General features: G+C 37.3%; 6 protein-coding genes across 6 annotated transcripts; 1 reads left to right on the top strand and 5 right to left on the bottom strand.

The window, feature by feature from the left end:
- On the bottom strand, positions 8628-10583 carry LOC18793741 (UPF0481 protein At3g47200). The gene is made up of 2 exons (XM_007226436.2): positions 10377-10583; positions 8628-10217 (listed from the first exon to the last, which is right to left on the bottom strand). Exon 2 carries the CDS (start codon positions 10184-10186, stop codon positions 8735-8737), a length of 1452 nt encoding a protein of 483 aa, XP_007226498.2. The 5' UTR covers positions 10187-10217; positions 10377-10583; the 3' UTR covers positions 8628-8734.
- On the bottom strand, positions 14513-16136 carry LOC109946657. The gene is made up of 3 exons (XM_020555129.1): positions 15961-16136; positions 15287-15432; positions 14513-15189 (listed from the first exon to the last, which is right to left on the bottom strand). The coding sequence occupies exons 1-3, from the start codon at positions 16049-16051 to the stop codon at positions 14782-14784; spliced, it is 645 nt and encodes a 214-aa protein (XP_020410718.1). The 5' UTR covers positions 16052-16136; the 3' UTR covers positions 14513-14781.
- Positions 27791-29154, top strand: LOC18793541. The gene is made up of 2 exons (XM_020555181.1): positions 27791-28894; positions 29049-29154. The coding sequence occupies exons 1-2, from the start codon at positions 27803-27805 to the stop codon at positions 29064-29066; spliced, it is 1110 nt and encodes a 369-aa protein (XP_020410770.1). The 5' UTR covers positions 27791-27802; the 3' UTR covers positions 29067-29154.
- LOC18788163 (protein SIEVE ELEMENT OCCLUSION B) lies at positions 39374-42302 on the bottom strand. The gene is made up of 7 exons (XM_007221841.2): positions 42067-42302; positions 41897-41989; positions 41313-41758; positions 41118-41212; positions 40900-41030; positions 40352-40810; positions 39374-40215 (listed from the first exon to the last, which is right to left on the bottom strand). Exons 1-7 carry the CDS (start codon positions 42262-42264, stop codon positions 39637-39639), a joined length of 2001 nt encoding a protein of 666 aa, XP_007221903.2. The 5' UTR covers positions 42265-42302; the 3' UTR covers positions 39374-39636.
- LOC18793321 (protein SIEVE ELEMENT OCCLUSION B) lies at positions 46648-49792 on the bottom strand. The gene is made up of 6 exons (XM_020554695.1): positions 49472-49792; positions 48898-49349; positions 48702-48808; positions 48438-48583; positions 47876-48322; positions 46648-47611 (listed from the first exon to the last, which is right to left on the bottom strand). The coding sequence occupies exons 1-6, from the start codon at positions 49730-49732 to the stop codon at positions 47003-47005; spliced, it is 2022 nt and encodes a 673-aa protein (XP_020410284.1). The 5' UTR covers positions 49733-49792; the 3' UTR covers positions 46648-47002.
- Positions 58075-62694, bottom strand: LOC18788268 (protein SIEVE ELEMENT OCCLUSION B). The gene is made up of 7 exons (XM_007226915.2): positions 62349-62694; positions 60670-60762; positions 60123-60568; positions 59826-59920; positions 59591-59721; positions 59036-59494; positions 58075-58921 (listed from the first exon to the last, which is right to left on the bottom strand). Exons 1-7 carry the CDS (start codon positions 62577-62579, stop codon positions 58331-58333), a joined length of 2046 nt encoding a protein of 681 aa, XP_007226977.1. The 5' UTR covers positions 62580-62694; the 3' UTR covers positions 58075-58330.

Raw genomic sequence — 69353 nt, 5'->3', positions numbered from 1 at the left:
GCTCCAAACTCCTACCCTAGGTAGAACACCCTATTTGGAGCCACTTTTGTTCTTGAACCTACCCCAAAAAGTGGCCGGAAATGGCCGATCACGGCGGCCAAAGTTCGGCCGATTTTCAATTCGAAAATCGAGTGATCTAGAGGTAAAATCGATCAAAACCCAGCCAACCATCAGTTAGAGCATGAAAAATAGCTGAGAAACCATACCTTACTCGAACGATTTGGTTGAGAAACGAAGGAGATCGAGGAGCTTGAAGTTTCGACTGAAAACCGACGATTTTCTGCATTTTCCGGCCAGCACAGGCCGCGTCGCCGGCGAGAAACGGTCGGGGAAGGAAGAGGACGTCGTCCCGGTCGTTTTGGTACCGGCCCCGTCCACAGCCGTGGTCGGTGGCCGGAGATACGAGGAGAGAGAGAGAGAGCCGACGGGAGAGGGAGAGAGAGAGAGAGAGAGAGAGAGAGAGAGAGAGAGAGAGAGAGAGAGAGAAGTCTTAGTTTTTATATAAAAAATCTCATTTCGAAATATTTACGATTGTGCCACTGGGCTTCTTTTGACCATATCTCTCTCGTTACAACTCCGATTCGAGCCCACTACGTGTCTATGAACTCGTCTCAGTACGACCTATCTAAAAATACTAATCACTGCCCCAAACTCTCTCCGGTTAAAAATATGACCAAAATGCCCTTAAATAATTAAATAATTAAATAAGGGTTAAATTTGGAGTCGGGGTGTTACATTCTCCATCAATTTTGCTGCCCTTACACACCAGAGCAGAATGGTGTGGCAGAACGAAAACATCGGTCTCTTGTTGAACTTAGCAGAACTTTAATTACTCATTCTGACATTCCATTGGTTTATTGGTTTGATGTCTTTCTTACATCTGTTTATCTTTTGAATAGATTACCTTCTGTTCATCTTGGTCACATGTCTTCTTTTTAAAAGTTGTTTCATCATTCCCCTGATTTTTCATTTCTTAAGGTTTTTGTTGTCTTTTTTATCCTTGGTTACAACCGTATTCTGCTCATAAACTGGACTTCAAAAGTATACCCTGTGTTTTTCTTGGGTATAGCTTAAATCATAAGGGCTATCGTTGTCTCGATCCTATCACTCATAAGATTTATATCTCTAGGCATGTTCGTTTTTATGAAACTATTTTTCCTTTCAAAACAACTTCTTCCTCTTCCACCATCCCATTTCCTTCCTCCTCTTTTGCTAGTTCACCTTCAATTCCAGCTTGTGTTAATATTGCCGATCCTCCTCCTCATCCTCCTACTTCTCATCCTCATCCTCTTCCTCCTCTTCCTCCTAATCCTCCTAATCCTCCTCCTTCTTCTTCTTATTCTTCTCCTTCCCCTTCACCTCAACAGCCCCCTATTAATACTCATCCAATGCAAACCCAGGCTAAATGTGGTATATTCAAACCCTTCACATCCTCTTCCCTCCACTATTACCACTTATATTTCTTCCATCCCAGCTACACCCAATACCTATAAACAGGCTGCAAAGGATCCAAGGTGGATTGAGGCTATGAATCTTGAATTTTCTGCTCTTAAACATACTGGTACTTGGAGGTTGGTTCCTTATTGTCCTACTATGAATTTGGTGGGGTGCAAGTGGGTGTTCCGAGTTAAACACAAGTCTGATGGTACAGTGGATAGGTTTAAAGCTCGGCTTGTTGCTAAGGGTTTTCATCAACAGAGTGGTTTGGACTATAATGAAACTTTTAGTCCGGTTGCTAAGCCTACCACTATTCGGCTTATTTTGTCTCTTGCTGTTCAGTTTGACTGGAGTATTTCTCAATTGGATGTTACTAATGCATTTTTACATGGTCACTTGTTTGAGGCTGTTTACATGGTCCAGCCCCCATGTTGATTATTGCCTCAAACCAATAGTCAACAATATCGGCAAATTGACAAGTTGCAATGTGAATGCATTAATTGGCTTTTACAATAGTCAAAAGTGATGGCTATTGACAAGTTGCAATGGGAATGCATTAATTGGCTTTCACAAATGGTGGTAGGCTATTGTTGACTTGCCTAACCTTTGGCTTCTTTGAGAAGCCACTTCCTTTGGCTATAAATTGGAAGCAAATGGTTTCATTTGAAGAATCCAACCAAGTGTTGAGTAGAAGAGAAAAATAGCAAGAAAGGCATTTTGCCAAAGAGAGAAACAAATTCTCTCTAGTTGTTCTTTGCTTTGTATCATTGTTTTCTCTTCCTTTGTGAGTGAAGGAGGTTGGGTGTATTTGGGTCTTTGGGAAATTGAGTGGTAAACACTATTGTATATCCCCATTGATTATAGTGGAATACTCCGTCGTCTCCAAACTGGATGTAGGCAATTGCCGAACCAGTATAAATCTTGGTGTTCTTCTTGTTGTAATTTTCTGTTCAATTTTTTTCCTGCCAGTAGTTGTTTATTTTTCACTCACAGTTGGTTGACGCTTCCGCACAACAAGTGGTATCAGAGCTCCAGTTTTTGACTGGGGTCTCGTAGGAGTGAAAAATTTGCTGGTGCTACAGTACTGTGAACAGTACTCGTGAATAGTGCTCTGCTACAGTCCCGTGAATAGTACCAGGCAGATTTGATGGCTGAAGAAAAAGAAGAAGTTTTGAAGGAGAAGGAGTCGGCATCGTCGTCGTCGGCACCTACATCCAATAGACATCCAATTGCCACTACAAGGTTAGAGGTTGATAAATTCAATGGCTCTAATAATTTTGGTATGTGGCAATGTGAAGTTATGGATGTGTTGTATCAACAAGAGCTGGATATGGTTCTGGAGGATAAACCCGAAGATATTGATGACAAGCAGTGGACGCGAATTAATCTCCATGCTTGTGCCACTATTCGATCATTCCTTGATAAAGAGTTGAAATACCCGTATATGAAGGAAACTTCTGCTAAGAAGTTATGGATGAAATTGGAGGAGAAGTATATGACCAAGAGCGCAGAAAATCGGCTCTTCTTGAAGAAACGACTCTTCCGATTTCAATATCGTTTAGGTATTTATATGCATGAACACCTCAAAACGATAATAAAATACTGGCTGATTGATTACAAGTATTACTCATATTTGGTTGTCCTGCTTACTATCATGTCAGGGAAAGCAAGTTAGATCCAAGAGCAAAGAAAGCTCTACTATTTATGGGATTAGCACTGGCGTGAAGGGATACCGACTTTGGTGTCCAGATGAGAAGAAATTTGTTGTAAGCAGAGATGTGACTTTTGATGAGGCTGCTATGGTAAATCAGAACAAGCATAAAGGTGAAATTGAAGCAACTAAGACCATGAGTAGTTCAAAGCAGGTGGAGTTACTGAAAACTCCAGTTGTTCCAGTAAGGTCTGATACTACAGACACTAGTCCTACAGTTGATTATGATGATGAGGACAACGATGATGAAGAGGAGGCACCTACCCAAGAGCCTCCACAGCAACAAGATTCTATTGCAACCAGAAGATCGAGAAGGGAAATTCGAAAGCCTGCTCGGTTTACTGATATTGTGGCATATGCACTTCCCGTTATTGAAGATGATATTCCATCCGCCTACAAAGAAGCTGTCAGAAGTTCAGAGAGCTTGGAGTGGAAGAAATCTATGGATGAGGAGATGAAGTCTCTTCATAAAAATGAGACTTGGAAGCTGGTTCAGTTACCAAAAGGGAAGAAAGCAATTGGTTGCAAATGGGTTTATGCCAAAAAGATGGAATCTTTGGGAAAAGACAATGTAAGATTCAAAGCCAGATTGGTAGCTAAAGGCTATGCTCAGAAGGAAGGCATTGACTACAATGAGGTATTTTCTTCTGTAGTAAAACATTCCTCTATTCGTATTCTGTTGGCTTTGGTTGCACAGTTTGACCTTGAGTTGGCTCAACTTGATGTCAAGACTGCATTCTTACATGGTGATTTGGAGGAAGAAATTTATATGTCTCAGCCAGAAGGTTTTAAAGTTGCTGGAAAAGAAAATTGGGTTTGCAAATTGCAAAAATCATTGTACGGCTTGAAGCAGTCTCCAAGACAATGGTACAAGCGATTTGATAGGTTTATGATCGGGTATAAATACACAAGGAGTCATTATGACCATTGTGTATACTTTCGCAAACTACAAGATGGAACCTTCATCTATCTGCTTTTATATGTTGATGATATGCTTATAGCATGTAAAAGCAAAGTGGAGATTGAAAGGTTGAAGACTCAACTAAGTAATGAATTTGAGATGAAGGACCTGGGAGAAGCTCGGAAGATACTGGGTATGGAAATTGAAAGAGACAGAGCGAAGGGCAAGATTAGTCTGTGTCAAAAGCAGTATTTGAAGAAGGTACTACAACGTTTTGGGATGAATGAAAATTCAAAGCCGGTTAGTACACCTCTTGCCCCTCATTTCAAACTTAGTGCTTCTATGTCTCCTAAAACTGGTGAAGAGAGTCATTACATGGCTCAAATTCTATATGCAAGTGCTGTTGGTAGTTTGATGTATGCTATGGTGTGTACAAGGCCTGATATTTCACAAGCTGTTAGTATTGTCAGTAGATATATGCATAATCCAGGAAAAGGGCATTGGCAAGCTGTGAAATGGATTCTGCGGTATATTCTGGGTACTGTAGGTGTTGGTTTATTGTTTCAGCAAGATAAAGTTACTGGTCAATGTGTTGTTGGATATGTGGATTCTGATTACGCAGGAGATTTGGACAAGCGTAGGTCCACTACAGGTTTTGTATTCACTATTGCTGGAGGTCCAGTGAGTTGGAGGTCGATTCTGCAATCTACAGTTGCTTTGTCGACTACTGAGGCAGAATACATAGCGGTAACAGAAGCTATAAAGGAAGCTATCTGGCTTCAAGGGTTGCTTGATGACTTGGGGGTCCAACAAGACCATGTGGATGTTCATTGTGACAGTCAGAGTGCTATTTATTTAGCAAAGAATCAAGTTCATCATGCACGTACAAAACACATTGACGTAAGGTTCCATTTTGTTCGTGAGATTATTGAAGAGGGAGATATTCTTCTTCAGAAGATTGGGACTGCTGACAATCCTGCGGATATGTTGACAAAGCCAGTTTCGTTGCTCAAGTTTAAGCACTGCTTAGACTTAATTGGCATTTGTAAAATTTGTTGATTGCCCCATAGGGGATTGGGAGACGACTATTGGGAGTTCTACTTCGAGGGTTTGAGCCAAGGTGGAGATTGTTGATTATTGCCTCAAACCAATAGTCAACAATATCGGCAAATTGACAAGTTGCAATGTGAATGCATTAATTGGCTTTTACAATAGTCAAAAGTGATGGCTATTGACAAGTTGCAATGGGAATGCATTAATTAGCTTTCACAAATGGTGGTAGGCTATTGTTGACTTGCCTAACCTTTGGCTTCTTTGAGAAGCCACTTCCTTTGGCTATAAATTGGAAGCAAATGGTTTCATTTGAAGAATCCAACCAAGTGTTGAGTAGAAGAGAAAAATAGCAAGAAAGGCATTTTGCCAAAGAGAGAAACAAATTCTCTCTAGTTGTTCTTTGCTTTGTATCATTGTTTTCTCTTCCTTTGTGAGTGAAGGAGGTTGGGTGTATTTGGGTCTTTGGGAAATTGAGTGGTAAACACTATTGTATATCCCCATTGATTATAGTGGAATACTCCGTCGTCTCCAAACTGGATGTAGGCAATTGCCGAACCAGTATAAATCTTGGTGTTCTTCTTGTTGTAATTTTCTGTTCAATTTTTTTCCTGCCAGTAGTTGCTTATTTTTCACTCACAGTTGGTTGACGCTTCCGCACAACACCCCAGGCTTTATTGATTCTTCTTTCCCTTCCCATGTTTGCAAGTTGGAAAAGAGCTTATATGGTTTGAAGCAGGCTCCCCGCGCTTGGTATGAAGAATTACTGCAAGCTTTGCTATCTCTTGGTTTTGCTACGTGCAAATCTGATACTTCTTTGTTTGTTCGAGTTGCCGATACTGTGACCTTTATTCTTGTGTATGTGGATGATATTTTGATAACTAATAGTTCTTCTGCCATTTGCAAGCAACTGATTGGTGAACTTAGTGCTTTATCTCCAGTCAAGGATCTTGGTGCTCTTCATTATTTTCTTGGCTTGGAAGCTCATAGAGATGCCTCAGGTCTTTTCTTCTCACATACCAAATACATATTTGATTTACTATAGAAAACTGCTATGGTTGGTGCTAAACCATATTCCTCTCCTACTTCTGCTGTTCGGTTGAATGCTACTTTTGGTGAACCTTTGTCTAATCCCACTGAATTTCGGGCTCTTGTGGGTGCTTTGCAATATCTTACTTGGACGAGGCCCAACATCTCTTTTTTTGTTTGTCAGTTATGTCAGTTTATGCAATCTCCAAGGACTCCACATTTAGTTGCTGCTAAGCGGATTCTTCGCTACCTTAAAGGCACCATGACTGAAGGTTTGTCTTTCACTAAGGGTTCTCTTGTTCTTCACTGTTATACAAATTCTGATTGGGTAGGGTGCCCTATGGATCGACGCTCTGTTAGTGGTTTCTGTGTTTATTTTGGCCCTAATTTGGTGTCTTGGAGTGCCAAGAAACAAGCCACTGTGGCTCAATCTAGCACAGAATCGGAATACAGGGCTCTTGTTATTGCTTCTGCTAAGCTTATTTGGATATGTTCTGTTTTGCGTGATCTCTAATTTTTTCTCTCTGCTCCTCCTTCTATTCACTATGATAATCTTGGTCGGAATACAGGGCTCTTGTTATTGCTTCTGCTAAGCGAACTAGCATGTGGAAGTGGATTTTTATTTTATTCGTGAACCAGTTTCTGCTCGCGCTATCACTTGCATCATATTACTACTGTTGCTCAAGTTGATGATCTGTTTACCAAGCCTCTCTTTGTTGATCGGTTTGTCTCTTAAATCCAATCTGAAGTTGTGTGTTGCACCCTTCAGCTTGCGGGGGGTGTTACAAGTATATCTCAGCCATCAATACAAGTTCATACTAACAACTCTGAACTTGCACACAGAAAATCACATGTAGATTAAGAAGGCTCAGATGATGACACATGTCATGTTTAGCTTAACTCTGTTGTTAGATGTTAGTTACAGGTTATTATTCATAGCTGAGTTTCTATCTTGTATAAAAAGAAAACTACTGTAATTATTATTATTCAAGTGAATGAAATCAACGGAAAATTCCATATTTACTTTTCTTTCTAATTTTCTGAGCTAACTTTCTCAGCATCCAAACACACAGTTTCAGATTTCTCATAAAAAAGGCGTAGACAGGTAACATAACCTGAAAATCGGAATCCCACAGGACAATGTTGCACTTGCCAAAGATCTATCATATTTATTATTTTGAATTGTTTTTCTTTCGACAGCTAAAGCTATAAAAAAGTCAGGCACTGTGACGATATCTGAATCTTCGGTGAAGTTGGAACACTTCATTTTCGAAAGTTTTGATGTGCCGGTTGGATGGATCATTGACGCCTACACTCCCAATCCGGTTAGTATGTTACTAAAGTTTTGCATTGCTATTCTTATATTACTGATACAGACTGGTTCCATTACCGTGCTTTTTTGTTTTGTTTTGTCCAAATAGAAATATCCCACGAATTTCGATACACTGAGAGGCAGTAAACTATTCTTGTTCATTTCGAGATTGGATATTTCTGAAGCTCATATTAAACTTATCAAGCACGTTAATGAGCGGATAGAAGAGGAGAAGGTGGATGTTTATAAGACTCTGTGGATCCCCATTGCTGGGGAAAAGAAGTGGAAGGCACACGAGGAGGAAGACAAGTACTTATTGCACATTGCGGAAAGACTGTCATGCTACACAGCTAGACCCTACCCAGAATGCATCAGAAACATCAAGGACATGCTCGAATTACACAGGAAGAAGAATTATTTGGCGCTGCTGGAGATGGACCAAAGGGGCCATGTGGAAGAATACAATCCTGCCAAGACAATTGTGAAGGAAAGAATGGCGCGGTTTGGTTTCAAACACTGAGGGGAGTAATCATAAAAATAAAAAATAAAAATGTTAAGGGGAGTAATAAAACGGTCTTTTGCTACAGTTCACAATCACCGCTGGAAACATTTCTAGATAAATTTGTGACAGCACATGAACCTTTGCAAGAATTACTGTCCAGAATAATGAAGATGAAAAGTTACTGTGCCTTTAATTGAGTTAGTAATGCGTGTTTCTAGTGCTACAACGTGATTTCATTTATTTATAAGTAAATTTCATTTCCCTTCCAATTAATCAATTTTTTTCCGGCACAGTAACAAAAAAGTATTTTGCTACAGTTTGATAACAATGATAAATTATGGCGTTTACTGTCTCTTGATGTTTCCGTGAAGATTTGGCAATACTGGGACATTCCGCACAACATTATTCTTCTATGTAGTTTCTTTAATTTTCCATGTCCATGTCTGTTGATTGTGTCTAACGCATGTTCGAGCCGTGTCTGAGTGTCCGACACTCAGACATTTCAGCTAATTAAAGTGTTTGTGCAACATAGACGTGCATGTCCACACAAAATCAAGAATTCAATTCTTGATTTTGGAGGAATTTGATCCCATAGGTAGAGCTGATATTCTAGTTCCTAGAGAAACAAAGTAACAAACCCATTAGGAGTGCACTTTGAACCCATTATACCTCACACTATTTTTGAAATTCCGAAATTTCAAATTTGACCATTCACTTCACTATTAAAATACAATCAGTGCATGAAAATGCATAGTTTAGATAAAACGAACCATAAACAATTATCCCGCTAAGCTACTTACTGCGAATGGCGTACACGGTCTGCACCACAGTGAGAGCCAGAAGTATAGCAGCCGCAATGAGAGAAATCGCACTCCAAGGGTTTGCAAAATAGTCGCGGTTAAACTTTTCAAGCCACCTGTACCATTTAATCTGGTAATGCATATTCACTTCAACGCAGAGTTCCTCATAGTAGAACCTTTTCAGAACGGTGTCATTGCAAAGCCTGCTAAAGTAGTTGGCGCCATCTTCAGCGTTCAACCAGTTATCTATGATCCGTTTCTCGCAAAGAAACTCCATGTCCTTGCTCGAAGCGACGAGTTTATTCATCAAGAATGCATAAGACGTTATTTCATGCGAATGGTGATAGTAGCATTGCTCAAAGGCAATGAGGTTCCTCAACAGTGGATCTGTCAACTCCCCAATTGATAGAAGTGGAATTTTAAAAGTACCCCTTTTGTATCCAATATAACGCAAGACCCCCTTTTCAAAGTCAATATTCATTATGCTGCCAGCAGAAACGCTACGAAATTTAACGCCTGCCTGCGCTAGAGCAGTTGCAGGAGGAAACTCCGAGTCCATATCTGTCCCTAATTTATTATTATTGCTATTTCTTCTTCTTTTCGGTCTGCAGAAAGTTTTCTTTTTTCGCTCCTTTTCTCTTCTCTCCTTTTCTTTTATGTGATCTTGGAACGGAAAAACTATCGAAGTTCTTATCAGATCGAGTATGTGCAAAGTTTCGTAATTTTTGTCATGCTTGTCCTCATAAACATACCCTAGATAGGAGTCGCAGCTATGGTACAGTGGTTTTTGTGAGGTGAAGACTGTGAGCATGACTATAGTGAGGGAGCGTTCAGGTTCATTGGGGTCGAGGGTAAGGTCATATAAATGCTGGAGAACAAACCAAGGTAGCTGATTTTCTAGCAGCAACAGGTCGTGGCAGAGATATTGGAACATGCAATCCATGTTGAAGATGGGGTCATTTGCGTCAATATGTTCCTCATCAGAAGGGTACTTCCGGAACAGTTCAATTACAAAGCAGCCATCAAGTATCATCATTTCTACCAGGTCATTTTGGCTTAGATGATCAAGTGGTTCAGCATAAAATTCGCGGGCCGATTTCTCCAGCGGAACGACGCAATCGATTAAGTTTTTCAAGCTCACATTATTCCTGCGTGACAAAAGATTATTCAAATACCATTGTTTCACATTTTCCATGTGCTGAAATTGTTTACCAGCTCCGTGGTGAAATGGACCGATTGAGACAAAATCAGGTTCGTATGCCTCTGGTTTATGTCTCTTGAGCACCTTTGGAACTCTGAAGATGCAGCTTTTGGCCTCCCAAGAGGATGAGTCAGGGCAAAGCTTTGCTCTCATGGTGTTTTCCAATGCCTGGAGCCCAATATATCCGTCTACTATAACAACTGAAATATGGTCCCTGGTACTATTCTGTATACCATTCTCCATGATAAGTATTGTCTCGAAAGGCTGAAACAAGCTGCAGTGGCAAGGAAATCAAATCAACTTACAAAATAAAAAATTATGCACTATGTACGATTGTGAGATAGGTAGAATTGAATTCAAATTCTTGTATATATATATATTTTGTCTGGAAAATCAATACAAGTATTTCATAACCAATTTTACTGCAACTAACCGCTTTTGAAGATTATGTAGACAGAGAGAGTATTGAATTCAGCAAAGCTCGAAGTGGGATGCAAGGAGGATTTGTAGAAGCTACAAATTGATTTTTGGGTAGGATTGAGATTTGGGATAAACAGATTGTTCCACCAAAACTCACCTACAACTAGCTAAACTCTGAGAAAGATGTAGGAAATTGTTCACGTACTTCATCTTTTATAAACTCAAAATTAATCAACGTGCTATTTCTTTCTTTCTTTCTATTTTATGTTTCCGCGACTATCTGGTTGATGTTTTCTTTTTTCTTGCTGGCTGCTGGCATTATAGATTGGATCATATTCAAACGAATTAGAGAAAGAAAATGTGCAAGGCCAACAAATAATCCAACTAATCTACATTGATAATCTTATCTTTTTGTTTTGTTGCGTAATTAGTCTTATTTATTTTTTGTCAATGGGTAATTAATCTTAGCTTTAACAAATGCCAATGTGCATTATTATATTCACATGTTACAATCAAATATTGCCACCGGCCCGTCTGCCCCTGCAGGTCTTTAATTAATCAAAACTCGTCCTTCAAGTCTTTAATTAACAAGTCTCTAGTTTTTTTTTTTTTTTTTTTTTGTGTGCTGCTATTTTCACTCACATGTCCTATTTTTCCACCTATTTTAGTTTTAAAATTTTTAAGATGAATTTACCCCTTTATAAAATAACTTCTCTATTTCTCTCTCACATGCACTGACACCCTTTCTTTTTTCTTTTTTTTTTTGATATCCACAACCATCTTTATACCCAACCCACCAAACAAACTCGAGTTAGCATCTTTCTCTCACTGTATTCTTCAAAAATTAGGACCTAGAAACCTAAACTTAAAAACTTATAACCCCAATTTTATTTTCAATCACACATACAAAAGCTTCTTCAATCACACATAATCCAATCGTTTTTCTTTCTTCTCTAACTCTAAAAGCTCAAGTTGTCCCATAATTACATCGACTTCGAGTTGGGCAACTTTAAAACTAACAGAAACCCATGTCCATTTCATTTTCTTCCTTTGTTTCTTTCTTTCCTTTTAATTTCAAACTCAAATAACACATCTCTTGCAGTCTCTGAAATTAAAAATAAAATAAAACAAATGTGTTTGCATTTTCTGGAATAGATAGAGCAATCAATGTGAGATTAATCTTGGTTGCAGTTCACTATTGTTTTTCTTTTTTTCTCCGTATCTTGAATAGTTTTTGTCCTTTGATTCCATTCTTTGGTTGAAGATTTTCTTGTTCTTAGAAGCAGGAAGTATTAGATCTTAATTTTTAGCTTAGAAGAACAAAGGAAAAGAAATTTGATCCTCTCAGGCTAGGAGGTCTATTCAGTTTTTCTGTTTGGAAGGGGAATGTTTTTTCCGTTGGCAGTAGAAAGAGAGGTTTTCTTTGATTGAAGAAGAAGCAGAGTTAAATGTTTCTAGGGTCATGGTATTCAAACTGTGGATTCCCCATCTTAGCATCTTGGTTGGGAAATGGATTCCCCCCACCAGCTCCATTACAAAAATACCAATAAAAATAAATTTTGAATTAAAAAAAGAAAAAATAAATTAGAAACTATATTATACTAGAGCTACATACAATACCCAAGTTTTGTTTTAGACTTCTATTTTTTTATGTATTATTTAATTCATTATATTATATAATATGTGGAATATAAAATTTCGTGGGAGTCGTAAGACACAACTAGAAAGCACTTAACAATACTTTTATAGAGATTTTTATAGTAATGTCACATGAACTTATACCTCAGTTTCAATTTGTCACCTTAAAGAAAAAATTAATAGAAATATCACCTTAATTTTTCAAAATCCATTATTTGTCATTTGACTTTAACACTATCTAATTTTCCATCCATTTTCAAGGGTATTTTAAAAATGAAAAAATCATTATATAAAAAATTGTATATCCTTTAAACAATTAAAATTGAAAAAAAAAAAATTTCTCACCTTCCCTCATCCCATGTGCGCCACCACCGGCTCCAACCAACCATGCCCACCTTGAAATCCATTCCCCCTTCCCTCTTCATAGTCCTTTCCTGCGCATTTCCCCCTTCTCTCTTCCCCTTCCTCCTTCTCTCTCGACCATGGAACACCTACCCTCCACACACAAATTCCCTCACTCCACCCAAACAGAGTCCACCTTCTTCTTCTTCTTTTTTCTTTTTGAAAATTTTAGACATGCTTAATGAATACTATAAAAAAATTTATACATGCTCAGAGACAAAGACAGAGAGAGAAGAAGGGGAGGAGGAGGGGGGTCATGTGGGATGTGTTTTTGGGGCAGGTGGGGTTGGGGTGGTGGAGAAAAGGAGAGAAGTATCTTCTTCTCTAAAATACTCTAAAAATGTATGGAAAGTTGGATAGTGTTAAAGTCAAATGAAAAATCATGGATTTTGAAAAGTTAAGACATTTCTTTTAAATTTTTCTTTAAGGTAACAAATTGAAACTGAGATATAAATTTAGGTAATATTTCCACAAAAATCCCTATATTTATATGAAAAAAATGCAACCCATCTCGCCTGTTCATGAAAATTTCCCAAACTCGTCCTCATATAAGAATTCTCTTCTTCATACCCAACCCTTTAGGGTCGAAGTGAGACCCAAACTCGTTGAGAAAATTGCCACCGATAAGTTCAATAGTTATTCATCACATACTTTGGAGATTGAACTTAAAATCGTATGAACATGTACAGAATATGATACTATAAAGGAAGTTGAGGTTCCACCTCAAAACTAATTGGCAATAAGAGAAATAACTAAACTCTTTATAAACCTTTTCAAGATTTATTAATTTTCATATGTAGGATGTTTCTTCGCATTCTCACATCAAAAGCCTTTAAATTTTTAGAAAATTAGGGAGGATCAGCAGGTGAAAACTGATTATTAAACTAGAGAGGCCTTGTTAGTTAAAGACTTTTTGTTTTGTCTTTATTTCCCAGTTTTTGAAAGGCGACTTTTGATTAATTATATATAAGCCTAGTGGTTAAGACTGCCCAGTGGCAATATTTTAATGTAAAATGTAAATATCATGCACATGTCACTTTTAAGGATTAATTCATGTTAGTTGGTTACACTATTTGTTGGACTTTCCAAATATTTATCCGTTTTATCATTTTTGAGCATTACTTTGAGGCATTGTTTGGCTTAGGAGGAGCTTTTTCTTAATAGGCTTATTTACAGCAGTATCCTCGAACCTACAAGCAAATCTCACATAGATAAGAAACACAATTAATTTTAATAATTTAAAGTAATTTAAAGATTAAAATAAAACATAAAAATAAAAGAAATTAGAACTGAAAATACAATCCTTCACAACCAACCCACTCTCCCATCCCACATCTCACCATAGATACAATCCGCAAAATAATAGAAGAAAAAAAAACCATAAAAATACAGAATTTGAAAAAAAGAAGAAAAACACATCATTCACCATCATCCCCATAGCACCACCACCACCACCATTCCTCCAGCCCAGCTCGCGGCTCCCCTCTCTCCTCCCCAAATTATTTTTTCTCCTCTCATTCCTTCCTTCCTCCTGTAAATTTTTTTACTTGGTTTTCCTTTTCTCACCCGAATGAGGCATTCAGACGTAAAAAAGAGAGCTACTTCACCATGAATGGTCACATATGATTCACTCATAGCACTTGTCAAATTCCAGGAAAATTAACAAAATCAAAACAAAAAAGAATAGGGTCAACTACATAAAACCCCTCAAATGATTAGGTTTTCAAATTCATACACAATTTGTTGGACATTTATTGTTTTGTATGGAAACTCCTGAAAATCCTTCAAATTGACCTCACATTGGTTTGGGGGTTGTTATGTAGTGTTATGTAGTTAACCCCGAAAATTTTCAAAAGTGTCAAAACTACATTGGTTTGAAGGAGTTTTTAAAAAAGAAAAAATTTATATGAAGATAATGGTTACAGCACGAAGCTACGAGTGCACCGCGCCAACAACGAGTCGCACAAACATGCCCTGGCAGTCCCAGGAGGAAGAGAACCAAACCAAAAGTGACGAGTGGGAACTATATGTCCAAGGTTTTTCCTATCATTTTTTGTAATTTTTGTATGATATTATACCTTAACATGCAACTAACAAAGAAAAAGAATATGGACATTCTAAATGGATAAATATTTCTTGATTTAGGTTCTGAAACAAACATTGTAGTACTAGAAAGAAAGAAACACGCAGTACCAACTTAACTAAAGGGACGGCATAACTTTCCGTCTATAATTATTCCGAATAGTAATTCTTTTGAAGGTCTATGTGCTGTCACAAATCTCTCCCGAAATGCTTCCAGTGATGATTGTGAACTGCAGCAAAAGAGCTTCTGTTTATTAGTTACCTTAAGTTTTGAAATAAAATTGCTACTTTTTCCGTCAGTTTCTGAAGCCAAACCGAGCCATTCTTTCCCTTACAATTGTGGTGTCAGGATCGTATTCGTTCGCATGCCCCCTTTGGTCCATCTCCACCAGCACTAAATAATTATTCCTGTTATGCAATCGGTACGTGTCCTTGATGTTTCTGATGCATGCTGGGTGGGGTCTAGCTGTGTAGCATGACAGTCTTCTCGCAATGCCCAACAAGTAATTGTCTACCCTGTGTGCCTCCCAATTCAGGTTCTCCGCAATGGGGATCCACACAGTCTTATACAGATCCCTTCTCTCCCTTTGTATCCGCTCGTTAACGTACTTGATAAGTAAAATATGATCTTCAGAAATATCCAAACTTGAAAAGAACAAGAATAGTTTACTACCCCTCAGTTCATCGAAATTCCTAGGATATGTCTTCGGGCAAAACAAAAAAGCACAATAATGGATCAAGTCTTTATCAGTAATAATATAAGAATAGCAATGCAAACTCAAACTAAGGTAACATGCTAACCGGAGTGCGAGTGTAAGTGTTAATGATCCAGTTCAACGGCACATCAAAATTATCGAAAATGAATTGTCTCAAGATAGCCGAAGATTCAGATATTGTTAGTCGGATTGGGTACATATAGGCTTGAGCATTGTTGCGATCAGTCTCACCTGTCAAAAGAGCAACACTAAAAAGAATAAATATGAAAGATCTTCAGCATTTAAGTAAAACGTATATTCTTGTGCTCAGTTGTGTCCATTAAGACATTCTAGCGTGTATGTTTTTTCTTGGAAAAACATTCTAGTGTGTTTGTTGAGAGCTTTTTGGCTCAATTTGTATCCATCTGCATGTGTGGTGTTTTAAGTGGCCGCGTGAATTGTGTTTAGTGGGCTGCCTACTTTGAATGAATTGTGTGTGGAGCACTTGGTGGATTGATCCGGCCGAGAAAGCAGAGGAGGTTGTCCACTAGGGCAACAGAGAGAGCATCAATGTGTGGGCTTTAAGTTAGTCACGTGGGTCCTGGGTGTTGGCTAGGTTTTCAGCCACAATTGTGGTGGAACGAACAGATCAAGAATTTTTGCTTCTACTCCTAGTGTGGTGGTGCGCCGAAATTGTGTAAAACCATGATTGACTGAAAAATCAACTAAATCACACACACAAAAAAAAAAAAAAAAAACCCAGCAATTAAGAGGTCAAACCTGTGGGCTTCTTGTAGGTCAAGAGATAAACAATTAAAACAAAAGCTATTGCCCACAAAAGGATCTGGTCCAGTGACTCATTGGAACCCATGGGATTATTATCTTGTTCTTGGTTTGATCAAAAGCTATTTAACTGAAAAATCAAGAAATGGGAAAGTTGGAAAGGGGAGAGCAAAACTAGGAGTGTGCTTGCTTATCTTGTTTATATAATAAGATTTGGGAAATGGGTCTGGTTGGTCTGGTCTGTCCTAATTGTGTTGCTGGTGGTCTACATTCAACTCAACGGTAAAGATCTCGGAGAGGTTGTAGGTGAAATCGATGGGCTACCAACCAATGCTGACTGACGCCAGACGCTCATAGAAATAAAACATCCTCCAATAAAAGAAATAAAACCCCCACGTCACGTAGGACCTATAGTTGAGCTGGCTCGGCTTGTAAAGTTCTATGTTCCTCAAATCTGAGCATCTCATTGCTTCAGAGAAAAAAGGGAGTTTTGGGAAGAAAAGAACGAGAAGAAAATGGTAGATAGAAACAAGGTAGAAGGGAGAGAACGTGGTGAAGGGACTGATGTGAGTTTTGGGTCGATGAGTCAGCTAACATTTACTACTTTGATTAGTCAATTTTTGTGTGTGCTTATTCTACCCTCCAGTTTTATTTTTTATTTTTTATTTTTTTATTTTAATAAAAGATAAATTTTAAAAGTACAATCAAAGATATCAACAAGACATCGAAACTACGAATCCCCATAAGGTAACAAACTAACATGTTAAAAATAAAACTAAAGTGGACAAAAGCCACACTAAAGCTATTAGCCCATATCACCATAATTAACCATATATAAGTCTAAACAAAGACCACATACCCAACATAACCAAAACCCTAAAGAAACCCATGAGTCTAAACAAACTCTACTACCACCATCGCCTTTGCGGCCACACCCACCACTGCATCCGTAATAGATTTGGGGAAACACGGTTTCTAGCAATCTACTTGTGTATAAGAGCGAACAAATAAACGAAAACATACTACCTTGACAAAGAACAATTAGGTGATTGCAGCAACTTTCGTCAAAGACAATGTAGCCCCGAATTTAGAGAACTTTAGCAGTGTTAGAAAGTGGGTTTTGGGAGAATTTTTTTTTTCTTTTTTAAAAACGCCTAAAATGGATGATAGAGAACTTCAATCTGAGCATGGCTCAAATGAAATCACCACAAGGGGCTTCTTACTCAAAACGCCCAATAAACTTATTCACTAACCCAGAAGAAAAAAGGATAAGGCGAAATAAGGGGAGGAGGGGCAATAAAACTTCTTCCTTCCCCCTCCCCCCTATAGAGTTTTGTTTTAGACTCACAAAATGAGAGAGCGGCCATGGTTTTTTCTCTCCTAACTATTATCATTCAAAAGACTCTGATTAATTAATTCTCCTTTACCCTCTAGTGTTTTTAATTTTTCATCAACCCCATTATTTGTTGCATAATTTAATTTTATTTATGAGAATAAAAACTAAAGTCAATGAAAACTAAACAAAGTTTATTTTTCATTCCTATGCAAATCAAACATGATAAATGAAATAAAGTGTTATTTTATGGTTACTTTCTTAATATTACCAAGCATGAAAAATTAATCTTTCATTTCCCATCTTTTGAAAAATACATAGGAAATGATTTCCCTTCAAATCCTTTTTGTGAACCAAATGGAGCCTTAGGGTCATTTGGTTCACTTGAAAAGGAGCTTGGGCTTGATTTCCCATGTTTGGTAAGTCCTGACATGAGAAATTTGATTTCATGGCATATGGGAAAAGAGGGGAGGTCCGTCACCCTTGGGTTCATTTTCCACACTCATGGGAAACCAAGGTCAACATTAAATCTGCTTTTTTCATGACTAATTTGCCCCTATTAACGATTTAGAATTATAATTTTGTTGTACAAAAAATACTGTTGCTATTCTTTTTTATTTTATTTATTTCATATTTCTAACTGAGGTATAATTGAAAAACTAAACAAAATTTGTTTCCATTCCTATACAAATCAAATATAAGGAAGAAAAAAAATAAAGTCGTATTTCTTGGTAATTGAAACCTTAACTGTGTATGATAAACTGATAACCAGTGGGGTTTCCACTTTTCATTGGCAAATCAAGAGGCAGATGATAAAATATGGCTCTGTTGGAATCATGAAGTGAATGTAGTGCTTGTCGACGAGTTTGAACTGTGTATCACAGTCGACCTTAATTCTGATCTGATAAGGCTTACCATTGTTTATGCAAAGTGCTCCATTCAGGAGAGACGGCTTCTTTGGGAAAAACTTCAATTACTGTCCTAAGACATACAAGGTCCATGGATGGTTGCGGGTGATTTTAACGCAATTTCATGAAGTCCAACAAGTAATCTGAGTAACACATTTAATCTAATATTTTGGTTTATTGGATAATTAATCATATCTTTAATAAGTGCTGATGTGCTTGATATTGACATGTTACAATCAAATATTGCCACTGGCCAGTCTGACCCAGCAAGCAGGCATAATTGATCAAAAGTCACCCTACAAATCTTTAATTAACAAGGGCCTCGAGTTCATTGGTCATTTCTCACATATTCTGGAGATTGAACTTAAAACCATATGAACATGTGTGTACAGACTACGATGTTATATTAAGCGTACATATCAAAATAAACTAAAGATGCATCTGCAGTGACATGTATTATTAACAACCTCAATGAAAACACCGACGTCATCGGTTGCATGATTGCTAACGTCAATTAGTATTAGTAAATAAACCCTAATATATATATATATATATATATATATTTTGCTGTTGGAGATGCTCTTAGCGTCTATATCGAAAGAAATTAAAGATAGTTCTGCAGTGACATTTATTATTAACAACCTCAATGAAAACACCACCGACGTCATCGGTTGCATTATTGCCAACATCAATTAGTATTAGTAAATTAACAAATATATATATAATACTCATGTCATTAGTTTGCATTATTCCAATGTATGCATTGTATTTCACTAATCCAAACCGTCTATTTTGTAGATATTCATTCAAAGATCATCTCTATAAAAAATCACGTAAATTCGATATTATTTGACCACTTAATTAAATTATTAAAATTAAAGTACTTTCTTTAAGTACTGTGTTCATTGATTTTGTTAGTCTCCATTAGATACCTTAATAATTTTCAATTTACATGATTTTTTGTAAGGATGATGTTTGAATAAAGATGTAAAAAATAGATGGTTTGGATGGCTGAAAAAAATTTCGTAGGGTACCCTAAGGGATATCCCTTAAATAAAATTATTTGAAGGATCCCCTATAAGCTTATTTATTATAGTGCCATTTTGACTTCCATGGAGAAATGTAGGATTTGATCATAGTTTCAGAGGGCACTGCAATAAATAAGCATATACATATGGTACGCAAAACATAAGTTCTTATCAGATTTGCAAATCGCTTTTCCAAATTGAGCCAGGGGTAAGGAAGAAAATAATATGGTAATGATATCCATAGAGAAGGAGGAAATTCTTTTATGGATACTGCTTGTCTCCTTTTCAGAAAGGCGATTTTCCTCCATCTTGCAAATTACAATTTAACACATGTGCACAAATAATCCATCAAAAATACAAAAATTAAAACTTATGCACACATTGTTAGAAATGTGCCCTAGGAGCCAATACATTTGATGTAATCTCCTTATAATACATTTTGTATATGATATATAAAGGGCAAACTTATTTTGTTATCTTTTACATCTGTCAAAGAAACAAAGTCCGGGGAATCCAAATATGAGATAAAGTAATCTAAAGAAGATTAGATGCAAGAGACCTTTGATTTCTAACTATAGTATCCCAAAATGTTCCTAATCATAGGGTTATCAAAGGGGCATTGATAAACTGTCAAGATTAGCACACATTATGTATGCTCAATAAGGAGGATGGTTACTCTAAAATTATTTGTGTAGTTGACACTAATACAAGTATGTGGGTGCTCATTAGTAAATGAATACACTAAATGGGATCAACCGAAGTTCTCAAATGGAGTTTTATCCACATGTCAAACGAAAACTCATAGTTACAATAATGCAAATTAGTCCTTAGACCTGATGCATCATGGTTATTCTATGATGCGTTATTGATCTTTAATAACTCTCAAAGGCAAGCCGTAAAAGATTTGTCTTAAGTGTTGTTGGGGTCTCTTAATTCATCATAGGAGCATGTGAATGTACAATAAGGAATCTCTACCTTCAATAAAGAAGGAGAATGTTTCGAGATGTGATTTAGCAAATCTTTGGCCAAAGTTTTTTGAGCTTGATTTAGAATGTTGTTCTTAATCATGATCTTTTGAATCAAATGAGGTTATAAATCATATTAGGGGTTTGACATAATCAATCCGTACCTAATGATATGATTTGAAGCAATATTGTATAAGAGAAGGACCGTACTGCTTTGCAATTCCAACTCAACAGGTTCTTCATCTATTCGGGTTAGCTTGGGTAACTTTGATATTTTCCTAGATGTCACTGTTGGCTCATGGAAGTCCTAGGTTTGATTGTGATTGATCCATATAAAAGAACAATTAAAAAAGGGTTTTAATTCCAGTTGATTAGAGAGAGTTCTAACATTTTCCAACTGCCTTGCTAATTAGGACATAATGGATTGCACACCTTAAATAGTTAACTTTGAGTAATATAAATGAGAATGAGGAAATCAATTTGATAGATTTGATGTGGATGATTTACTACGTGTAAAAGTGTATTTAGGCCTCGGTAATAGTTAAGGGGAAGCCCAAATGGTTAGGTATCAAACTCAAGGGCTTAAGACACATAAATATTATGATTTAAGTGTTACAAGGCCAAAATTGGAAGCCCATGGGGGTTTGGCCAAAAATGTTAAGTAAATGTGTATGAGAATCGTTTCCATAAGCTCATTAACATACAAACATAATCCAACATCAACCAAATAAGTTTGGGAGATCAAAGAGAGTTTCAAGAGTGAAACACTTCCAATTTTATCAAAGGGTTTAAATTGAAACCAATCTTGAGAATCTTGCACTAGCATCCTTGTATTCTCAAGATACTTCCCCTCATCTCAAGATTCCATTAGTATGGAGACTTAGAGGCCATATACTTCTGTGGCTCACATGGAAGAAAAAGATCAAAGATCAAAGAGGAGATCAACAAAGTGGAAACCATCAAGAGAAGACCAAACACAAATTGATTCATATAATTGCTTCAAGGGTAATTAGATCTTATCCTTTTCTTTTGAACTCTCCATTTATGAAAAACATATAAATGTTCATGGCTTAAGATACTTGAAAGAAGTTTTGTTTTTGAATTTAAACAACCACCTCCGTTGCGATTAATTTGATAAAATGCATGTTTAATATTCAAATGAACTACTTAAAAATGTTTTAAATTCTACACACATATCATACTGTCTTTACAAGAATGTAAGAATTCATACTTATAGGGGAATAAGTGAAGTATTTTCCTTCTTTCATGAGTTTGAAGGAACAAAATCTTTTACTATAAGTATGCAAATTGCTAAAATTTTGAGAGAGTAATTTTGGTGAGAATTTTCGGTGTATTCTTTACCATGTAAAAGGCCATATTTATACTACAACATTCCTTGAAGGCTAAGTAAAGTAATAACTCATAATTCTATTTACAGTGAGAAATCAATTCTAATCTATACAAGAAATCAATTGTAATCTATACAAGAGTTATATGGGAAACCTTGGTGTGCAATGAATGTCAACTCACACTCCAACACTAATGACATATCATATATTCTTTTTTATTCGCACATATTCAATTTTCAAAAGCGCGAAACATAATTAAGAAGATTTCTAAGCCATATGAATTATAAATAATAATAAAAATCATGATTAAGAAGACTTTTGTAGGAACATTGATGTATATTGTATTTTGTCCAAGAAGAAATTATAAAATGATACTGTATCACCACATTAATTGGTGATACTCCCACTCAAAAAATATGTCATGTGTCTTTATTTTTTAACAACTCAAACTTTATTTTACAGCTGGACTTGAACCTAATTTTACCTTTTAAAATAAAATCAAAAATCAAAAAATCAAAAGGAAAAACGAGCAGATCTTGTCACACCCTGGACCGGGGGATCGGTGGAAACCCCGAGCCCAGTGCTTGAGAAAGTAAAATAAAATAAAAAGAAGCCGAAACATGGGTTTAAAATAAACTTCTCTTATAAAAATAGTTCCAAAATCTTACAACTTTACAATTAATAAATAAAGCTCTACTACTCTAATCTAGTTCAGCCTCAACTGGTTTAGTCTTTGTCTTGCTCACTAATTCATATGAAAAATTAAACAGGGTGAGGGATGAGCAACCACCACTTAGTAGGGGACATGAGACCTTACCACAGTAGATTGATATAACTAAATTAAATGACATGCAATCATACAACCAAATATCACATTATTAATAATAATGCATGAACGAATGCTCTTCATCTACTCCCGTTAATTCATATAACTGAACAAGCAGACCTACACATCTCATACCATGCTTATACCACTTGGTCCCGAATGCCCATTTATATGAACTAACACCCATTTCAATCATCTCGTAATTCCCCTTTTGTTAGTCATCTTGTCTAACTCCCTGTCGTCAGTCCCAAATCACCTAATAAAAACCATGTGCACTATGAGATCCCTGAGACCTGGTACCTGCCAAGAGTTAGACTCAACTACACAAAAAACTATTTCCATTACCCTCTTTTCCATCATTATTTTCTTAACCCAACAACTCCAACCAATTCCCATGACATGATATAATTATGCCTTTTACATATCCTATGTATCTCAAACAACAATGTAACCATTTAAAACATCACTAATGTATATATAATTACACCAACATTATTCAAATGGTTCACAATATGTAAACATCCGATATCAAGAACATTATACAATATCAAGAACATCCATTATAATAGCACACATAATATAGAGCTCACGAAATTTTATTAGATCAATCTCTGCAAAAGGCCCCCAAGAAACCCCTACCTTGATTCCAATGTTTTTACAACGTAAAATAACTCTACAATCCAACACCTTGAGTTCCTCCAAAGTCTTTCTTGTTCTACCAACACTTTCTAATATTTTTCCTCTTCTTTCTTCTTTCTATCACTTTCTTGTTCTATCATGCACTACCATGCATGTCCTAAAAATAAGTTAAGGAAATGGTTCCTATTTATAGTACAATAAGAGTCGGCTACAGATGAGATAGAAGGGGGCACATCAAGTAGGTGGTGTCAATTGGCATGTGCATATGACTGTAATGCTGCCAGCTATAAGAAATTATAGCATGAGGTGTTCAAAGCTAAGCAAACTCAAGAAATACAGATGACAACTCACAAGGTGATAGTGCTCCTTGCTTCGCTATAAAAAAAAAATGGACATGTCTATCACTAATATCAATCAAAGTTGATTATTACAACTTTAAACTTAGCCACCAAGTATTGATAACATGCAGGAGTTGCAACGAAAATAAAACATATTCAGATATTTATTTAAAGTATATATTTATTAATGATAATATTTATGAAAGTACAACACGTAATTTTTATATGTACATATATATATATAGACTTAACTATCTATGTTAAGAACTAAATATTCCCCAATATATATATGTGGTTTCACATATCCACAGCCCACCCCAACACATCTACCTTGTGCTGCCTCCTTTGGTCGCCGCCCCTCCCTCTATTTGATATCTCTCTCTCTTTCCCTCACACACATCAAGTAATTAGTATGTCCATAATTTTTAAGTATTTTATAGTATATGCCACTATCATAAATGGAATATTATATGAAGATACTTTTCTAAAATTTAGCGTTTCCTTATATGTGTGTGTGCGCGCGTGTTGTAGGACACCCTTGTAGGGCCCATTTCGTATTATATTTCACTAATCCAAATCGTTTATTTTGTAGATATTCATTTATAGATCATCTCTATAAAAATCACTTGAATCCGATATCAATTGACCACTCAATTGAATTATTGAAATTTTAGTATTTTTTGGAAGCACCATATTCATTGATTTTGTAGAATATAATTAGATGCCGAAACGGTTTCCGATTTGTCTAATTTTTTGCAAGGATAATCTATGAATGAAGACTTGAAAAATAGATGATTGAAAAAAAAAATCGTGTGGGGCAGCACTTGTAACTGATAAAAGTCTCCACGGTTGATTTTTTAATCAAGGGGAGAGGAGTTTTTTTTTTTAGAGAATCTCGACGGAACGAGGGAACGTCATTGGAAAAACGAAGAATTGCAACGAAGGCACAACACGCCTGACTCCAACTCAAATCAAGAGGAAAACAGTTATTAAGCGATGATTGTTGATAATTTCCTAAGAATGTATCTACCCATGTACATGAAAATATTGCAATGAATGTAAATTTAACACTCCAAAACAGTACATTGAAAATTAATTCAATACATTAATGACCAATAAAACATTAACCATCACATAGACTGCCATGAATAATATGGCCGAAAGAAACATAATAGAACAATTACACAACCTGTACTCCACATTGCAGGTAGTAGAATATTTTTATTCTAGCATAATATCCACTGCATAGCTAGTAGACACATGGAACTTATTTGATTAACAAAATTAACGAAACCCAGAACTTAATGATGCACATTAGGACCATCAATGTGGCAGCACTTGTAACTGATAAAAGTCTCCATGCTACGGTTGCAATCGGGACAGTTCATTGTCTCCGGGACCTTCCCGGTAGAGCCTGGAATATCAAGGCGGCAGCAAGGTGTTAGGCGAATCTTCGCATGGTATGTTGTGAAACAAAACTCAAAGCCTTTCTCTCTCACTTGTCCCTTCCATTTGTCAAAGTCCTCTATCACCTTCAAAATTGAGATACCATGACCAGCGACAACCAAAGAAGACCCCTTGCTGAGCACAGCCCATCCACTTTCATTTTTGTAAGAAAGTAGCTTTTGGATTTCTAGTGTGGCTAAGTCGGCCTGCTTGTTTATCTTGGTGTGGAACATGTTAGCATATTCAGAACATTATCATGCATATAGATTCAATCAAAACATGTAATAAATCTCAATGAAAATGCAGAGAGCTTTTGAGTAAAGAGAGGTCAGATTTCTGTGTGTGAGAGAGAGAGAGCTTTTAGAAGAATGCTAGCTGTATCAGCCCAGCACCAAAACATGTATATATCATGACACTGACAAAAACCGTTAGGGAGGAGATATTCCCTATTACATCACTAAATCTAGCCATTCAATCATTACCCTATAAGATAATGACCGGTGGCAAAATGCTATTACATTCTCTGCTGTACACTTGGACTATGATCCAAGGCAGCCTTCCTAACAAGAATAGAACCTTCATATTCTAATTCCATCACAGCAGCTACACCTATACACCAACACTCCCTTCTAGGTGTTGTGCTGAAATAACACCTAGAGCCTTCCTCAAATACTCAAATCTGTCTCTTGCTAATGGCTTGGTGAAAATGTCAGCAAGCTGCACTTCTGTTTTGCAATATAGCAAATCAATCTCACCATTTTGTAGAGCATCTCTTATGAAGTGAAACCTGCGGTTGATGTGTCTGGTTTTGTGATGATGAACAGGATTCTTTGATATAGCAATAGCTGAAGTGTTGTCACACAACAACTGAGTTGGTTCTACCTGTTCCTCTCCAAAATCAGATAACACAAACCTCAGCCACATAGCTTGTGCAGTAGCTTCTGCTGCACTCATGTACTCAGCCTCTGCTGTTGACAGAGCAACACTACTTTGCTTGATTGAAGCCCAAGAAAATGCACCTGACCCCAAGTTGAAAGCATAGCCTGATGTGCTCCTCATGTCATCTTCACTTCCACTCCAATCACTATCACAATAGCCTATTAACACTGCTCCTTTTCCCTTATCATAGGCAATTCCATAGTTTATGGTGCCTTGAACATATCTCAGCACTCTCTTTGCTGTTCCCATGTGCTTCTTGGTTGGATTATGCATGAATCTAGCCAAGAGGCTTGCTGCAAACATGATATCTGGTCTGGTTGCAGTCAGATATAGCAAGCTTCCCACCATTTGCCTATACAATGTCTCATCTGCTAGTTCACTTCCATCCACTTTTGACAACTTTTCATTCACTGCCAAAGGTGTTGCAACAGACTTGCAATCCTTAAGTCCAAATTTGTCAAGTAAAGTCTTTGCATACTTCTTCTGGTGAAGAAAGATGCAAGAATCAGTTTGTAGGACCCCAAGACCAAGGAAATGATGAAGTAGTCCTAGGTCAGTCATCTCATATTGTCTCATCATATCATCCTTGAATGCAGCCATCATTTCTTTTGAGCTTCCTGTGTAGATAATATCATCTACATATAGAGACACAATGAGAATACCACTTGTAGACATCTTTGTGTACAAAGTAGCTTCACTTGGACTTCTATAAAAACCAGTCTTGTTGAATCCCATGCAATTTCTTTTGAGTTGTAATAGGTGTTTTGTCTAGGAAATGCCAAAGGGGGAGATTGTTAGTATAAAAATTGTATTGTCATTTCCTAGACTCTAGCATAGGTTGGGAATTAGTGTGTGAACATGTTTTACTGGAAGCTTTGGCGCAACACATTCATTCTGGATCTTTGAGGCATGACTTGACCGATATGAGAAACTGATTTCAGGTAACTCATGACATCATCATACATTCATTATAGGATTCCTAATTGGAGTTATTTTCACTCAAAGTATTTTTAACTTAATCTTATTTTTAATAGGATTAGATTTTATCTATTAATATTACTTTCCTAGTTGAACTCTATTTTGATTTTGATTAAGAATATTATGTTTTCATTATCTTGGACTTGGAAAGTATGTTTTAATTAATATCCTATTTGGTTCTGTGTTTACATCTTGATATATATTGTTTCATTGAATAAACAATTGATTGGAGTGCAATTGAGAATATGACGAAATCATATAGGATTCTATGACCATCAAATTAAACGCATGGCAAGATATTGAGTTATGGTTGTGGGTCCTCTCGTGGATTGTGGAGAATAAGTTTTGTATAAATCATTGTGTGCATCTCTTAGGGTTTGGACAGCTTTTGATATTTGTGTTAAGCGTATAGAATTCTTAAGCAAAAGTTGATGTGCATATATTTGAGATAAATCATCAAGTGTTCCATGTTTACTTGGTGATTTATCAAACACTTTAATAATTCATATTGCATTCATATGCATGTCGGTGACTCATACGGTTGAGTGCACCAAGACCGTGGTGGCGGTTTTCCTCCGGCGAGTTTGAAGCAATCGTGGCCAGTATTGCGTTCAACATAAGGAGTGTCGAAGATCATCCCGTGACAGAAGTTGAGTTACGAAGAAGTCGGTAAACATTATCTAGAATGAGTCTAGGATAAGTGTGTGAGTACTTCTTGTAATCATCGTTCTATAGTGGATTTGAGTTGGACTGAGGAGTCCCGTGGATTTTCCCCAGAGGTGGGGTTTTACCACGTAAAATAATTCTCTGCGTGTTCTTTTATTTTAAGCTTTGCACATCTCAGGATTGATAACTAATATCAATCCTGCTTCAAAGGTTGATCGTTATTTATTGCAAAAAATTCGAATTAGCTTGTTTAACCTTCTCCAGGCATATATAGATATCCTACAGGTATTTTCAATTGGTATCAGAGCAGGTTGCTGGACATACTCAGTAAGATCTAATATACCTTAGGATGGATCGTGCATCGGGCTCAATTGCACATCCACCATATTTTGATGGCAACAATTATGGCGCTTGGAAGGCCAAAATGAAGTCGTTTCTTTGGTCCTTAGATGAACGTGTATGGAGTACAGTGGTTCATGGATTTCCTAAACCCACAAAGAAGATCGGAAAAGGAGATGAAGAAACCACAATCCTCAAAGCCAGAGAGGAGTGGACCACTGCAGAAGTCACACACAGCACTAATAATCAAAAGGGGTTAAATGCTTTATTTACTGCTGTCTCTTCAGATCAATTTGAATATATATCTGGTTGTGATACTTCTAAGAAAGCTTGGGATATTTTGCAGGTTACTCATGAAGGAACAGATACTGTCAAGGGAGCCAAGCTTCAAATGCATACTTTACAGTTTGAGACACTCATGATGGATGAGAATGAAACTTTTTCTGAATTTTATGCTAAACTGTGTGTAATTGTGAATGCTTGTTCAAGTTTAGGTGAAAAAATTCCAGAAGACAGGGTTGTGAAAAAGATTTTGAGATCCTTGCCTCAACGATTTCAACCAAAGATCACGGCTATTGAAGAGATCCGCGACTTGAACACCTTGAAAGTTCAAGAACTCATAGGGTCCATACAAACCTATGAGATGAAACATCTAGCTCCTAAAAAGAGCAAAAATGTTGCTTTCAAGGTTGTGAATGAAGAAGATGATGGGCATTCAAATGAAGATTGCAGTGATGAGGAATTAATGATTCTCACAAGACGATTCATGAACTTTCTCAAGAATCAGGATCCAAGGAGTCGAGATTCAAAAGGTATAAATTCTAAAAATAGGTTTGTTAACTATACTGATGGTGGGTCTAAATTTCGCAGGTCAAATGAACGAAAGAATCCAAGAGAAAAGGTCCAATGTTTCGAATGTGAAGGCTATGGACACATATCTTCGGAATGTGCCAACACCTTAAAGAAACAAAAGGATGGCAAGAATAAGGCAATGCATACTACTTGGAGTGATAGTGAATCGGAATGCGAGAATGATGAAAAGACGGTTGCACTCATAACCACAGTTAGCTTGGATGAATCACATGAGGATGATGATTGTAAAGAAGTTGCTATGCTGAAGCTGGAAAATTGCAGGATTGCAAACGAGTTTCAATCCCCTGATGCAGATTCCGAAAAGGTAAGTGCAGGTATGAACGAAAAATTGATGTTTTTGCAGAAAAAATTGACTGATCAGAATAAATTAATTGCTTCTCTAACTTCTGACAACAAAGCCCTTGAACTTGAACTTAAAAATTCAAAGGAAAGGATTGTTTCTTTAACCATTGGTGCAGAAAAAATTGACAAGATGATTAGCATGGGACGAAGAGATGGTGACAAACGAGGCTTGGGATTTCAACCAAGTAATAAGTCTTCCGCTGTGTCTAAAACAAAGTTTGTCAAATCTACTTCACCTATTGAACCTTCTGCTGCTCATGAAGTCAAAAAATTTATTCCAATTTGTCACTTTTGCGGAACTCGTGGGCACATAAGACCAAGATGCAATAAACTTCGAAATGAATTTGTTCATTCAAATTCTCATGGCATGGGTGGAAAAGTAAGCATCCAACATAAGATTTCAAATCTTATGAAAGAGGTAAACCGCTTATCCAAACTATCTTCTTTTCATTGTTTGCCGTCAACTAAGACAAAGTTAGTGTGGAGGAAAAAGGAAAATCATAATTGTATGTTTGCCTCCACTAATGTTGTGCATGAACCCGTTGCTTTAGAAAATTTGGATCTTAAATGTCTTGTTGCAAAACCCTTGGATAATCTTCGATTTGACACTCTTAGAAAATCTTTAGGTATTTGTTCTTTTGAATAATTGTTTGCATGCATGCCAAAAGACTCCAGCTATTCTCTTATCTGTTTTTGAAATTTGTTTAAATTCTAAGTATTTTGTTCAGCACATGCAGGGATTGATAAGCTATATCAATCCTACTGACCTCTGGAAGTTTTTGCTGATCTTAGACTGGATTTTTGGCGTTGGATCACATTGGGCAGATTAAGATTGGGTTTATGTGAATGGTTCTCGACTGTCTTTGTTTTTTATAAAGTCAATTAAATGCTTTTTATATTATTTCTCTTGTCTCTCTTTTAGCACATACACTCTAATCTTGTTTAATAATTTTGAATGAATCCTCATCTTGCCCTTGTCTTGATACTAGATTTGCATTATACTTTTTGCTACTGAGCTCACATTTTTGTAACATCTCTTTATTTAAAAGAAAAGTAAAATAAGTGTTTGATCCTTGCCAAGTAACCGGGCCTCTTGTCTAACCAACGTCGAGGCTCGCGTCAAAAAGCTTTGATCTTATACACTTTGTTCTTCTTTGTAGCCTACATGACTCGGGTTAGTACATCCTAGGGGTGCTTTAACACCCATTGTCTTAAAGTCATCTGATTTGAGCACATTGATTTAACACCCGTTACATGAGTCTTGTAGAAAGCTTAATAAAGTTAAAATGAAAAAAAAAAAAAAAAATGAAAGTGGTGACCTCTGTCTGCATTTTGTATGTGTTTATTCTATGTTCTTGGCTTGCTCTTGATTGGATTTTTTCTTTGTTATTAAGTAAGTTTGGTCACATAACACGAGATTGAGATTTAATATTTGCTCTTTTGATGGACTTTATCTCTTACAAATACTTTTGATTCCCATTTTATAATCCTAGTATTTGATTCAACCTTTGTGATTTGATGTGCCTTCGATCTTGAAAGGCTTTGCTTCCAAATGCTTCTAGATAGATATTGGTATTGGCTTTGCTTGTCTATCCTTATGCATAGTGTTGGCATGTACTCAATTTTTTTTTTTGGCCTGAATGAAGGAGGAGTCTTGGGTTCTTATTAAGCATAGTAATTGATGTTTTGATTGATGTCTTTGTGGTTTCGTCTCTTTTCTAAGTGTGGCTTTATCTTTTACATTAAAATTTTAACATTTATCAATCCTGCCAGTTGCAGACTTGTGGCTCAACTGATTTTTTCCTTTTATTTTTGCCTTTATATATGCTCCCTTGTACTCTTTCCTTGCTCTTTGGATTTCCTGACAAAAAGGGGGAGAGATGATTGTGAAATTATAATAAAAAGGGGGAGAGATTGTGTTGTAGAATTAAGGGGGAGTGATGTTGTAATTTTGCCTTAAATTACATTTCTTCTCCCACATGCTTCACTGGTTTTGTTGTTTCATAATGTGCAGGGATTCAGAGCCTTGAGTTTAGAGTAGGATTTCATTTGTTGAATCCCATGCAATTTCTTTTGAGTTGTAATAGGTGTTTTGTCTAGGAAATGCCAAAGGGGGAGATTGTTAGTATAAAAATTGTATTGTCATTTCCTAGACTCTAGCATAGGTTGGGAATTAGTGTGTGAACATGTTTTACTGGAAGCTTTGGCGCAACACATTCATTCTGGATCTTTGAGGCATGACTTGACCGATATGAGAAACTGATTTCAGGTAACTCATGACATCATCATACATTCATTATAGGATTCCTAATTGGAGTTATTTTCACTCAAAGTATTTTTAACTTAATCTTATTTTTAATAGGATTAGATTTTATCTCTTAATATTACTTTCCTAGTTGAACTCTATTTTGATTTTGATTAAGAATATTATGTTTTCATTATCTTGGACTTGGAAAGTATGTTTTAATTAATATCCTATTTGGTTCTGTGTTTACATCTTGATATATATTGTTTCATTGAATAAACAATTGATTGGAGTGCAATTGAGAATATGACGAAATCATATAGGATTCTATGACCATCAAATTAAACGCATGGCAAGATATTGAGTTATGGTTGTGGGTCCTCTCGTGGATTGTGGAGAATAAGTTTTGTATAAATCATTGTGTGCATCTCTTAGGGTTTGGACAGCTTTTGATATTTGTGTTAAGCGTATAGAATTCTTAAGCAAAAGTTGATGTGCATATATTTGAGATAAATCATCAAGTGTTCCATGTTTACTTGGTGATTTATCAAACACTTTAATAATTCATATTGCATTCATATGCATGTCGGTGACTCATACGGTTGAGTGCACCAAGACCGTGGTGGCGGTTTTCCTCCGGCGAGTTTGAAGCAATCGTGGCCAGTATTGCGTTCAACATAAGGAGTGTCGAAGATCATCCTGTGACAGAAGTTGAGTTACGAAGAAGTCGGTAAACATTATCTAGAATGAGTCTAGGATAAGTGTGTGAGTACTTCTTGTAATCATCGTTCTATAGTGGATTTGAGTTGGACTGAGGAGTCCCGTGGATTTTCCCCAGAGGTGGGATTTTACCACGTAAAATAATTCTCTGCGTGTTCTTTTATTTTAAGCTTTGCACATCTCAGGATTGATAACTAATATCAATCCTGCTTCAAAGGTTGATCGTTATTTATTGCAAAAAATTCGAATTAGCTTGTTTAACCTTCTCCAGGCATATATAGATATCCTACAGGTATTTTCAGTTCCTCTTATTTGAAAATAAGAACGTGCATGCATGATTGAATATAAGACACTTCATCAGCGTACCAAAACAATTTACTCTTTTTTTCTGTGCAGATCCGAAGATCGCCATATATATTTGCACTTGTCGTCTAACGTCATCGATGTCGTTCCTGTTTTACGTCACCACTAATTTTTTGTTAAAATATCCATGCGAGTGTTCGTACTTACGTGTTAATTGCTGGCTTCTGAGAAGTGGGAAAGAATAAAATATAGGATTTAATTGTAGGCATCGAATCATCAAAGCCCAAGTAGAAATTACGATGCAACAAATGAAATAATGAAATAATAAAATAGCATTTGTCAATAATGGCGGTATCATGAATTTTTCAACGAATGGACTAGTTAAAGTTGGAAGAAGAAGGTTAGGTTGAGGAAATTTCAGATACTATTCCTTGATCTTCTGTAACACCCCGACTCCAAATTTAATTCCTATTTTAAATTATTTAAGTGAATTTACGAATTTACCCTTAGGGTGTGGGTAAATTGGTCATTTTCTTGCCCGGAAAGTATTTGGGGCAGTGAGTGGTTTTTTTGGATAGGTGGTACTGAGACGAATTCGTAGACACGTGGTAGGCTTGAATCGGAGTTGTAACGAAGAAGTTACGGGCAAAATAGTACCAGTGGCAAACTTGTAAATATTTCGAAACGTTTGGTAAAAATCAGATTTTCTCCCCAGTCTCTCTCTCTCTCCCGCGCGACACTCTCTCTCTCCTCAGTCTCTCTCTCTCCCTGACGTCAACTCTCTCTCTCCTCGGTTCGCGCAGCTTCGGCCACGGCAGGACCCGAGATCGGTCCCGATCGACTCACCTCGTCGCCCCGGTCAAGCCCAGCCTATTTTCCCCGTCGGAAACTGCAAAATCCGGCCGTGAGCTCGACGGTTTTGAACCGGAGCTTTCCCGCCATCGCGCCACCGCATCCGCGGCCCAAACCCGGTGATTGAGGTATGGGTTCTCATCCATTTTTCGAGTTCTAGCTGTTGGTTGTATAGGTTTGGACCGATTCGTTGCCTAAGAAATCGATTAGAGAATCTAGGTTTTGGCCGAATTTCAAAATGAAATTCCGGCCAGTTGCCGCCCGAATTGGGCCTTCCCGTAGTTGAATGAAGTGATCCTGACCTCGAGTAGAAGCTAGGGTAGGAAGGGTGAGCTCGGGTGTGGAGTTTTTCCGTCGCCGGAATTACTCTACACACCCACGCGCTGCCGGCGCGTGTGGCGGCGCGTGGGCGAGGTTGGTGAGGCTGCAATTTAACCCAATGAGATCCTTAGGGTGTCACGAGCACGTAGGATTTTGCGGATCTCAATTCGGACATCGTTTGACTATCGAACGGATTTTCGCATATTGTGCGTTATCCGGGTTCGATAGGTTCCGACCGTTAGACCCTTTCCGAATTAAAATATGTTGTTCTAGGTATTCCTAGGATCGTATAGGAATTCGCGGATCGTGAATCGGAACCCCGGATGTTCCGGTTCAATAACTTAAAGTTTGTGTTTTATAATAACCGTCCGATCGTAAGCGATCCAACCGTCCGTTTCGGACTAAACTTGTGAGACGGTTATCTTAGACCTTGTGAAACCTTTAGGAACTTTCGGATTGTAAAACGGAGGTCGTGGGTCCCGTGGGCCCGGTTGACCCAAATTGGGAAGTTTGACCGTCGGTTGACCGAGTGTCTCCCGAAGTTGTTCCATCGTCCAAATTGAGTAGTTGGACCTTAGAACGTCTCGTACCTAGTACACTTACTAGAGACCTGGGAAATTAGGATATTTAATTTAAAGTACTCGTTCCAAACGTTTCGTATTAATCTCGTATACGTATTCTGAATTAGGTACTCCGACTACGCATACACAGCAGGCGGGACCCTCTCAGGGTCAAGCAGCGTGGGACTACTTGTGAGTGGACCTTGTTTTCAAATCTTATGCATGGTTTTATTGATGAAACATTTGTGCATAATGTTTTTAATGATTTATTGAATATATTATATTTATGAGTTGAGCTTGATGTTTTTATAAGCGCTTTGGTAAAATATTGTGGGTTTGGTATAGTTGGGTATTGAAAGTATATTTTATATATGGATTTTGGGAAATATTATGCATGATGTTTTAAATGATATTTTGAATATATTATTTATGAAATTGTTGAAAGTGATATTTTTATGAGGCATTGAAAATATATTTTGGGTTTTGACGTATTTGAGTATCTTGAGTATGAATATATGGATTTTGGGGATTTATATATATATTTGGTTATGTGTGAGGTACTTGGGTTGTTGAGATAAGATTGTGGAAAGTGGTGAGTATAGAATGTCAGTTGGTGTGCGGTAAGCACTACCCTATATACCTCCCCTGATGTGGAACTTGGATACGGAGACTTGGGATACTTGGATTTGTCGGGACCCGGGGCATCCTTGACAGGATGTTGCTGTAGACCCTTAATTGGGTAGTCTGCGCTCGTAGGACTGTTCACAGAGGTACGGGTTTTGAGGTTATCGACGGTACGTTCTGGCTGAGAGTTGGTCCCCCAGTTGGACGGCTCGTTCCCTAGTCACATGATGGATTGAGGACTCATCACGAGGACTCTGCCAGGGTGACTAGTCAAACAATCCCCCGGTTGGATTGTTTCCCCGGTACAACTAGGTGATGGTTATATTTATACTATATATATATCTCTTATATTATATATTTAAATCTATTCATTCATTCTTGTTTCTCGGTGTGGATACTTCCTTGCCGGTCGTGCCAATGGGTACGCTTTCGAGAGTTTGGTTGTGGGATTTATAAGTTTTTGGATGGTGGGTTTTGTAAAGGGTTCTTTATGGATTTTGGACTTGGCATCTGGTATTGATTTGTTTTGATATATACATATATATATATACTTGAGTATGACGGTTTTGAGATGCATGGGATTTCTTGCATGGTTTTCTAAACGGTGGGGTTATATTACGTTGGTTTACACTGAACTGAATTTATGTTTGTCCACTCACAATTTTCTGTTTTGCGCCCCCCAGCCAGTAGTTGACTGAGTTCTGCAGCAGAGCCGGATCGTGAGATTCCGAGCCTTGAGTCATCGTAGGACTCTTTCTTCCTGTTATTTCCTTTGCACTCTGTTTCGTCGAAATTGAAGTTCTTAGACATGCTCTGTTATCGCCCCTGTTAGGGTTTGAATTGTGAGGCCGGAGGCCATTTTGTTGTAAACTGTTTATTCGCTTCAAAGCATGCTACTGGTTGAGATTATTCTGTATTTTTATGCAGGTTAAATTTTGTTGGGTTGTTCAATTCATAGGGGAGACTGCCAAAATTTTGGTAGAGAGTCTCGGTTTCTAGTAAGTGGGCCCGGCATCGGGGTGATGTCGGAACAAAGAACGGGGGTCCGCCTCGGTCTTCGGGAAATTCCGGAGCGGGTCCTGTCAGCTTGGTATCAGAGCATTAGGTTCACTTTCCTTCGACTTTCGCTCTTTTGTTGCGTTGTTGAAACTAATGATTTTATGGTTTCCTTTGTGTAGAATCATGCATCCTAGACGTCCTAGGACGCGGGATGGTCGTATTCCGAGATGGGGAGCAAATCCTCCACCTCCATCTCCACCACCTTCTCCACCTCCATCACCTCCACCTCCACCTCCATCTCCACCTGTCGGAGAGCAAGATGGAGGGAATGACCTCGATTTACGACACCTGTTATCTCAGTTCACTCGAACCGTGTCTACCGCCTTACAGAGGAGACGGAATACGGAAAGCTCCGATATTAAGAGGGTTAAAGAATTAGGGGCAAATGAGTTTCATGGTAGTGCTGATCCTGCTGAGGCTGATGCTTGCCTTACAGATGTCGAGCGAATATTTGAGGTTCTTCAGTGCCCGGATAGAGATAGGGTTCGCTTAGCTGCTTTTCTTTTGAAGGGAAATGCCTATCACGGGTGGAAGGCAGTTCGCAGAGGGTATGCTAACCCTGCTGCTCTTACCTGGGAAGAGTTTCAGAGGGTGTTCTTTGATCAGTTCTACCCACATTCTTACAAGAATGAGAAGAAGTCCGAGTTTCTGCATTTGAGGCAGGGTTCCATGTCAGTGCTGGAGTATGAGCACAAATTTAATGAGTTGTCTAGGTTTGCACCTGAGTTGGTCACCACAGAGGAAGACAGGTGTACACGTTTTGAGGAGGGTTTGTGGTTAGACATCCAGGCAGTGGTTACTGCTAACACATACCCTACCATGAGAGCCTTGGCTCAAGCAGCAGATAGAGTGGCCAGGAAGTACAGTTTGGGTGCAGGCATTAGTAGGCGCCGCAGGGACTCCTCAGGTTTTGGTGAGCCAAGTCAGGGTCCATCAAAGAGGGGTGGATCCAGTTCTAGTTCTGCTGGTAGTGAATGGTCGGGAGGACGTGGTTCCAGTTCAGGCAGTAGGAGGTCTGGCTCACGACCAGCGTGGAGCCAGCATTCGGGACAGCAGTCCGTGGCCAGTACAGCCAAGGATTTTTCGCAGCAGTATAATGCAACCTGTCACGGTTGTGGGCAGACAGGACATCTCAGGAGGGACTGCCCACAACGTGGACAGACTAGTGGCCCTAGCCGGAGGAGCGGAGTGTCATGTTACCATTGTGGGCAGGCAGGGCACTATAGGAGTGAGTGCCCACTCCTTACTGTTGGTGGTACTGCTGGAAAGGAGACTTGGGCCCAACAAGGGCAAAGCAGTAGAGGACAGGGTCAGACAGAGAGTGGTGCTTCATCATCTGCAGCGGGTTCGTCATCAAGCAGTGGGGTCCAGTCTACTTTTCGAGGTAGGAGTGGTAGGAGCCAGAGAGGCCAGTCTGGACGCTCTACTACGCATGCCCGTGTGTTCTCGATGACCCATCATGAGGCCCAGGCTACACCTGACTTGATCACCGGTATGACCCTAAATTTTTGGTTAGTTTAGCACGTGTCTTAATAGATCCCAGGGCTACGCATTCTTTCATTACACCTAGTTTCGTACCATATGCCAGTGTGAGACCGACACCCATGGCAAGAAGACTTAGCATTTCTTTACCTACTGGGGAATGTCCTGTTTGCGGACATGATTTTTAGGGATTGTTGTATTCAAGTGGGTGATGCAGAGTTGGAAGTCGATTTGAGCCCAATTGGACTTGATTGATCTTGACATCATCTTGGGAATGTCTTGATTGAAGAAACACCGCGTATCGGTGAGTTATTTCGGAAAGAGGTTGTACTTAGAAGTCCGGAACAACCTGAAGTAGTATTATGTGGAGAGCGTAGAGTTCTCCAATCTTGTCTCATCTCCGCCATAACGGCAAAAAGGTTACTCAAGGAGGGCTGTGTAGGATACTTAGCCCACCTCATTGGTGAGTTAAAGAGAGAAATCATGAAGGAAGTACATGCATGATCCTTCTCATGTTCTGGAACGTCAACCCGTGGAGTCGAAAGAAGATCTGACATATGAGGAGCAACTTGTGCTGATCTTGGATTGGAAAGAGTAGATGTAGTGCTCCAGGTCTATTCCGGTAGTGAAGGTTCTGTGAAGAAGTCAAACTATTGAAGAAGCTACATGGGAGCACGAGGCACTGAAGCGGGTCGAGTACCCTTAGCTCCAATTTTTAAGTACGTAAATTTCGAGGACGAAATTTTTATAAGGGGGGTAGATTGTAACACCCCGACTCCAAATTTAATTCATATTTTAAATTATTTAAGTGAATTTACGAATTTACCCTTAGGGTAGGGGTAAATTGGTCATTTTCTTGCTCGGAAAGTGTTTGGGGCAGTGATTGGTATTTTTGGGTAGGTGGTACCGAGACGAATTCGTAGACATGCGGTAGGTTTAAATCGGAGTTGTAACGAAGAAGTTACGGGCAAAACATCGACAGTGGTAAAACCGTAAATATTTTGAAGTTTAAGTTTAAAATATCTGATCTCTCTCTCTCTCTCTCTCTCTCTCTCTCTCTCTCCCCTGCGAACCAGAAAATCCATCCCCCTCCCTTAACGTCGGAGTTCCCATGACTCCGAAGCCAGTGAGCTCCCAAAAGGCCTCGTGCAAGATGAAGGTAGGCATGTACATATAAGGCACATCACCCCCTCTCCGTTGGTCGATGTCGAATGTTACAAAGCCTTAATCTTGTTCTTCTCCTGGTCCACGAAAACCATGGTCACTTTTGGATTAAAAACAACGGTGGAGAGTAGTCTAAACAATTAGCTCCATTTATAATTTTTAATGCAAATGTTTTCAACAAAATAAATTTTTAAAATGTCGTATTCTTTTCTATTTTTAAGATTTTGATTATCAGCCATATTCTTCTTTGTGTGAAGCTCCTAGAAGTTTAGGGCTCCGAATCTCAACTCCATCATTGCGGTGAGGTACTTGTTCACGACGATGTGATGATGATGATGAGGGAGATACGACATGTCGCTGGGTTGCTCTCTGGACATGGCAAGAATCGGTGAACGAGAAGAGCGATTTTGAAAGGGATGAATCGCTGCCGCTCATAGCCATACACATATGAGGCGAGATTTGCTTGAGTGATTTCTTTAGAGGACGAGACGGAGAAGAAGCTCGATTGTATTCTTAGATGATATTAGCTAACTCCTCGTAGGACTTGACTGAAATCAAGGTCTCCAAATCTCCATCTGGCAATTGACACCTCAAATCCAAAGAGTAGTCACAAAATTAATTGAAGCAACTGAAATCGAGTAATAAATTAAGCAAAAGTCAAAAGGAAAATGGCGAATTGAATAGGAGAGAATAAACCTGCAAAGTGAGATGTAGGCATCCAGGGTGAGAACACGAGCCGTCGGTGTGACGAGGGAGGATTTGCCGTTGGTGGGAGAAAACTATGGCAGTTTTCTTTCTTAAAATTTCTTTTTAAAATTATTTTATTGATAACAATTGCATTAAAAATTAAAAAATTGAGTTAATTGTTTAGACTACTCTCCACGGTTGATTTTAATCAAGGGGAGAAGAGTTTTTTTAAGAGAATCTCGATGAAACGAGGGAACTTCATTGGAAAAATGAAGAATTGCAACAAGTGGACAACACGCCTGACCTCAACTCAAATCAAGAGGAAAGGAGTTATTAAGCGATGATTGTAGATAATTTCCTAAGAATGTATCTACCCATGTACAAGAAAATATGGCAATGAATGTAAATTTAACACTCCAAAACAGTACATTGAAAATTTATTCAATACATTAATGACCAATAAAACGTTAACCATCACATAGACTGCCATGAATAATCTGGCCGAAAGAAACATAATAGAACAATTACACAAGCTGTACTCCACATTACAGGTAGTAGACTATTTTTATTCTAGCATAATATCCACTGCATAGCTAGTAGACTATTTTTATTCTAGCATAATATCCACTGCATGGAACTTATTTGATTAACAAAATTACTTAGCAGTGGTACTAAAAGAACGAAACCTTAATGATGCACATTAGGACCATCAATGTGGCAGCACTTGTAACTGATAAAAGTCTCCATGCTACGGTTGCAATCGGGACAGTTCATTGTCTCCGGGACCTTCCCGGTAGAGCCTGGAATATCAAGGCGGCAGCAAGGTGTTAGGCGAATCTTCGCATGGTATGTTGTGAAACAAAACTCAAAGCCTTTCTCTCTCACTTGTCCCTTCCATTTGTCGAAGTCCTCTATCACCTTCAAAATTGAGATACCATGTCCAGCGACAACCAAAGAAGACCCCTTGCTGAGCACAGCCCATCCACTTTCATTTTTGTAAGAAAGTAGCTTTTGGATTTCTAGTGTGGCTGAGTCAGCCTGCTTGTTTATCTTGGTGTGGAACAGGCTTTCTATTCCAGTCCAGAAGCGCCATAGAATGCCAAAGTCATCTTCTCCCTTGCTGTCTTTCCCCACACAAAACAACTTTATGTTAATCTTTGCTTCCTTCAAGATGAGATCATTTGCAAGAGCAGTTGCTTTCTCTTTGAATTGTTTCATCCAGTCTTTGTCTTTGCCTCCATAGAAGAAAATGTACTCATCCTCTTTCTGTTTGATCAAAATAAATTAAACCACAAAAACTTGCTTCATCATCAAATTTACATCATAGATTCAAATACGGGTAATGTCAGAGGGACCCTAAATGTATGGCTTTTGTTGGAATTATTAATTAAAAGGAACTTACAGAGTCGGGTGGAGTCGGATAAATCTCTCTGATTAAATTGCCAAACCATTCGCGAGACTTTGAGATTTCTTTTTCTGTTGCTTCTGTGAAAGGGAAGGCCTTGGGTCCCCATACCCGAATCATGTGGAATGCGTTGTAATGTTCAACCTTTCCTTGTGGGCTCATCACCACCAATGTAGGCTTACCCTTGAAGTTCCACTCCTCCTTGATGAACCTGAAACCAGCTATGGGTGCAGAGATCTGCACTGTATACCACGGCATCATGATCCTCAGGGTCTCGAACTTCTTTCGCAGCTCATCGGTCCACTGCTCGACGATTGGAATCCACACAATCTTATGCTGGTCCTCTTTCTTAGTGAACTCATAAATTGGTTTGAGGATAGAAATGTCATCATCAGTGATATCTAGGCTTGAAAGGAATAGTAGTATGTTTTTCTTCCTCAGGATGTCGATATCAACCTGTTTAAACAATTAGGCCACCACAATTTCACTCTATTAAAAACCTAATATACTTCTTAAACAACAGTTTGTAAGGGCAGTAGAGCAACCGTTTGTTTAGTAGAACCATCAATCAGTGGCTGAACATTGTCTTTGCTAAAGATCAGGGCCTTGAAAACCTCCTTGATTTCAGTAGGAGTTCGAAAGATTTTCCTTATCCTCCGGTAAGCTTCTGCGTCCTCTGCGGATTATACAAAAATTACTTTTTTCATCATTTTTCATTAATATTATAATATGACTAATGAAGGATCTGCAAGTAATTACACACCAACTTGTTTTCTACAAATTTTCAGCTGCATGTTAAGCTTGTTCAGGATGAAATGGATTTTTTGAGCGTATGGGACTAGGTCATGCTCCTTGTCCCTGAAACAAAGGCAACCATGGTCTTATTATTTTGAAGTACTAAACAAATATTGAATTTTGTTTTTGTCAGACATCAATTAAGAATGAAGAGTTAACGTACTCATCACTGGTGAGAATAGTGACCTTCGTTGCGCAAGCAACAAGAGTCAAAATAGCCCAATACGCATCCACTGGAATATGTTCCATTGCTAATGCCAACTCCGGCACATCCTTTGGATCGTAACTGGAAAGCTTTTCGAACTGATCGAAGATCCCGATAACTCGCATTGTAACCTTGATCAAGTTGTTAAGCTCAAGCACTGCTTGCCTTCTTTTTTGCAGGTTTGAGGGCTTGAGGAGGAAAGGGACTCTCTTCAGGATTGAAATTGATTTGGCAAGTCGGTCCGATTCCTGAGCCTGGGCAAGGAGCCAGAACTCCCCATATTCCATAGAAAAAGCTGCCAGAGTCAGCACTGCCTTTGCTTCCCATGAATAGTTTGACAGCTTGTTCAGTATTGCGAGGGCAGTTTCATGGGCAACTTTCTCACCAGGAGGTTTGCATTGCATCTGAAAATTTAATTATTTAATAGTTTTAATATGAAAAATATGAAAGCAAACAATAAAAAAAATAAAAAATAATGTATGTACATGAAAATTGTTACGAGCAATATAAAAAAATATTTATTTATTTTCTGAGGTAATTACCTCGCTGGCTATGGACTTAAGTATGCACAATGGTGTACTGAAGTTGGCCTTGAGGGGCTTCTCCTCTATGTTTTCCTCATGCACTTGGGTACCCTGCAACAACCCACAAGTTTATGTAGCAGTGCTTTAGATATTAGTAATAATTAATAAGAATATTTGTGATAAAGTACCTGCACAATTTTGTCGACAGTTTGGATTGCATGCTTGAGGATGTTTTCAACAATTTCAAAAAGAGAATCCTCATCAAAGGAAGTATCAACATTGACATAATGAGTTGCATAAATTTGGTCCAAGATTTTCTTATCAGACATGGAAAACAGGCTAGCCTCAACTTTAGAAAACAAATTTTTTGCGAGGTCGCCTAGCATGATGATGACTTAGGGTAGGGAGTCCTGGGGATTTCAAAGGCTAGGGCTAAAGAACGGGTATTGGCTCGTAGCTTGATGTGTTGGTGCAGCATTCTTTTGCAATATGCCTGCCCTATTTATAGCCATATTCAATTTAGTCTAAAACTTGTCCCAAATAAAATATTACTCCCCATGTTATCTCCATGTGAAGCTACTCAAACTGAAAGAGACAATAAGGTTGAAAACAATAGACAAAAGGCCATCACAAATATCACAGTGGACACGTATGTGAATGTACCTTAATATAATTATAAAAATAAAAAATAAATTTTCAGACTGTGATTTGTTTGTAAGGAGTCAAGTATATATTTTCCTATTAAAATTCCAAATAGTAAGAAGAAATATAGTGCTTGAATAAGGAGTTAAATATTTTCCTATCCGAACTCCGAAACAAATATAAAACTTGGGTTTTAATTGTGTTAAAGAGTTTCAATTTCATTTTGAAGGTTAAAAACAGAACTCACATAATTGCTTCACCACAAAGACAATATAATGATTTCTGAGTCACATAATTGGGTGTTTTAAAGTATGATGCAAGAATGATTAGCTAAGATTTCTGAGTCTAGTACAATAACAAGGATCCACCTCATTTCGCATTGTTTTATATGTTAATTATTTCTTGTTTTAAAAAAAAAGTAAATGGCTTTGGACAGATAATCAATCAGAAATGATTGACATGGTCTGAAAGCGAAAAGCCCTACAATTCTATCAAATTTTAAACTATAGAAAGAGATAGGTCAGTTTCGTCTGATAATTCAAAAAATCTGCGACGGACTGCTCATCTTTCTGAGAAAACAAAAAATAAAAGACATACAAATCTCGTGTTTTGCTACAAATTATTATTATTATTTTCTCCAGTTAAGCATTCCCACTAAACTAACCATATGGCTGACAAAGTGTGAATGTTTATGTTCCTCGTATTTGAAAATTGAACATGCATGATTAAATATAAAACAATTTACTCTCTTTTTCTGTGCAGATCAGAAGATCATCAAATATATTTGTTCATGTCTTATTTATGTACACAACTCCACCACGTTTGTGCATATGTGGCGAGTCGTCGGACGTCATCCATTTCGTTGTTGTCTTACGTCATTTGTCTTATTATCAATTTTTTATGTCACCGTTCATACTTACGTGTTAATTAGTGGCTTCTTTGAAAACAGAACAATAAAATATAGGAAAAGTATGGATTTAGCCGGGGTTGACCCTGAGTTTTTGAGGGCCTAATGTGAAAATAAAGAATTATATCTTTTTTTTTTGTATTATAATTTTTTGTATTAAATACATTCAAATTTCTATGGACTCGTAGAAAATTCCGATTGACTACATATATGAACTTTTAAAAAACTTCATTAAAATCCCAAAAAATCCGGTATTGATTCTTCAACATAGAATACAATACAGACTCATATTTTTTGGGAAGGTATAGGCCCAAGAACCCCAACAAATTATAAAGATTAATCTACAGTTTTTTAAATGTCCAGATGTGATGTGCATTCTCGTTGGCCACTAATTGTTATTATTATCTCCAATTAAGCATTCCCACTAACTCAACCATAATTTTTCGTTTATGTCTTCATATTCACATGGTTTGGCATGATTATGTTTCTCGTTTTGAAAATTGAACATGCTTAAATAATAAATATATGACGAAAATAAATTGCTGCTGCCGAACATATCCCGACTCTTTCTGGGTAGATCCGATCAAAACATCGTGAAATATATATCGTACATTTGTATTTTCTTTCATTCATCAATGTCCATGCCACTGTTGCAAGCAACATGTGAATATCATGGACATCGGCACTTGTTAAAGATAAGCTTAATTACCAAATCAAAAGAAAAAAAAAAGATAAGATTAATTAGTGGAGTAGTAAGACTATTTGTTATACTTTCACACTGGTTATCAGTTTACCACAAACAATGTTATGAAATTTGTATGATGTCATACCTTAATAGGATCGAACTATAAATTTTTCAATGAGTGAGTGAGTTAAAGTTATTAACTTAAAATTTAATGATAATTTTCTTTTGGTACTTACATTTTCGATAATTTTCTAGAAATAAAAGTATACATTAATTATATAAATTATGTTAATTACAAACAAGAGAAGAAGAAAAAAAAATTGAAATTAGGGCCATATAATTCACGAAAGAGTGAATTTCATTTAGACAAATGCTTCTCTTTTGGAGACAAATTAATGAAAAAAGATTGAAATTGATGTTGGGATAAATTTTGACACCAAATACAAATGTGAAAGACCTATAATTATGCCTATCGGTCTTGGCACGGTATGAAATTGTATATGTATATTGGTTTAAATATTAGGCTATATATATGTTTAATTTGTTTTTTTTTTCCCAAACCTTTCCTATGCTACAGTCAAGACTTGCACTGGTTCTGCCCATTAATATGTAGCTAAGGGAAGATAATAGTCAAATGAGTATCTTTGAGGATGCGTCCTTTGGATGAGTTGGGTGCGGATTTGTTAATGAATTTTAGTTTTAATCGTTAGATAACTTCGGCGGCTGAGATATAAAATTAAGGGTTATATGCAGTTTTGCCTCATGAACTATATCATAACTGTCAATTTTCTCCCTAGATATTATTTTTAGGTAAATTAAAGACACAAATTATTTTAAAATAGCCCATTTACCTTTTATCGTTAGATTTTCAAACTCCATCCAATTTTCCGTAAATATTAAGAGTAATTTCGTAATTTTTAAAAATGCACTTATTAAATAATAATAAAAAAGTTAAAAACAAAATTAACCAAAAAAACCCAGGCCCTCCCTTTTGCACACAGTTGCACGCTCCTCCGCTGACGAACCCACCCCACCCCATCCTGATCTCTCTCTCTCTCTCTCTCTCTCTCTCTCTCTCTCTCTCTCTCTCTCTCTCACATACACACACACACACATACTTACACAGATCCACACTGCTCCAACTCTTTCAATGTTAAACTCAGTAAATTAGCCTTGAGCAAGCCTCAAAGCCCAAATCCAACCGTAAGAGGTAAATTGGCTATTTTTAAATAATTCATGCCCTTAATTTACCCAAAAAAAGAGAGGAGAAATTGACAAATATAGTATATTTTAAGGGGGAAAACCCGCATATTAGCCTAAAATTAAAACTAAACCAAGAGAATGCCCATAGCCATGTTTCACACCTAGCTGAAAAAAAAAAAAAAAAAAAAAAACTCATCAAGAAATTTGTAGACCTCACTCGACCCTTTTTTTCTTTCATCCGTAATGGAGAACGGTCGGGTGCGGTCTACAAATTTGGGGAGATATTCCTATCTTCAAAGGTAATTTCCCTAATTAAATAGAGTAATTAGTTGACTTAAGGAATATTCCTTTTTCACGTGTCATCTTCTTATTGGTCGCTAAAATATGTGTTCCCACAAACATCTAGTACCAAATCAATTGGGTTGTTATGCCATGTGCTATTAGTTTTAACTTTTAACACTTTTAACAGTTAGAGCTGAATCAATTGGGTTGTTAGAATATCATTAGAGAGAAATAGCTGCTAAGTAATTCTGTTAAGCTAGTTCTCTATATAAAGCCATAAGCTGATGTAAACATTTGATTCATTAATAATAAAAATATTTTTATTATGGGGTCTTTAGATCTAAGCCCAAATTGTTCGGTTTTCTTATTATGTTTAATCCATGGTTTTTTTTTTTTTTTTGGTCGTTGAAGTAGATCTAGTGGCATTTATATCTTATTTTTGGGATTTTTGTAGAAATGTCACATGCAAGGGTATTTTAATCTTTCTATTTTAGGGGGAAAAAAAGAGAACAATGAATTATTTTAAGGGTATTTTAGGCTTTTTCTTCCTAATTATTTTTTTTCATTTTTAATTGCTTAAAAGATATACAATTTTTTAATAATATTTTTTTTTCATTCTAAATACCTTGGAAATTTTTATTTTTATTTTTAAGTGACAAATTCAAATTAGATATAAGTCCATGTGACATTTCTACAAAAATCCTGATATGCATTTTGCCCTTTGAAATACATATAAGAAACTTAAAATCCTGATTAAATGAATCTTCTATTACTAATTCAAAATTTGAATTATGAACTTGGTAATTTTGATCATATAATCCACCCTACAGAGTCTATAATAAGAAAACTAATACGGGGCTGACCATTTGTTTGGGTTTACTTACGAATTTGGGGCTGAATATTTGAGAGAAAAATCTTTTTGTTTTTGTTTTTGTTTTTTTTTTAGTTTTTGAAAATCCGGATCCGTTGTACTTGAGAGAAGTAAACTCAATAAATAATTTTGATAAGATTAGGTGTAATTGTAAACTCAATAATTTTGAAATGATATGATTTGGCTGACCTGACGAACCCAACTCGGATTTTATAATCTTCTAGCGGTGTAGAAATTTGAAAGACATTGCGAGGGAGGATGAAAAAGTTGTATCTGTGTGCAGCGAAACATGACATGTATGCACTGATATTCAAAACATGAACATAACTACTTGATCTTGTAGTTCTGGAAATCAAACCGACGAACATATACATCGATGATTATCACATTCACAGTCATATTATTAAAACGAGGACATTCGAAAATCCTCATATTATTAAGGACCAACGTTCACTGAAAAATTAAACACATGCAATGCAAATATGATGAACTACGAACTCTGAACCCTGGATGGAGCCAATTGCATGGTGACAATTAGTAGGGAGTGAGATTGCACATGCGACAGCACTTATAGCTGACCAATGTTGCCTCGATGGGAGTCTTACAGACTGGGCAACACTCCATGTTTCTAGCATTGCCAAAGCTGCAGCCGGCAGAGTGGGCACCAGCAGTTGTAGTCTGAGCTAAAACCTTCTCGTGGTAAACTTGGAAACACGTTCCGAAGCTCCTTTCATGTGAAATCTGTTGCTTCCACTGGTCAAATTCATCCAAGACCTTAGAAATTGCCCAGCCATGACCACTGGTGACGACACTAGACCCTTTGCTAAGCACACACCATCCACTTTCATCGTTTTTGTAGGAAAGTAGCTTGTGGACTTGTTTTCTCAAGGCCGTGTGCTCCTCATGCAGCTTATAATCAGATAAGGTAGACAACAAGCTTTGTATGCTTGACCAGAACCCCCCAGCATTTGACTCATCTGAGAAGCTTCTTCCTTTTTCCAGTTTCCCCACACAAAATAACTTGACATGGATTTTTAATTCCTCCAGGATGGAAACCTTTGCGCAGTTTGCTTTCATTCTGAACCGCTCCATCGAGTAGTCATCTGTGCCTCCATAGAAGAAAATGTATTCTCCCTCTTTCATCTGTCGGCCGAACAATAAGTTATATACACTAATTAGGGATTTGCGGATAAAACTCATGCACATTTTATCTTTGGGAAACATTAGCTAATTTGGAAACTATTATCAAATAAATAGATGAACACTCTGTTTTTATGAACATTAAAATTTCATGATGATAATTAAATGGTTTCTGATTAGGATGATTTTTTGTTTTGTTTAAAGGTGATCTTCAAATAAAGACTTAAAAAATAGACGGTTGGTGTCAAACAACTATTACATACTCACCCAGGTATCTAATGCCGGGGTCATAAGTTCTTGCACTACGGGTGCAATCCATGTCTTGACATTAATATTTCGGAAAGCAAAGAAATTGATTCCATGTATCCGAATCCAGTTGAGTGCATTCAGATTTTCAACATCTCCATGTGGGTTCATCAGCACCGACAAAGGTTTATTCTCAAAGTACCACTCCTCCTTGATGTACTTGATGGTTGCAGGTGATAAATACTGCACTGCGTACCACGGCATCTTAGACCTCCATTCCATAAACTGCTCCTCTCTTCCATATTCAGTCCAGTCCTCCACAATAGGAATCCACACAATCTTACACTTGTTGTTTTCAGTTCCCTCGTAAACTTCTTTAAGACTTAAAATATCTTTATGAGAAACATTGTCTAGTGTCGAAATGTAAAATGTTATGTACTTTCCGTCCAGCACGTCGATGTCAAAAACCTGTGTGGAAAAAAGAAAAAAAGGAGGAAACAAAAAAACAATTGAATTGGTGGAGTGTCAAAATTAGTAACAGCATACTAAATATTACAAAAAACTATGTGCTATGAGAGCAAACCTCCTTGTTGGTGTAACCGACACTAAGGGTTGCTGGCTTCGCATAAGCATTATCCTTGAAAAGAATCAGAGTATTGAAGACATGCGTAATTTTACCATGGGCATGGGCTACATGTTTCAGGAGCTTCCTATAGATCTTTGGCTCATCTGTGTCAAATAAATTAGAAGGAAAAAGAAGAAGAACGAAACAAAATATTCAGTGGGGCATGCACTGGATTAAATGTCAAGTTCAATGTTATATAATTCATCCACAGAAGCATCCCACCTATTTCTTTTTGACAGATTGTAAGCTGCCTCTTAAGCTTGGCTAGGATGTCGTTGATTCTTTTAGTAACAAAGTGGGATAGAATTGAAACAGCTTGTGGCTTCTCTCTGAAATGGAGGAAATCATGGTCTTAATAATTTAATTATGTCTATATGGTTACGACATGAATAAAAGAAAGCATGCCCGAACTACTTACTCATCTCTAGTAAGATAGAAGACCTCCGTGGCGCAAGATACGATGGTTAAGATTGACCAATATGTATTTATTGGGACATCCTTTTTTGCACTCTTCAATGATGCATGGTTTGGATCAATATGTGCAGAAAGTTCGTCTAGCTTAAGGATGCACTTAATCACTTGCAGCGTCGCATTGATTGTTTTGTTGAGTTCAACAACTGTTTCCTGCTGTTTCTTAAAATTTGCGGTGGAATTGAGAAGGAGTGGAACGCGATTAAGGATTGCGAGTGCAGTGGTAAGCTGGTCAGATTGGGGGTAAAGCTGGGAAAGGAGCCAGGAATTTCCATATTCCATAGCAAAGGCTGCTAGGGCCAGCACTGCTTTCGCTTCCCATGAATACTTGGTTAGCTTTCCAAATATTCCTAGGGTTGTGGTTTGGGCACTATTTTCACGTACAGCCTTACATGACATCTGAAATTTCAAGAGCAAACAAAGACTTATTAGATGTGTAAGAAAGTAAATAATCATCAGGCATATGCATATATCAATTTTGGTCATGCAATTAAATTAAAAGAAAAAGAAATTGGTATGACCTCGCATCCAATGGACTTGAGAGCGCACAGTGGGGAGATGAAGTTATCGAAGTTTTGGGGCTTGATCTCATCACTTTTCGATACGATTGAGGTATGTGTCGAATGCTTGATGATGTTTTCAGTGATGAAGAAAAGAGAACGGACATCAAACTTGGGATGGTTTTCAGGAGCATGGTTTTCACAAATGATCTCCAAGATTTCTTCTGGCTCGGTTAAGGTAAACCCGTAATGGCTGTACTCATTTAGCTGGATGCTGTTCATGATTAAGAACTAGGGATGGGGTTTAAGCAGAGGCAGAAACAGAAAGAACTAGGGATGGCTTCAAAGTGTTGCAAGTGAGCTGAATGTGCCTTGTCCACTATGAAACTGTACCTTTTTATAGCCTTTGCTTCTTCATCTGACGGATGGACGGTAACATGTAAACTACGCAAAAAGCGGATCCTCCTCTAATTTACTATTTTGAAATGGCCAGTCTACCGTTTCACACATGGATCGCGACTTTATTTTTTATTTATATATGAATGTAAAGTCAGTGCTCTCTCCCTCGGCCTCAACTGTATGTTCAGTTTATCAATTTGATTCTCCAATATTATTATTTTGAGTAACTCGATCATATTTAACGTTTGGGGCCCATTTGGTTGAACACATTACATACAAAAATACAATAAATATTTTTTTTTTCCTTTCACATTGCACCTACCATACCAACTGTTGGGATTTCTCTACGCATTTTCCTAGCTCAAAAATTGCGCAAAACAATTCAGAAAGCAATTGATCACACAACATACAAGATTTACAATGTTCGCTTGAAATTGTGTTTACACACAATATTTACAAGATTTACAAGGTTTGTGTAACATCCCACATCGACCAACGGAGAGGGGGTGATGTGCCTTATATGTACATGTCCGCCTCCATTTAGCACGAAGCCTTTTGGGAGCTCACTAGCTTCGGAATCATGGGAACTCCGAAGTTAAGCGAGTTGGAGCTAGATAATCCCAGGATGGGTGACCCACTGGAAAGTTGCTCGTGAATTCCCATAAACAAAACCGTGAGGACAGAAAAGGGGACCCAAAGCGGATAATATCGTGTTACGGCGGAACCAATCTAAAAATATGGCAGTTTCCTATACACCCTAAAACGTGCTCTATTACGATGAAAAAGTTGAGGTTTCAATCTCAATACAATTTGCAATGAGGAAAATAGTTCAACATCTTATATGTCCGTGCAAAGTTGCTTAACATTCAACTACTCTTCACATCTGTGCACCAATGTACATAATAACCACATTCAAATACACCCTCAAGTTAGGCACTAATAATATTATATATTTCATTAAGTTGAGGATTGCCACCCCGCCATGGAAAGCCACGTGTAAGTTTTTGAGTTCTAATAAGATATCATGAAATATGCTTTCTATGTGCCTATCGAAATGATTGGAACCCAATTTGCCGGCTTCAATCCCAACAAGTTAATCTTTTCTGCCGTGCTGATCGGATCCGGAATCACAAAATATACTTTGTATGTGCACACAAGTCCACGACTGTTCACAAGTGACAAAGTCATCCACCGTGAATTGCCGACCTCATAGTAGTCTACGTCTTTATTTTGGGTCAGTGTCTACGTCACTTTATTTATTTATTTTCTTCCTGTTTCAGAGAAGTATCTACCTCAGTATTAGATAATTCATACAATTGTTTACTAAACATATTTTATGTCGGGGTACAGGCGTGTTGGACAGGTTAGAGGTCACAGCTATGTTACGTTTGTGCAAGTTTTCACATCTTCTTCTTTTTGACAAACATGAAAAACATGTATTATAGAATCAAGATATGAATAACTCTGATCTAAAACCAAAAATAGTTCAAAATAATACATATACGTACAAGAGTGTTCAAGCACTAAGCGCGCTAGGCACTTGTTTGAGCCTACTCCACAATGTAATTTTTATCGTCCTTTAGTTAGGTTCCTTTCAAAAATAAAGAGTAATGAAAGGAATTAGATGGGGGGATAGAGGAGAAAAAAAGAAGAAGAGTAGCAGATGAAGAGCAGTGTGTGTACGCGAGAGGAGAGAGAAAATTGAAATGACGGGAAAAGGAGGGAATAGACACACTTAGAGCTTGTTGATAGAGAGGACTAGACTAGACTAGAATCAAGACATAATATGAACATTGTTGTCTAACTTGGAGGATGAAGGAGGACTATTCATAAGAGGTTGATGACTGAAACTTATCCCTCATAATCCCTTATTTTCAAGGAGATTAGATGGGATATGTTTTAGCCATCAACCTATCATAGTCCCCATTTATCCACCAAGTTAGACAACAATGTCCATATTATACTATAAATGCACATGAAATATAGGTATTTTCCAATCTAATCTAGTGCTCCTTATAAATAAATAAAAAAGTGTTAATGCTGCAGTGGGTATACGGGGAAAGCACAATGTTTAAGCTTGTTAAAAATCTTATTGGAACAAGACATGTGGCTCTAAAAAGAGATAGAGTTTGATTTCTCGGTGAATAGCAAACCACAACACGGCTAAACATATAAATTTGATATATTTGTGGGGGCTTTTTCTTTCGGCAGCTGTAAATGGTCTGGGTTGCCGTAAATGGCAGATTGATGAAATTGTCCTGACAGGACCCGTCCCGAAATTTCTCGGAAACCGAAGCGGACCCCGTCTTTATTCCGACATCATCCCGATGCCGGGCCCACCTAATAAGAAATAGAGACTTTCTACCAAAATTTTGGCAGAGTCTCCCCTGTAATTTAAGCAATCCCAACGAATATTACTCAACCTGCAACATGCATGAAATAAAAATAAAAATAATTCCAACCAGCAGCATGCTTTCATAAATCTACAAGTCATACTAGAGCGGCCTCCGGCCTCACAAGTAAAAATCTACCATGGGCAATACAGAGCATCTACTGAATTTAGATTACAAGAACAGTTGAGTAGAAGAAATTACTCAGTTCCTAACTAGAAAGATGCACAGTTTGAGCTTCGTACACCACTTGCACGCTTCCTGGAGCGACTACTGGCTGGGGGGCGCAAAACAGAAAACATGTGAGTGGAAAAAAAACCAGATTTGCAGTTAAAAATAATATAGTAACCCCACCATGTAAAAATAATGCTCAAGTCATACAGGTTCACAATTCAATAATTAATTACTCAAAACATGCTTCATTAAAACTCTTCTAAAAACACCAGTTATCTCCTTCAAAAAGAAACCCACTCTCTCAATCTTACAACTCCTGTCAAACCACTAAACAAACTCTAATTCCTTGCTCACTCAACTATACGTATACATATAAATATACATATATATATATATATAAACATAACTATAAATAGCTATACGATACACTCATCACACCACCTAGGTACCGGGAAAACAATCTAACTGGGGGATCATTTGACTAGTTCGCAGGATTTCCAGGTGCTATTCTGCGTCTAGGGATGAGCGGTCCAACCGGGGGACGAAACTCCAAAGCTCCCACACTGGAACATCCAACGCCATGTGTAGCTCCCAAACTATGTCCTACGCGCGCAGACTGGATCATCACACACTTGAACATCCAACGCCATGGTGATGACCCTAAACTCTATACAAAGTCTTTCCATACGCCGGAACATCGAACGCCGCATATGGAAAGTGTCTCACACGCCGGAACATCCAACGCCGCGAGTGAGACTGGTAACTGGGGAAGGTACTTACATAGTGTAATCATACAACTCCTCTCAAAGTCAAATTCTTCCACAACACCCTCCAACGACCCAAGTATCTCGTCTATAGATAATATATAAATATACTTCCCCACAACCCAAATAAAATGCACTCTCCAAAACCCAAAATGCCAAACTCACAATATATTGCCAAGTGCTATACAACCATCATAATCAACTCATGAATATAATATATATTCCATAAGCCATTAAAACATTATGCAAAAATCTTTCGTCAATTAAAACCATGCATATGATTGAAAACAAAGTCCACTCACAAGTATTCTCAAGCTGCCTGACCACGTGAGGGTCCTGCTTGCTACGTACGTGCAGTCGAAACACCTATTTCGAGATACGAACCGTTAATTAATATAAAATTACATCGAAGCGGAAATCACAAATTAAATGCTTAAATCCCCAAATTCCCCGTACGTGCATGTTGAAGAAGGTTTCCTAAGGTCCGATTACAGGTTTAGGAATCGTTTACGATTTTACGGTTATCGCTAACCTGCAAACTTTGCATTATTGAATCGGAACATCCGGGGCTCCGATTCATAATTCGTGAAGTCCCATATGGTCCTAGGAATACCTAGAACAACATATTTTAATTTGAGAAAGATCTAACGGTCGAAACCTATCGAACTCTATTAACGCACAATATGCGAAAATTCGTTCGATAGTCAAACGACATCCGAATTGAGATCCGCGAATTCCTATGCGCTCGTGACAACCTAAGGATCTCATCGGGTTAATTTACAGCTTCACCAGCCTCGCCCACGCGCCGCCACACACGCCGACAGCGCGTGGGTGTGTAGAGTAATTCCAGCGACGGAAAAACTCCACACCCGAGCTCACCCTTCCTACCCTAGCTCCTACTCGAGGTCAGGATCACTTCATTCAACTACGGGAATGTCCAATTCGGGCGGCAACTGGCCGGAATTTCATTTTGAAATCCGGCCAAAACCTAGATTTTCTAATTGATTTCCTAGACAACGAATCGGTCCAAACCTATACAACAGTCAGCTAGAACTCGAAAAATGGATGAGAAACCATACCTCACTCACCGGGTTTGGGCGGCGGAGGCAGCGGCGCGACGGCGGGAAAGCTCCGATTCAAAACAGTCGAGCTCGCGGCCGGATTTCGTAGTTTCCGATGGGAAAAACGGGCAGGTCTTGATCGGGACGTCGAGGCGAGTCAATCGGGACCGGTCTCGTGTCCTGCCGTGGCCAGAGCTGAGAGAACCGAGGAGAGAGAGAGTCGGTGTCGGGGAGAGAGAGAGACTGAGGAGAGAGAGAGTGTCGAGCACGCGTGAGGAGAGAGAGAGCTGAGGTGAAAAATCTGATTTTTACCACATTTTTTGAAATATTTACAGTTTTGTCACTGATAGTGTTTTGCCCGTAACTTTTTCGTTACAATTTCGATTCAAGCCTATCGCATGTCTACGAATTCGTCTCAGAACCACCTACTCAGAAATACCATCCACAGTCCCAAAATCCTTTCGATGAAGAAAGTGACCAATTTACCCCTACCCGAAGGGTAAATTCGTAATTTTATTTAAATCGATTAAAATAAATATTTAATTTGGAGTCGGGGTGTTACATGTCCTCTGTGTCTGAGTTCGAAAATCAAGCCCAAAAAATGCTTCGAAATAGCAGTAGAGCCTTAGGAAGCATCTTGGTTACCTTCACCAACTAAAATAACAGTAGCTTACAGATGATTTCTTAATGCTTATAGATAAATTTTTCTAGCTTGGCATGAAAGACTTGTGGCATGGAAGCAAAATGGACATGAGTTTAGCACTGAAGAGAAAATTATGCTTTTTTGGGGAAAAATTGAGTGTTAAGGTAAGAAAGGAAAGGTTTGCAAGAAGATTTGGCTGAGAAGAGAGAAAGAAAGAACAATGTTCTTCCGACAGATTGACAGAGATTCTGAAAATGGTCTGCCAGAAGAGGAAAGTGGAGAAGAAGCATGAATAGTGCACCAAATTGCTAGGTTTTGTAGGCAAGAGAGGAAGCTTGCTCTCTGGATGTAGGTTGATTTTGTTGGGTAGAAGAGGCCGCATTTTATAGCCGCTGGAAACCATCCCTTCCCAAGAAACCCTAATGGTTTCTACCCAATTTGGCCAAGCTTTTCCCTTCCTTTCTCCTCTCCTCCCTTGACTTTTCCTATCTTGGTGAAATTTTCTCTGCCTATTTGCACAAAATCAGGGATTTTTTGGAGCTTAAGGCCCATTTCCCACAGCTGTTTCAGTGGGAGATTCTCATTCTCAGGTATTTTTCTTCTTCTTTCCTTCCTTCTTCCATGGCTAGATCTGATGAAGGAAAGCAAATGGATGTACATGCTGGTCCGAAGGGTGTTTCTCCTCCTGGCAGCTTGCGCGCTAATATCCCTTGGTTCCTTGAATTTTTTTGCTTGAAACTTGCTCCCCCCATGTGCTGGAACCTCCCAGCAGCTTTGTTCAATGAACCTTCAGACCTCCTCTTGTGGCTTTTGTTTTTCCAGCCAGGTGCTGGGGCCTTTGTAGCTTATTATGGTAATTGTATGGGCCAAGGTGGTTCATTAAGTAAGTAGGCTATTTTTATTAAACGTTGGGCTTTTTGGTTGAGTCAATAGGCTATTTTGATTGGGCTATTTTTTCCTCTTTTGTGCTCACCCACATGTTTAGGCCTAGGAAATGGACTTGAGTCCTGAGGCTCTTAAGCAACCCGATACTTCCATGTCTCGGCCTATCAATAGGCCTCATGTCGATTTATTACCATCCATACCACAACTCACTCAAGCAAGCCCCTGGCATTCGAATGGCTTGGGTCCACTTAGGCTTGTAGCGTGGTTGGGTATGCAATAATGATTTCCTGCTTGGCATGGCATGTCGCTTGGCATGCTTTTAATTATAATGCTTGACGGGATAATTAGCATGGATTTGCAGAGTTAATGCATTTTATAATCTTAATCTAGATTCCTAGCATGACGGATTATTTATTTGGCATGGCACGTGGAGTGTGACTCGTGCATGGCGGACTTTTGCATGCTCTAAATTGGGTATTTTCTCAATGATGTGTCGTATTGGGCCGGGAATTTATTCGGGCCCAACCGTGGATTTTTTTGGCCTCAACAATATCAAACCAAATTTATTGAACCAAAAGTTTTGGGGTTTGCACCCTTTTGGGATTTGAACCAAATTTGTTGGACCAAAAGTTCAGTTCAAGTTTTTTTAGGGAGATTTACTATTATACCCAATACAAGGGCATTTTTTTAAAAAAATTTAACCCCACATGAAATGGACTTTAAAATAGATCCAAAACTCATTTACAACATAACAAAGAGGCTTTGAACTCCCTATAAATTAGAAAACTGCCATCGATTTCTTAAAACAAGCCCAATCTTAAAATCTCATAAAAAATCATAAAAACTAAAACACTTAATAAGGCATCAAAGTAATTTAATAATGAAAATTAAATTCAATAGGTCCATTTGTCATTTCTTGGAATGGTGTAGGGCAGTGACGGAGCCACAATGGGGTGGCACGACCTCTTGGAACCCATGAAAATAGGCTTGGAGGTCCCTTGGAGCTGCACACCAAGGCTATGAGGGATTGAGAGAGATGGTGCGGCGCCTCTTAGGGTTTTAGAAAGAGGGTATCTTACACACACAATATCAACGTGTCATAGAGGTTCGAACCTGAGATCATTGGTTTGCAAGTCAATACCATTTTCCACTGAGCTTGAACTCGTTGAAGTTCAGTTCAAGTTTCCTCATTCCTTGTGAAATAGTCAATTTGGGAAACACTAAACCACCTGTACCTCCCTCAATTTAGATGAGAAGTGTCGAGTAAATTGTTGCCACAGTTTCACCTCCATAGGCTGGCTACCTTGCGATCAAGGGCGTTGGAATTAGGAGTTCCTGTGCAAAATAAAAGGTCGAGGCCCCCTTTATGTACTAATAAAAAGTTGAACTAAAACCAATAAAACTACTACCAACATCAATAATGTCCCAAATGTAACCGTTTGCACAGTTGGACGTTTGTATAGTGTTATACAAAAAGTCTTGATGTTATTAATCGTGATATCATTCATTATTTTTACTTATTTTATTAAATATTTGGTGTGGGACTTCACATAACTCAACAAAATAGACCTATTTTTTCACAAAATTTAAGGAGTCTCCTTGTAATAGAAAAGAGGAAGAAAGCCCAAACTATCAACCAAATACCTGTGAAAAGACCTTTTTTGTTCTCTTATTTACTGGACTTACTCATCTCTAAGAGGCCTTTAATGTTTGGACCCTATGTGATCATGAGTGCAGAGACCGCACGGGAGCTTCAATAATGAGAGGCTATATTGAGGGGTTACAATGAGGGGTTCAATCCAACAGTCCAATAATAACTCTGCACTAGATCGAATAGTTATTAAGGACCCTCTCATTATAACCCCTCACAATAACAACTCATTCTAGCATCCATGCAAACCGCATAGGCTTTGGGCCAGACTTGCTTGTGATATTGATGTCATGAAACTCCTATTTAATACTAGCCATGATATACTGAATTGATAGTTGGATGACTTCAACTTTGTTAATATTTTGTTGAGTATGAGAGCATAACTTGACGGGTCCATAGGATGTGACATTATTCATCCTCATCTAGTGGTCTTTTAGAACAATTGTTGCAACAGTCATTTGGTTTTAGTCTTAGTGGTCTTGTCACCTACTACCAATTTTTTTCCTATTGGCATCATATAAATCATGGTCTCAAGAGAAACAACCATTTCGAATGGCTTCTGATGCTAAAATATTCATTTCTCCATGCCTAGAGCACATGAAGCAACAACAAATCTTGAAGCGGCTACTGATTCGAGGAAAATACAAATGATAGCGATGATGAAAAAGTTGTGGCCGATCACATAACATGACAATATCCAACAACAAAGATGAACATTACATTTGCAATACTGGATGCACACACAACACTCAGACTCAGACTCATACTCACATTGTTGGACATCACATTACCAAACCAAAGTAATGAACTGCCCATGATTATTGTAGAAACCAAAACAAGAAAGCATAATACTTATTCTCATAGTATTACTATGGCATCTGATGCCCTCATAAACTCAGCAGAAACAAGAGCTTTAGTGATGTGCGTTAATGGGACCATCAGTGTGGCAACACTTGTAGCTCACATATGTCTCCATGGTGCGAGGACACTCGGGGCATTTCATGGTCTCAGGCACCTTCCCAGCAACAGTTGGGATATCCAGGCGGCTGCAGTGCTTCATTGTCTGAATAACCTTCTCATAGTGTGCTTTGAACGCAAGTTCAAATCCCTTTTCCTTTATGAAGGTCTTCCATGTGTCGAAGTCATCAAGCACTTTCAAGATTGTGAAGCCATGACCGCTCACCACCACGGTAGACCCTTTGCTAAGCACGGCCCATCCACTCTCGTTTTTGTAGGAAAGCAGCTTTTGGATTTCTTTGGTCACAGTGTCAGTTTGCTTGTTGACATTGGTGAAGAACAAGCTCTCTATGCCGTTCCAAAAGCGCCCAAGAACGCCAAGGTCTTCCCCTCCTTTGGGGCTCTTCCCAACACAGAACAGCTCAATGTTGATCTTTAAGTCCTTTATGGAGGGATCATTTGCAATGATGGTTGCTTTCTTTGTGAACTGCTGGATCCAGTCATTGTCTTTGCCTCCATAGAAGAAAATGAACTTCTCCTCTTTGATCTGTCAATGGATCAAATCAAATATGTTACAAGTTAAATCGAACCATGAATTTATTTGTGCACATTGTAAAACTTGAGTTAAAATGCATGCAGATGTAAAAATTAATTTAATTACCCAGGTCTGTATGCTTGGGTGAATATCATTCACAATGGGGGTGATCCATTCTCTGTCATTTGTGATTTTATCTTCTATCCCTTTGTGGAAAGGAAAGGCCTTCATTCCATGAATCCGAATCAAGTGGAGGGCATTGGTGTTTTCCACCTTGCCCTGTGGGTTCATCACCACCACTGCAGGCTTACCCTTGAAGTGCCACTCCTCCTTGATGAACCTGATGCCGGCTACAGGTGCAAAATACTGCACCGTGTACCACGGCATCTTGGCCCGCAAGAGCTCGAACTTCTTTCGTAGCTCATCAGTCCAATGCTCCACAATGGGGATCCACACAATCTTATACTTATCCTCTTTCTTTGTTCCCTCATAAACCGGTTTGAGTATCGAAATGTCATCATCAGAAATGTCCAGGGTGGAGATGAACAACAGCACATACTTCCTCCTCAGCACATCAATGTTAACCTGTTTCAACAATTAGGCACAATGGCAAAATTAAGTGCCAAACTACAAAGAGCAATGGTTAAATTAATTTATAAGAAATGTGCTATGAGAGCAAACCGTTTTGTTAGTAGAACCATCAATGATTGGCTGCACAGTATCCTTGGTGAAAATCAGGGCCTTGAAAACCTCCATAACTTCGGCAGGGGTCTGAAAAAGTTTCCTCAACTTTCGATAGGTCTCTGCCTCCTCTGTTTCAAACAGAAAACAGAGAACAGACTTTAGTCTTCAACAACGCCGAATATATAGTGCAACATATACAAGTAGTGAGTGATATAAATAAACTAATACCCACCAATTTGTTTTTTGCAGATCAACAATTGTATCTTAAGCTTGTTAAGGATGTAGTGGATTTTTTGAGCAAATTGGGACAGGTCATAGTGTTTCTCCCTGCACCAAAGTAAACCAAAGTCATATACATAAAGTGGTACCAATAAAATCTCTTGCATATTGTTCAAGGAACTCATCTTGCACTTCTCCAAGGGCAATTTCTTTCTTGTGTTTTAAAAATGGGGAGTGCAGGATGATCTTTTTGGAGTACCAATACGAGTTCCTTAAACAAAGACTATAACTTGTATAGACATGAACTTACTCATCACTAGTGAGAAGGGTGATCTTAGTGGCACAAGCTACAATAGTTATGATAGACCAATAGACATCCACAGGGATATGATCCATTGCAATTGCCAGTGCTGGCACATCCTTTGGATCATAAGTAGAAAGCTTCTCCAGCTCAAAGATACACTCAATCACTTGCAATGTGGTCTTGATCAGAACGTTGAGCTCCACAACCGCTTGCCTGCGCTTCTGGAGATCCGCAGGCTTCAGAAGCACCGGCACTCTCTTAAGGATTGCCACAGACTTGGCAAGGAGGTCAGATTGATGAATCTTGGCAAGCAGCCAGAACTCTCCATATTCCAAAGCAAAGGCTGCAAGGGCCAGCACTGCCTTGGATTCCCATGAATAGTTTGAAACCTTGTTAAGTATTGCTAGTGTTGATTTGTGGGAAATCTCTTCACCTGGAGGCTTGCATGACATCTGAATTAACAAATATAGCAGATTAGTTATAGGAATTATGCGGAAAAGTTAAAAAAATGAGAATTAAGAATTAATTACTAGGCTATGTGATATTTAATGACCTCGCAGCCAATGGACTTAAGAGTGCACAATGGGGAGCTGAAGCTGGCTTTGGGGGGCTTCTCATCTATGGTGTCAACGTGAACTTGGGTGCCCTGCAACAAATTCACAAGTAATCAACAATGGCAGTGTTCTAACACTCAAAAAGCTCAACAAAGTGATAAGTCCAGATTACTTCTAATTCTTCTAACAATATAATCAGGTTACTTTTAAAATTAAATTGACACTAACGGAGACTGGAGAGGCTGATCATATTATCCACAAATTATTCAGGTAAATCATATCTAATTTTTTTTAGTACAAGCGATGGTCTAAACTTCAAGCGATAGTCAAACCAAGTTGTCCAGCTCAATAATATCTACATTCAGGCACTAAAACTGAACTCATTTTGTTTGGGAAATAAGTTTGTATATAGATATGAGATAGAGCATTTACAAATGGTTCTGTCTGACACAGTTTTTATTTTGAAGTCCCAAAATAAAATTTTGACAATATTCTCCATATCCCACTTGAGAGAAAAGAAAAAAAAAAATTTCTTGAAGAAAAAGTTAAGAGACATTTCTGTCAAAATAGTTTCCCAAAACAGTATAAAATATTCTGACCTCAGAGAAAAGAAAAAAGAAAATTAATCTTTGCTTTTTTTTTTTTTTGGTTGTGTTTCCTGGCATTGCAAAAATGTGGACCCCATTCCCCTTCTCTTGAAGACCAAAAAGCTATTAGTTTAGAAAACCAAATTACATGGGTGGACCATGCAATAATGTAGCATGATGATTAGGGTGACTTTGGGTTAAATTTGGTGCGATTACTCAACTTTCAGAAACAACTACAAAAGAAGCTGTCATGTTGGGGACCGGGACCCCAATAAGATTGGTGCCTCAAACGACTTAATTGTCCCATTTACTTGTCCTGTATTTAAAGAAATTGTCCAATCCTCATTTCTTCTCGTGCCATTAAAGTAGGACAACGCCAACTCATAACTCAACCATATGAAAATCAAAGTACTTGTAAGAAATAAAAATAAATCAACATCACCACTAAGACGAATGCAAGCTATGGCCCTAGATACCAACACGTGTCTTAATGATTGTAGTCAGTGGCAGACCCAGAAATTTTTTAACGGATGTGTAAAATTGATTAAGTATGAAAAATAGATTTTCAGAATAATCATTTTCTCAAGATAATTTTTTACGGCTTTTATTCCTTACACATCAAATAAGAAAACTTGATTTTATGGGATTTTAGTATGAAGTATATATTGACTTAATGAGCCATTATTTTTAGCCTAAATCGTATTTTGCACTAAAACCGATTTTTCATATTTTGATTTGGTAGGAATTTGATTTTCTAGTATTTTTATTTGAATCTAAATGGGGGATACTTTCTTATTTACATTGTAAACTTAAGTAAATGGAGTAATATAAAAATAAATTAAAGTAAAAAGATAAAGACATTTACTTAAATGTTGAAAATGGAAATAGCTAGTATTTCTCTTATAATAAAAATACAAGACGCAAAGGACTCACTAGTGTAGTGGTATGAAGTATTTATTCCTTCAGGCAAAGTCTTAGGTTCGAGTCCTACCATCCGTGTAGTGTGTGTAAGTTTAGTATGCTATCGCCCCTCTTAATAGAAAAGATTATTAAAAAAAAAAAAATACAAGACAAGACGAGTAGCAGCATACCTGCACAATGCTATCAACGATCTGAGTTGAACGCTTGATGATGTTTTCAGTGACCAAGAAAAGAGAGTCAACGTCGAACGAGTCATCCTCATGAACATGGGTTGCATAAATGAGCTCCAAAATTTTGTTGTCAGACATGGTAAAGAGACTCAGCTCACCCTCAATGTGGTGAGCAGTGTTGGTGACTGCTGAGGTCACCTTGCTCACCGCATTTTGTGCTATGCCTAGCATGGTGAATGGAAATGGCTTACAGGTTTAACAACTCTTGGAAAAAGGCTTAATGGTAGAAGAAAACAGAAAGATGGTTTATGGCTTATATGAACCGATGGCTGTGCAGTTTAGTGCTTCCCAGTGCCTCTATTTATAGCCATGTTTACTTTGGACGGTAGCATATAAGTGTGGTCCAGCTCAATAAAATATTTCCACGTGTAGAATTTGGATTGAGATATTTCCCAACAAGGACCTGTAGAAGCATCTAGATTGATGAGATGCAATATTGTCTTCCATACTTTTTATGCATATTACAATGAAGAAATAAATTATCAGCTAGGTTTATGTCTTGTTAACCTTTTTATTTTATTTGTTTTGCAGAAAGGATACTTGGATCTTTCCTGTTTGAAAGTTGGCTAAACACGCTTATAATTTCATCATATTCTGAATGACAAAATACCCTTTTTTTGGCGTCCTCCAGAAAGTCACTTTGTATTATATTGAAGAGCATCCTTGTTTGCAATTAAGAAGTAAATTCTTCAAGTTTCTCAAAGAAAAAAGAAAAAAAAAAAGGTGCCCCTTTCTTGGTCTCTGTTGAGGAAGGAACTGCTGCCCTACAATGAGGTCACATGAACATGCTGAGCTTCTCCCCTTTAATTCTTTTAGTTGTTTTGCTTCTGTTTTAAGTCTCTGTTGGATATGTGAAAAGCATGTGGGTGTGTGGATCACTCTCTTGGATGCAAATATATCAACATTTGTCTACTTTTATTTAGATAAAGTTAAAAACGTGAACGCGTAGATAATGATAATTTTATTTAGTGATTCACATGTGATGTTTACATAGTTTGATTTACCAAGTGTCACGAATGCCACAAATGTCAATGTGAATGGGACCATCTTCTACCAAACCTGATAAGTATTATAATATGAAAAAATGCTAAGAATATCACATTTATAAATCACATTGTGTAACAACTCTTTAATAAATGCCGAATCAATTATATTGGTGGACTCCACTAATATTTAAAAAATTGATAAAGTGGTCTATAAATAGTCATATCATAATAAGCATTGCCTAGGCTAAAAGTAGATTCCAAAGGATAATACTCTTGAAGATAGAGACTTATTTCGAACATTTTTTTTTTTTTTTTGGACGAAAGACTAATTTCGAACATAACAGAAAGCAAAGCAGGGCAATAATTTGCTGAGTGAAGACCAAAGAGATGATGTAAAACTTGGAAGCACATGGGAAGACATTCTTCACCTCAAAACTCAACTCATCATTTTTTTTTGGTTTATTCCAATTAATTTTTTGTTGATTATAAATAATCTAATACAAAAATTATGTTTTATATAAGAGCATTCACAATGGGCTCCCTAAATCGCCTTTTTAGACAAATTTTACTAAGAAATTGGAAAAATACTTCAATCATGCTTTTTATACACCTCTTAAAATATGAGGAGTGAGAAAGGACTCATAGTGTCTCCCTATAATTTAATGCTGCTTTGTTTTAGGCATATTTTAAAATTTTAATAAATATTATTTTATTTTTTTATATAGTGATTGACCAATTCTATTGAATTTAAAAATAATTATAGTATTTAGGACTCCCTAAACTAGGGAGTATGATCGGAGTTCAAATTTTTTTAAAAATGCTAAAAATAATTTTTATGTGTTTTTAACTCAATTTTAATTTAAAAAATAAAAAACATAATTGTAGATGCTCTAAGTGATAACAAGGTCTTTTAATTGAGATGATGGATCACTCTTCAGTTAAATAAGTACTACGTAGCATCTAATATTTCATATACATAATAAATAGGGGCATCCAAAATCAATTGGGCGAGACAAATAATAAATTTTTAACATTCGTTCTCTCAACATAATAAATTTGTTTGGAAATCACAAATTAGACAATTTAAAAAAAAAATTATTTATAAAAAAAAATTAAAAAAAAGGAGAGAGATCTCTCTCTAGAGAGGGAGGGGACCTTTTGCTTTTAAAAAAGCGACATGGAGTGGAAAAATCTAAAGAAAAGCAATTATGGTAATTCAATTTCATCCACATGTGCAAAGTAGATCAACCCTCGTGTTGCTCATGCCTCTCTAAAAAGGGTTTAGGGTTTAGGTAAATGAGCTTTACAGATTTTGAAGTTTGCTCTCAAAACCATGAACCCATAGCTGCTTAATTAAAAGATTAATTAACATGGAGAATGCATAATTAAAAGTTTATTTATATTTATTTATTATAATTTTAAATTGGCATATTCGATTTCCTCTAGACATTATCAGTCATCATACAAGTAATTTTAATTTGATATAGCTTTTTTCGTCCATAATCAATTATTAGACACTCGTTTTACTTCATGAATTTATGATTTATCAGACGATAACGGTTCCATGAAAAAAGATATACATAAAACATAGAGACCCTACCACACTACTATCCAGCAACATCATAACAATTCTAGACTCGATAGTCGAAGCCCTACCTAACTATATTGTACCAGCTAGGCCTGTAGATAAATTTAAAAAAACTTCAACCATAAAAAGGATGAATGGAAATGGAATCAAATTAATGAAAAAAGTTAACAAAAAAATATGAAATAAGATGTATGTTGAAAGTTGGATGATCAATGCCACTGTTCAACTGATCACGTGCTGCAAAACCAAGAAGAGAGATTTAGGTCATGGCGTGACACCGGACAGAGACATTCTCATAAACAAAGTCACAACCACAAAAATCTCTCTAGCTTTCTGACCAGAATTTCGGTTCACCATAAAGGAATTCATGAAAAAACCAATTTTCATGTCTTTTCTAATTAGATGAGAAATTAATGTAGTATTGTTTTCAATTAAACCACATAGATTGGATGAGACTTTGGGGATCCAATTTATGAACGTAGATAAACACCTATTGAACGACAAGGAATTTATTATAGTTCTAATGATTAAGAGTATTTGTCCTAAATATTTTTTATAAAAGAAAACATGTATATCACTATAAAAAATAAAAAATAAAAAAAAAGTGGCAACAGTTACTATTTTGTCATCAACTTTGGTGACTGTTGTGGGGGTTACTAAAGGTTTTAGTCACTAAAAAAAGCAAAAAATGTGACTAAAAGCTTTTTTAGTCACTAAAAAAGTAAAAAAAAATGTGACTAAAGCCTTTAGTAACCCCACAATAGTCACCAAAATTGGTGACAAAATGGTAACTATTGTCACTTTTTTTTATAGTGTATGAAAAAGATTAAGAACACAAAATTATATATAAAGAAAACAAAAATGTCTGGTTATAATTAAACCGCATAGCAGATAGGATAAGACTTTGCGGATCCAATCCAAGTCCCTGCACAACTGGTATGCCAACGAACCCGTAAGATGTTTTTTTTTCAGTTGAATGGAAGATAAAAGTTGCTATTGCCATGGGAGCCACTCTCGTGACAACAACTGAAAACGTAGCAATCTTCACACACACGGCATGGTTTTTCGTTTTTGGGTCTAACAATAATAAGCAAGTACGGGGAACAAAACAAGTGAGTAATTTGAGAAAAGAAAAAGGTTCCAACTTTTTTGGATGTACCTATGGAAGGGATTCTCATGGTGTGCGTGCTTAACATTAGTATTGAAACTCAAGGGGCTTAAAATAAAATCTAGGAAAACATATATAGTCGATGACGAAAAAGTTTAGTGCATCCCTTTTATTTATTTATTATACATTCATTATTTTTTATTTATATGAACGTAAAGATACACACTTTGGTGGGCATCACATTCGTATTTCTCCATGGTGCGTGGACAGACGGGGCATTTTCAGGGTCTCATGGACCTCTCCACTCCAGCAGCACTTGGAATGTGCACTTGAATTCCTTTCCCTCAAGTTCTTCTATGCGTTGAAGTCGTCGAGTACTTTCAACATTGTGGATCCATGGCCACTCACCACCACGGTTGACTCACTTACTTGGGGGATCTATAAATTTTTTAGTGGATATGTAATTTTGAAAGACTAAAAGCTCTATATATAAAAATTAACAATCAAATATCTTTATAATTTAAACAATACCAATATCATTCATAAGTCATAGAAAAAAAAAATAGCATTACAAATAACCTACAATTGTTGTAGAATAAGAAGAAAGTTTTGTTGTTAAAAGCCCTAGAGTCAAAAGTCTTTATGTTCTTTTATATGTAGGCCCTAAATATAAATAGGTTAAAGCCCACGAAATAGCAGCCCAGGTTTCCTTTTTTTATTTTATTTTATTTTTTAATTTATTTAAATTCTGGTCTAAAACAACATTCTTTTGGCTGGGATTTTTTTTTATAAAAAAAATAGGCTCACTACACATAGCAGCGCAACGCAACACAGATTTTATTTAGGCTTTTCGTCGAACATCTAAAGTGCATTTTCTAGACTGAACAAAAGTGCAATATGCAGCACCTACAATGACTTTTTAACTTCTTTTTTTTTTCTTTTTTTCTTTTTTTAAAAAAATTTCTTAGTTTAATGAAAATTGTACTTTCTTTACTTGTCCATTTATTTGGATCATCTTTCGGAAAAAAAAAAAAAATATTTGGATCATTATAATTAGTTACTGTGCTTTAGATATTTTTGGTTTTCTATAAAGTTGTTCCACTTGTGGTGCTTTCTTTTCCATGTTATTTTTCTACTTGGGGGATGTGTATGTTTTGTTCTCATTAATTCATTTGTCGTCCATGTTCAACTCTTTAGGTTACACGTCTTTTTCTACTTTTACTTTGATTAATTTGAACAAGGAGTCCTGCTATTTTCATCTCTTTTTATTTTCTTCATACATTTTATCTTATCACTCATCATGTAAATTTAAAATAACATAATTTATTTTGTCCGCACATCATTATTCTTAAAATACCATTTAATTATTAATTCAAGAAAATTCTCTTTGTTAACCATTAGTAGTTGAGATATAGAGATGATTAAGTTATTTTACAAATAGGTAAATTTATCTTAAATTTTTTGAAGGTTTTTTTTTATCATAAAACGTCTCTGACGTTTGCGAAACTGTTAGATTGTGAAAATAACAACAGTTGGAACAAATTAGATACCATTACGGATCTTTAATCACCATGAATAAAATATTGGGTTTTACTTTCCAAATCATAGGGAGATTTGTTTTTCAAACACAAGTTCATAGGATCAGAACTTAAAGATAGTTTAAAATATTATGGCGCAAATTACGTACACATAAAGTATACTGTATGATGGGGTCAAGGGTGGTGATGTGAATAGAATCTGGACAATTTTCCCTTTGATCCTGGAGATTAGAAGAGCAAGTGCTTTTTTTCAACAATCTTGAGTGGAGTTGGATCCCTCGTGAGAAGAATCGAGCTGCTCATGCAGCAACTCCGATTGGTATTTGGTGCTAAGGCGGTGGAGGTCTAGTGGTTCTGTCTCGGTCATTATGGTCTTATTGTCTCTCTTTATGACTGACTGTACTGTGTCTTTCTACACCTATTTTGGGGCTCCTAATGAAATCAGTTTGTGTCCAAAAAATAGACTGTAGATTTTGACAGTCTTTAGTGAGTCACGCATTTGATGTTTTGGCTGTCATCTTCTGCCAAAGCTGCTAAATCGTAATAGGCATTGCCAAAAAGCAGTATAGATTCCAGAAAGCACAGCCTAAATCGTACATGACAAAGCTCTTTGTTTTTTGGTAATAAATAAAGGACAAAGCTCTTGAAGATAAGAAAGGATTGAAGAAGCGTTAATTTAAAAATGGAAAATAAAATAAAGGAAAGGGGAAAACAGAGAGAAATCGAGAGAGAGACTATGCGTTGAAAAAGGAGACATAGATTAGAAAAGGGTAACTATAAAATGATGTGGTTGTTCGATTTTGCTCCCTCGTGCTGCACATGCCTGTAACGGGAAAGACTAATTGCACCCTGGACCATTGACCAAAAAAATATTTGTAGTGTGGTCCAAAAATGAAAATATGTGAACTGTCAAGCCCCTTGGATGAAATTTAAATAAGGTACTATGTTGAGAGCAAAAGTCAAGTAAATCATGACAGAGAAAATTCAAGTGAAGGATCCAGATCCGTTAAATTGAGGTAAATTATTTACTTGAAAAAAAAAAGGAGTTAATGTTAGAACAAGGTAGAATATGCATGAAATAGATATTAAATTTTGTAGGTACATTATCTGAAAAATAATTTACCTAAAAAGATAGGTAAATTATTGCACATGCTTGGAAAATAATTTACCAAAAAGATAAATAACCTGAAAATTAGTTCACCTAAAAAATAAATAACCCGAAAATTAATTTACCTGTAAAATATAGGTACTTAAAAAATACTTTACCCACAAAGATAGGTAAATTATTGTACATGTCTGTGAAAATAATTTACCAAAAACTAAATAAACTGAAAATTAATTTATCTGGAAAATATAGGTACCTAAAAAATAGTTACTTTAAAAGATAGGTAAATTATTGTAAATTATTGTAAATTATTGTACACACCTGGAAAAATAAATAACCTGAAAATTAATTTTCTTGGAAAATATAGGTAAGAGATGCTACAACAAAAGTACAGAGATGCTAAATTATTGTACAACAAGATAGGTAAATTATTGTACATGCCTAGAAAAAATAATTTACCAAACAATAAATAAGCTGGAAATTAATTTGCTTGGAAAATATAGGTAAAAGATGCTACAACAAAAATAGTTTACCTACAAAGATAGGTAAATTATTGTGCATGCCGGTGAAAATAATTGACCAAAAAATAAATAAACTAAAAATTAATTTACCTGGAAAAT

Source organism: Prunus persica, chromosome G1 (genome assembly GCF_000346465.2).
Source record: "Prunus persica cultivar Lovell chromosome G1, Prunus_persica_NCBIv2, whole genome shotgun sequence".
In the NCBI taxonomy this organism is placed as follows: domain Eukaryota; kingdom Viridiplantae; phylum Streptophyta; class Magnoliopsida; order Rosales; family Rosaceae; genus Prunus; species Prunus persica.
Note: the sequence above shows the minus strand (reverse complement) of the source record. Positions and strands in the feature narration are given on the sequence as shown.

Bases quoted from the DNA above. Each gene is read 5' to 3' on its own strand.
- LOC18793741 (XM_007226436.2), bottom strand. From the start codon at position 10,186: ATGGAGAATGGTATACAGAATAGTACCAGGGACCATATTTCAGTTGTT.
- LOC109946657 (XM_020555129.1), bottom strand. From the start codon at position 16,051: ATGGGTTCCAATGAGTCACTGGACCAGATCCTTTTGTGGGCAATAGCT. The intron at 15,433-15,960 runs GTTTGACCTCTT...CTCTTTTGACAG, and splicing joins GACCTACAAGAAGCCCACAG to GTGAGACTGATCGCAACAAT. The intron at 15,190-15,286 runs GTTAGCATGTTA...TTTTGCCCGAAG, and splicing joins ACACTTACACTCGCACTCCG to ACATATCCTAGGAATTTCGA.
- LOC18793541 (XM_020555181.1), top strand. From the start codon at position 27,803: ATGAAGTCGTTTCTTTGGTCCTTAGATGAACGTGTATGGAGTACAGTG.
- LOC18788163 (XM_007221841.2), bottom strand. From the start codon at position 42,264: ATGCTAGGCGACCTCGCAAAAAATTTGTTTTCTAAAGTTGAGGCTAGC. The intron at 41,990-42,066 runs GTACTTTATCAC...GGGTTGTTGCAG, and splicing joins CTGTCGACAAAATTGTGCAG to GGTACCCAAGTGCATGAGGA. The intron at 40,811-40,899 runs GTTGCTCTACTG...TTGTTTAAACAG, and splicing joins ATGGTTCTACTAAACAAACG to GTTGATATCGACATCCTGAG.
- LOC18793321 (XM_020554695.1), bottom strand. From the start codon at position 49,732: ATGAACAGCATCCAGCTAAATGAGTACAGCCATTACGGGTTTACCTTA. The intron at 48,809-48,897 runs GTAAGTAGTTCG...CCTCCATTTCAG, and splicing joins TTCTATCTTACTAGAGATGA to AGAGAAGCCACAAGCTGTTT. The intron at 47,612-47,875 runs GTGAGTATGTAA...TTCGGCCGACAG, and splicing joins CCCCGGCATTAGATACCTGG to ATGAAAGAGGGAGAATACAT.
- LOC18788268 (XM_007226915.2), bottom strand. From the start codon at position 62,579: ATGCTAGGCATAGCACAAAATGCGGTGAGCAAGGTGACCTCAGCAGTC. The intron at 60,569-60,669 runs GTCATTAAATAT...TTGTTAATTCAG, and splicing joins TTAAGTCCATTGGCTGCGAG to ATGTCATGCAAGCCTCCAGG. The intron at 59,495-59,590 runs GTTTGCTCTCAT...TTGTTGAAACAG, and splicing joins ATGGTTCTACTAACAAAACG to GTTAACATTGATGTGCTGAG.